The sequence below is a fragment of the Anguilla rostrata genome, chromosome 3 (assembly GCF_018555375.3).
Source record: "Anguilla rostrata isolate EN2019 chromosome 3, ASM1855537v3, whole genome shotgun sequence".
Classification (NCBI taxonomy): Eukaryota; Metazoa; Chordata; class Actinopteri; order Anguilliformes; family Anguillidae; genus Anguilla; species Anguilla rostrata.
In genome coordinates, this window is record NC_057935.1 from 47,752,728 (window position 1) to 47,824,816 (window position 72,089).

The 72,089-nt window shown below is 37.7% G+C and overlaps 1 long non-coding RNA gene across 1 annotated transcript; it reads right to left on the reverse strand.

The window, feature by feature from the left end:
• Positions 1-34,006: 34,006 nt before the first annotated feature.
• Positions 34,007-38,304, reverse strand: LOC135251009 (uncharacterized). Its single transcript, XR_010329060.1, has 4 exons — positions 38,176-38,304; positions 35,804-35,888; positions 35,074-35,188; positions 34,007-34,575 (listed from the first exon to the last, which is right to left on the reverse strand). It is a non-coding gene; the product is annotated as an uncharacterized LOC135251009 (long non-coding RNA).
• Positions 38,305-72,089: the final 33,785 nt, after the last annotated feature.

The following is a 72,089-nucleotide window of genomic DNA, read 5'->3' on the forward strand; positions in this document are numbered from 1 at the left end:
CATCTTATTGGGCCTGTGCTCTTTATGTTAAGGAGGGAGCACTCAATGGCTTCCATACATGTCCGTTACTGATATTTTTCATTCTATCACATTAACAAGCCAGTTACTGATAAGGTAAGTCTTCTTATGATTAGAAATGGACAGACTAAATAAATAGCAGTAGGCCTTACCAGAATATGAAGACTCACAGAGATTTGTACCTGTCCCTGATTTCAGCAAAGCCCCTCTGTTCTGGCACAGCGTTAACTGCCAGCCAGCTGAAGCCACACCCATTAGGTTTTGACAGCCCACTATTTGTGAAAGGCTCTAAAAGCAAGTAAACTTTCAAAGTCCTGAAATTGCTGGTCTGAAACAGATGGAAGTAGGGACATTAACTGTCATCCTTTCTGACCTGTTGTATGAAAGTTTGTTATGCATTTGCCCAACACATCATTTGCTCAAATATGTAGCCGCTATTATGTGAAACTTAAATTGCCACTTGAAGTTAATCACAACCAATACATGTTTTCTGAGGAGTGTGCAGTTGTTAAAATCTTGAGCATCTGAAAAGGCATACAAAAGACCAAATATTTTAGCCAGATACGTGCCGATAGAACATTCAAAGAAAATGACCATTTATTCCATTTAGAGGTTGTGTCAGGTTATTTAGAGCGGTTTTATTTCCTAGAATGTATGAAATGTGATTAATTTCCATTCAGGTTCCTTTAAATAGAATTTAATCTGAGACACTGTCATAAAGATGCTTTACAGAAACAGGCAATATGACTAAATAAGTAAGTCTGAGCCTGAATCCTTAAAAATCAACAGGTGATGGGGGGGGGGAATAAACTCCCCAATGGGAATGAAAAAACACTCAAGTGATGAGGAAAAAACTCCCTACAGGAGTATCAACCAGCTGACAAAATGGACAGTTCAAGAAAAGAAGTGTATATTAATATGTGGAACAGGAGGAGTAACATGGATCTAGGTGTCCAGGTTACCATATGGCATCAGCTTGAACCAACAGCAAAGTAGGGCATTCACATGCAGTAACACAGTGATAGAAGCTCCGATCACCAGACATCTCTATGGTCCTGATTCACTCTTGTTACACATTTTTAACAATGGGTAGGCCTGCACATGAGAATGGGAAATGTGAAAGTTTTCAGGGGGAGAATCGCAAGTATAACAATATTCTTTGGAGAAGCACATGCAAATGAGTAGGCAAGTTTTCAAAGATCAAATTAAAGATACATATTTTATACCAAGAAACAGTGAAGGTTGTGGTCATTAAGAATATAAAGCACATTACACATCTTTTTGCTTGTGGTAGTTTGAGCTCTGGAAGAACTTGATTATTTGGAAAAAAATAATGTTATTACTTATACAGTATTATCCTCCATAGACCCATAGGCACAGACCTCAGACTGAAACAGCAGAATGCGGAAGTTCAGTTTTATGGTCAGAGAGTCAGTAGGAGATTTGCATAAAAGTTAAACAGTACTTTTAATAACATTTTTAAACTACAGTGGCTTGTAACCCCGATTCCCCCATGACTGCTGATCATTACAATAACTTTGGTAAACATCTGGGGCCTCATGATGCTCCAATTAAATGAATAAAATATGTTAAAGCTGTGCTGGCCTACAGTTTTACATAGCCACTCTAGCATTACTCTAGGCTATGTCCTGATGCAATTTGAAATTTGCAACAGAAGACACAAGTTTTGTTACTCTAGTGCAGAATAGTTTTATGTCATTAACCTTTGCTTTGAATATTAGCTGCCTTAGCTTGACGCTCCATAGACCTACAGGTAGCTAGTTGCCATCATATGGTATGCAAGTCCTCAAATCCCAGTTAGAAAAAAAAAAAATCAATTCAGTTTTCTGCCAGAATGCTCTAATTTTTCCAGATCCAAGCCCATATTCATAAAGGTTATGATATGGACAAACAAAACCATGTTCAAGATTCCTATTCTAGAAACCTTTATGAATATGGGCCCAGAGGAAATATAATAACTATAAATTGGTAATTTCAATTAATATTCAAGTTAATTAAATTAATTATTATTAAAATTACACATTAATAGTTTTAAAAAAAATCAATGCTATACATTCAGTTGATACCAAATGAATACAAATGATTCAGCTGAGAGGTGAAGGCATTTCAGGAATTCTCAGCAGTGACTGACTTAATTCAACGCAACAGTAATTAATGCAGACAACCTTGGACAATATAATAAAGTTTATTGAACACAAAGTACTGCAAAGGGCAAAGCACAGTTCACTACCTTAATGTACAACAAGCTGTGTGTGTGTGTGTTTGTCTGTCTGTCCAGTTCCAAGTCATGCAGCTTGATCCTTGTCGCAGCCGCTTGCCTTGAGGGACTTACAGGAGTTGCTCTGGTCTTCGTTCTTTGTGCACGTCTCTTGTTGTAGCCTACTTCTTGGGCCACTGCTAATTGCATAGCCTGCGGGCATCTTTTCTCCATTTGGTGTGCAACTTTGCATTGCAAGAAGGAGACACGAGATTGGGGCAAGCGAGTCGATATATTTTCGAGTAGAGAGGGAGAGGAGAGCCTTGTTGCCCTTTTTAAAGTGTTATGGTAGCTGTGTATTTCCATTGCACAGTATTGAATTACACTGCTGGAAATTGCAGCTGGGACAATGTCCTGCCTCACTAGAAATTTGGTTGGAAAGTTTCCTGTGGAATGTATGGAAGTGTAATTCTGTTGTCCCTACATTATTATTATAATGTCAAAATTATACAGTCAGTATTGATAACATCTTTCTCCCAAAACATGCCACACATTTGTCAATTTCTGCAGATTCTTACCACTTTTCCCAGTTCAACCGCATTGTGGTAGAATGAGAGTCTTTAGTTGGTAAAAGGCCAAAATAATTCCCTGGTATTTTACCATTTGCTCATAATTGAATGACAGTTTATGTGTACTGAGGAGTGTTTAAGCTTCTGGGAGACAAATGCATGGCGTTTGTCTTACATATGATAAGACTCCGGAATGAAATTGTTCTGTCAAGTATTGTCTCAGTCCTAGCCTTTGTAATGTCATATCCTTTAATCCTGAGGAATTATTTGTTTTCAAAGTTGTCATATAATGTATCAGTTCCAAACAGCTATTCTGAAAGTATTAGCTACATAATATTGTGAAAATGTGTTTTCGTACTCTTTTATGCTTTTGGTTCCTTTATTTGTCCAAGCTTGTTCTTTTCCATGCACATAAATAAAGTTTGAAAACTGCACCATCTATGTTGTAGCCACGTTAACTCAGGCTATTCAAGGAAGAGCATGTCAGTAAACATTATTCCAGGCCCATAACGTTGGGTGAACTGATGGCGCAGAACAGCAGAAACGTCAGCCTGGAATAATCTTCAGTGTTCAACAAACAATAATTATCTAGTCACAGGAGAATTTCTCCTGTTTTATCAGCCACTTTACAACCCACTCACCAGAAAAGGTTGGCTTTCCATGTGACGCCCAGTCACATGATTAAATAAATAATAAAAATGATAAAATAATAATAAAAATTCCAAAATGCTTGTTTAAAATGGGAGAACATTTGTTCAAGGAGATATCTACTGTGATAGGACCATCCAGTAGGCACCATCCAGTTGAAATATCTACCAACTAAAGGCATGTGATTACAGGCTAAACTATTTTTAATTTTATCATATATATATCATATAAAATATATATATATATATATTTTATAATAAAGATATTTTATACAAAAATGACCCAAAGATAATCAGGAACCCAGCTCATTGGTATTTCCATCAGTTTTACAGGTGCAGGCAAACTGATGGTGCCTTTACATTATATAACATTCCATTCATTTCATAGAGGCAAGAATGGCTTACAACATCAGAGAAAGAGCACACTTGAGAAGATTGTAGACAGGTTGTGCAGCTGTATTCTATATAGCTTTAGTGGCACAAAATGGCATGCATGGTCTTGTTGTAAATTTGGAATATAATTTTCTATAAAAATAGTACAGATTAATACATGTATATACCAGTATACCCCCATATATATATATATATATATATATATATATATATGGGCTACCAAAACCAGATTTGGCTGCTTCCACAGGAATTTATTAAATGTATTTTATGTATTTTTAAACCCATTACAAATGTAAGAAGGTCTTTAGCATTAGACAAGCCACCATCCCAGGAAACCTTAAAGGACCATCCGATTTTGTAAGATTGAATCTACTTAACAGTATTGCCTGAGATTCAAGTGGTCTAGGTGGAGAGGAGCAGCAGGTGGTCAATGGTATCAGAAAGCTGCAGGAAGCAGGATTAGAACAGAAGACTGGTAAGATGATCTTGCTGTCTGAAGTGATTCAGTGACGGAGTGAGGGGTGATGATGCAGACTGCAGGTGCCCAGTCACCAATATCAGTTATTGTTTCATAATGACAAGGGAACAGGGACTACCCAGCTGTAAGCTTCCCTCCATGGGTGATGTTATGACCAATTATGCACATCTCTATCAATTTCGCAGCCAAAGTCAGCATTGATTAGACACAAAATGGTATCACAAGCCCCTCTACAATTGCATGTAAAATGTAGTTTGTTCATTTTGAATAAATGAAATAAGACACATCCATGGAAGCCAACTGAGGAGGAGGTTCATAGAAGTCACATTCATGTGTTGTATTCACTTTAATAATCTTCTCCACTGATCAATGACATTTTTCTGAAAGACATTTAAGAGTCCACTGCATTCTTTTCCCCAGTTTTAAACAGATACTTTATTGAAATGATTCTTACCCCTAAGAGAGCTATAACCATTTTCATTTTGTGTTCCTTCACAGTTAATTCAATGTGAGCCACTTACTGGACAGATGTTTCTAATCAGTCACAAGATTAAGTACCTCCTGCTATAAATGAGACTTTATCATTCATGAAAGGTTCTGTATGGTAAAACCGCCATTTGTGTCCAGGATAAATTACTTTGTAGGTCAAAAAGGAGTCTATATTATAAGGCCTAAGGGGGAAAAAGGAAAATACTCAAATAGGCTGTGTGATATGCGGAGCGGACTCCTGTAATATAAGGATAAGTGACATTTGCATTCTGCTTTATTAGGACGGCAGGTTTGCTATCGAGTACCGGTTTATTGCTGGGGAACGGGGCCATTCCTTTAAAGTGCATGGAGCTGAGCACTTTCTTATGAAGTAACCACAGTAACCCAGAGGATTGAATGACATTTCATCTCTAACTCCATTTACGTTATCTCTAACCCCTGATACGTCTTCATAAAGCCACAGAAGAAAACAAAGAAACAAAGTTAACACTCTATTCATTATACATCATCTTTTCTTTTTTCCCCCCTGCCTATTACTTCATCACAAGCCCTGCTGCATCTCAAGCACCACTTGCCTATCCTGTCCAGACAGCCTAAACTTCATCGCATTTAGACAATAACAACATCTGTTCACTTGAGCCAACTTTAGTTTACTGCCTCCTTCCCTAGCACAGTGATAAACATAATGGCCCCAGAGCCCACTAAAAGGCCATGTTTCAGCATCCACAAACTGGCCAAATGCTCTGCTTAAAGCTACAGTGCATATATAACATTAATCTGATGTTACAACTGCACCTGTTTCCCCACCTCAGTGCTCATCATTTATTTGGTCATCAACCTATGTGGAGCAAACGGTTAGCATGGAATGCAGTTTGGATGTTTCTATGTGGTAGACCATTTGCCAATTTTGCATGCCCATTATCAAAGGCAAATATTTTCAACAATCAGCCTGTATGCTAAATAGTGTCACGGATCAATTGTTTACTCATATTATTTCTATGTATATTTACACAGACATTAAGCATAGTCCACTTTTTTTTACTGAGTACAACACACTTTCAGGAGTAAACTATCAGACATTGTACATGAGCCAATGATTTTCCTTCTTTAATGCTCATGGCATTTTCAGACATGAGTCTAGAACCTGGACCTGTTTAGCAGCAATCACAGTCCACAAATAAGTTTGTTTAATGTATTATGCATTTTACGTGAAATTGGATTATGTGGGCAACACGTTGCAATGGCCATGTTTAATTTCAATTGGTTTAAAAGTTAGAATCACATCACGTGACCCCTTAAAACATTTATTCACCAATTATGTTTAACAACAGTGGACGATCATTTCCAGTAATATTCTTTATGAATTGCTTGTCTGTGTGTTTCATTATAACACATAATGTACAGTAAAAAAGACATGAGATATTACCAACACATTAAATGTAGTCACAAGCTGCAGGTATGAAATATGGAAGTGTCATTGACTTGCTTAATTCATGGTGTTTTTAGCCATGTTTCATTCATCAGAAAAAAAAAAGACTGTTAGGCATTCCCTATATACAATATAGAATCTCAGAAGAACTGTAAAATATACTGTATAATAAAACATGATTGATACGTGCAACATTATGCTCGATTTGAGATACCAAAGGGTTGATGATACAGATGAGAATCTTGTTCAACACATTTTAAATACACCCCGTTGCCAGTACATCTTTCTTCAGCATAGCTTGCAGTTTTTCATTTTACAATAGCATTTGTCATATATGCCCACAACTGATATTGATCACACAATTAAAGATGTACTAATGCACTTGCATCAATGAGAATCCTGGATCCAAGGTGTGCCTGAGGAGGACCATTTGGTTAAAATAAAACCAACTACTTACATAAAGATTTTTAAAAAATCTTTCATATACCTAACCATAAACTGTGACTGCTTAACATGGGTTCTGTCTTCGATGTACATGACTACACTGACCATCCCAGGAACCTGCATAATGGACTTGAATGTTAATTAGTGAGAAGCGGCAGTGCGTTTTTTAAAAAATACCAGCAGGAACCGAACGGAGATGCTTTCGTTGGAACGAAGCGTGTCGTAAACGCTCTGCTTCAATGTGCCATTTAGACATTTAATTTGGGAGCTGAGCAGACATGGCGACAGGGGATTCACCTTCACCCCTACACGCTGGCACAGTGAGCCCTGCTGCAAATATGGCGCTGCCGTATACCAGCTGTTTCCAGCTGTGGCAAATGCGCTGGCAAGGCCTGCCACTTCACTCACACGCCCTTCTTAACTCCCTTGATGGCTCATTAGCAATCTGCTTATTCAGTCACAATGCGCAGCATACTTCCAAATCAGAGGTGGAGATACTGAGCAGAGCAACAGAAGGTGCACACAAACGCATAAGTTGATCTTCTAATAGCTTTTTGATATTGTAATTATTTGCTAGAATTCGTTAATAATCATATAATCTTTTTGAACATCCATTTACCTTATGTTTTCACGTCTTTTTTTTTGTTTGTTTTTTTGGGGAGTTTTTAAGAAAGAAAAGAGGAGACGAGAGCCATGCGCCAAATTACTGAAACCATTTACTTCTGTGTGAAAATTGACTAGCAAGAACGAGTTTGACTATTCTGAATACGTCTGAATTCTATTTTTTTTCTTCAATGTAAAACCAAAATGTGAGCAGAATATTGCTTTTCTTGGGAGATGTTGGAGTCAAGATTTACGCATTTTCATTGAACTACATGCTGGATTGATCAAGTATCTTTCGAAATAAAGAGTGTTTTATTACATCGTAGTCACTGGTTTTGACAAGAAGCCAAATCATTTAAATAAATTAAAGAAACTCCTTGCTCGGTATGAGCAGGCAACAAAGGATATTAAAGAGAAAACCTTTATATTCTGTTGCTAAATTAGTGTTGCCAGTAATGTTACCTAAGTTCTTTTATCTCTCCAAACAATCATTCAAACCAGGTAAAACAATCAAGGATTTTGCTGTGCTGAGACATCAGAAATCTCTTGATAATATTTTGTTGCTTCCGTATTTTCCTTTTCAAGTCTTTCACAGCTTTAGTGGCAAGGTGGGACTTTGAGTGCTGTCAGTAAGAGAACTGTGAATGAACTCTGCAAAGCAATGAGAGACACAGATTATCCCAAGGTGTAAGAATAATTGAACATTTGAAAAACTGCAAGGATATCAGTCTGGGATTTTATTGTTTTATTATTCTGCCATTCTGTGGAACTGCTATATTTTCTGTTCCCAGGAGCACTGTTGTCTGGCAATGTGGATCACCAACTCTGTTCAGGTAACAATATTCCATATATTGTGCACTGAAAGAGAACTGCTGATTAAAAAAAGGTTGTTGCAATAAAGCCAAACAATGGTTAACAGGCTGACCAAAAATATACCCTAAAATAATTCTGTTTAATATAAAAGAGAACACAATATAAGCATAGGCCTGCCAGTCCATATTTATTTTCTGGATTCTAATGTGTTTAGATTGCCCTTGTTTTTTCCATGTTACTTATATTGAATCAGGTTCTCTGTTGATAACGTTGTTATATAAAACCTACTTTGTTCCAGTTGACTTATGCAAAATAGATTCTACCTTTCTAGGCCCAAAGGCCCAGCTGTCCAGATTGCATTCCAGACTGCATTTCAGATTGCATTTAAAAACACAAAAATGGCCAGTCCTAGAACCTTGGCTTAAAGAATAATAATAATAATAATAATAATAATAACCCCACAATGCTCAAGGGCTGAAATGGGTGCAAAACAGACATTTGAAGTCGCGTTGCTGCAGTTTTCACAAATATCTCAAATGTAATTTCGCCATCGTACATTTTCTTTGTGGCATTTTTGTAATTAAAATGAGTCTCTACAAATGCAGAATTGGGTCTGACAAGACCTCGCTTATTTAAAAAAAGTGTGTCTCATGGCAGAGGGCAGGTAGGTGTTGGAGTGTAGTGGCAGCATTGAAATTCTTGGAAATATTTGGCAGATAAAACATTGAATAGGTGCGCAAACGTTCTTCAGTTACTCATTTACAATACTTTTATAAATGATTGTCGAACTTTCATGATTGTGGAAGTATTTATGCATCATAAGTGTGCTGAATCTATTGTGCTGGTGAAAGGGGAAACTATTTGAGTGCATTAAAAGTTTATGGTGCAACAATACAATATGTGAAATAGTTCAAGGCAGTGAATATCGAAGGCACTGTATATAAATGATTTATGGTCACTCTGACATCTTAGCCTCTACTTCAGCTCTGGGCCTGACAGGTGAGGCACACCACTTTGATACAAGAGTGCTGGCGAACACAATGTGTGCACTTACACATCGTCAATATTCTACCTGACCTATATAAGCAACATGAACAATAACATACAAACACACACCAATTCATGTTAATAAATACCCGTTATACTAATGCACCACGCGTGCAACTTCATTTTACCAATTACCTTTCTCTTCCCATTTCTTCCCTTCCTGATTTCCTATTGCCCATTACGTGTGATGCTTTGCCTCTACAGGCCTGGATCAGAAGGAGAGGGAGAATAGGAGATAACAGATGAAGCAAGCTGGTGAAGTAGACAAGGGTTTATCTTTTCCCATAATGACGTTTTCAATATAAAATGTTGTTAAAATAATATGGAGTAGTTGCCTAGCAACCCAACGTATTCAACCGTTGAGCAGTACTTTCTATATTGACCACTGCCATTTTGATCAGCCACAGAAATATAATTTAAATGTTACATTTACTATAAAATTCTTTGTAACGTGAGATTTTTCATACAGTTAGCATCCGGAGCAGAGCCCTGACACTCTGGACAGTTGCTTTCTTCTCCTTAGCTCATTTTAAATTTGCCTAAGAGATGCACTCCTGGCTTAGCCATGTGATGTCTCCCTCAGCTGCCCCTCTTCTGGTTCATCCCAGTCCTTCACTAATTAATGAAATGAGGAACTCATTACAGTGTATTAATTGGAAATGGTCCAACTTTAATTTGATTTGCCCTGGCAGTAGTAAAGGTATTAAACCAAAACACACTGCATAATCTACATAGGGTCATATTTTCATTCAAGGGTCTCCTATCTAGGTGTTCACAATCGGCTACACTACCAAATTGTAATATATTTCCCCTCATTTAAAAAAAATAAAAAAATAAAAAATTACAATACATTTTTTGTGAATACTATATTTAATATTTCTGTCCAGGCCAGTCTGACATTTTGTGATGGTTCTCACTTGTGCTCTGTCCCGTGGTAACAATTTTGGGGAGCAGTTACTCCAAATCCTCATTAACCAACATGCATGGTGCACGTCCTCTTGTGCATGACTGTAGAATAAGAGGCAGGAGAAATGAGCATGGGTTTGATCATTTTGTTATTAAATTGGCTTCATAATTTTGTTATGCCCGAGGCTGTAGTTCAGTGTACTTTATTCTTTGTGAATTTGAAATGAACTGTTTTCTTTGTGGCATATTTTTTCTTTGTGCAAGTAATATGTGCATACCTTATTAAAAAGCAAGGCTAAAGCAATTTCCCTTTTTGTGGTAAGATCTCATTTTAATGAAATCACTTTTAACATATCCTTTGCATATTAAACTTGCTTTAGAAATATGGAATATAACACATACCCCCAGGAAAATTTCAACAAAGTACCGAATGTACATTAAGAAACTCAGCTTATCCATTTACCTGTGCGTGTGTGTGTGTGTGTGCGTGCGTGCATGCATGCCTGCCTGTGTGCATCTGTGTGTGTGCTTGAGTGTTTGAGTTAGAGGTGTATTATAATGTAGTGGGAATAGCTCATCTGTACTTGTATTAAAATAACAGCATCATAAAGAATGCTGAATTATTCTCTTTATACTGTGCCTCAATTTTATTATTCCAGTACAATTTAGATATTTGTGTGGTTTACACCATATGTAACCATTCGAATAAAAATGGGATTGAAATGTGAGAATGCTTATGAATGATGTTTTTTTCTTTTTTACCTCTTTTCCCCAATTTTCTCATTGCTGTAATCTCAACTATGCATTTGGGGAAGCACCGATAAATGCGTGCCGTCTTTGTGACGTCAATCTGTTGTTTCATTTCACACTATAATCCTCCAGTTGTGCTTGCACATATGACACCTTGTGTACAGGTTGAGCAAACAGACTACAGGCACCAGATTTATCGGGGATGAGACAGTCACCCAAATTGACAGAATCCTTCTCTCTTCGGATGATGCTATGACCATTTATTTGCTGTCCTCAGTCAATAGCTCAGACCCGAATCAATGGACCGTGGGAAACAGCGATACATCTGGAATAATATTCTAACAGGATAAGCCACTCAGCATCCCCCATGAATTAATATTTGAATTAATATGAATTCATATTTCATTTTTAATTAATATTTTCATGGTGACATACTATTCCGGATAATACTTTACCATACAAATACTTTATAATATTTAAATGAAATTTAGTTTTATATGTTTATATTGAGAATACAATAAGTAGCTTACATAATTGATTAAATGAAATGAAATAACTCCAGGTGTCAGTGACATCATAAATGACATTTACAGCTATGCTAATATATATTATATATATTTTCCCCCCCAAAACCTGAAGTGGCTTTGGAGACAATTTATAAACATAAGCCCAGAAAGAAACTATTTGACCTCAAATTTCAACATCAGGTTTTTGTCATGTTATTGGGAAATAAATAATTCCACAGATTTTATGTGGTCCTCACACTGACAATGACCTTCCTGCACACTGTACAACATGATCTTCAAACTGCAAATGAGTGCGACTGACTTCTCAGTAATAGCATGTGTTCCACATATAACAGCAGTCATGTTTCAAGCGGAAACAAATAAAATGCTTTACACGTTATGGACTAACAATAGCTGTAACATCCACTAGCATAGGTTGTCTCCCGCTCAGATTTAGGAAATTAGATTCTCTTCTACTGTAAATGTACTTCGGTAATGGGCAAATTTGCATAAATGACTCAAAGGTGATGCATTCTAATAGACCTCCTCCACATTGAGTTGATTTCTCTGCTGTATCCATGGAAACATGCAATTATCTAACAGAACAAGATGAACATTTGTATCAGTTACTACCAAATAAATTATGATTTTCTTGTGATGAGGTATGTTTTAGTGAAATTATAGTATCCATACGTATAAACACAGCACCCAGTGGAGAGTGTTTGTATGATACCAAGTGAGATCTTGACATGAATTTAGATTCACTGAAATGAATCATGACATGTCCAGAGTCCTTCTACTTTGGTCACATTCATTGTCCAAGTAGCCACGTAATTCAGGCATTAGTCATCACATTGAAACTAATTTTATCTCTGTAATAGTCAGCGGAACAACCTTGCATAGTGCCAGTGAGAGGGACAAAAAGATAAAGGTTAATGATAAGACAGAGGGAACGGCAGCACTGTAATCTGCAATTTATAAAAAGAACTGTCTTTGCCTGCACTCTCTGAAAAGAACAGCATGCAAAACAGTGTGTATATGTCTATGTGACACACACACTCACTCACGTGCGCGTGCACATATACACACACATGCATTTAAACATGTCTTCTAGAAAGATTTAATGATAATCCTACGTAGCTGAAGCAGCAACATAGCCATTTGTTATCTTGTCCTGTGGCTCTTTCTATGGTAGAGAATATGGATGTATTAAACCTTAGCACTCATGAAGTTTACTAGAATAGTTTATTTGTTATTTCGTATGTGTGTTTTCGAAAGTTAACAGGTGCACTCTCATAGCGAGCCTAACAAATTGCTATGTTGGTGCTTCAGATACACAGGATTATAAACCCTGTATGACCCTCAGTCAATCCTAGCAGTGGTTATTAAGCAAATTTAAATGTGCATTTAGCTAGCCGTGGACACATTTAAAAAAATAAAAATAAAAAAGTGGAGGTCTGTTCATGTGTTATTAGAAGAGTCTATTGACAGATAACAAATACATAAATATAGCTAGCAAGCTGCAGTGTTGGCCTTGTTTAGGTTATCACTAGCTCGCTGGCATGGCAAGTACTGTTCTGTAATCATAAATTGCATGAATGAATAGGGCATGCAAAGTGAATATACAGTGAGCTGGGACAAATACTTTTATTTTCTTGATTTGGATCTGTGCTCCACATTTTTAGATTTGTAATAAAACAACTTGTGGTTAAAGTGCACATTCTCAGCTTGTATTTAAGGGCATTTTTATCTGCTTTGATTTCATGTACAAATAACAGCTTTTTTATACAGAGCCCCATAGCTCCTATGAGTTTGGAGGCATTTGCTTGAACTTGAGCAGATAATATGCTTGTGTACACTTAAAAATTAATTTGACTGCTGCTATCAGCAGTTACATAATCAATTAAAACAAGTGAGCCAGTACCTGTGGCAGCCATATATGCCCAAACCATAACACCCCCACCAACATGGTTCACAGATGAGGGGGGTGCTTTGGATCTCGGTCTCGGGCAGGTCCTTTTGGCATCCACACTTTGCTCCTGCCAACACTTTGATACAAGTAAATCTTGGTCTCTTCTGTCCGTAAGCCTCAGGTTTCCTTTCTTATTTCTCAGCCTCATAATGGCTTCCTTGACTTTCATTTGCACAACTCTGGTCCTTGTGTTAACAAACACCAATTACAGACTCCAAAGGTAATCAAAAGGCCAGAATCAAGACCAGATACTGAAAGCTCTCAGCGTAAAGCCATACATCGTCCAACAAGGAACACCTGGCATCACTCTCACCTCCCACAATTGGCCACTTGTGGGCGTGCTTTCTGTTTTTAAAACAACGTTCCTTAAATGTATATCGATCGTATGTTTTGGAGATCCCCACACCACAATAATGTCCTCCTTAACTGAATATATGTATGTCTTGTTGAATGCAGCTCACATGATTTAGTGCTATACTAGATCTCAAACCTGCACCATTGCCAGCTCTTTTTGGATAAGAGAGACGCCTAGTTTATATTTGCATCCTTGCACCACAAAGCTCTTCCAATTGCCCCTAAACTGCAAAATTGGTCTAATTCCTTTGAGTGTTTACCACTGATTGCTGTAATCAAGAGTCCCTATCACGACCTCTGATGATTAAGACTAAAACACAGGGAAGTAAAAAAGAAAACCAAAACTTTATATGGACTTTTAAAAACAGAAACAGCACTGGTTTGAAAATCCAGTTATAATGTTTCAGGAATGATGACAGAAGCTGACTATGTGCAGTCAATTACGTACTTTTACTCATTGCAATATGCTATTCCACCACCAAAATAGTGGAACAAGCATTCCTGCTTCAATGACTCACAAGGTGTGTTGCAAAATGTAGACAACTGTTCAGAGTGAACGTCCTGATCAATTATAACAGAAGTCTTATGCTGACTGAATAAAGGAAAACTGAAGATCCTGGCAATTCGGTCTGTGCCATCCACCTCTTCAGAATTACATAGTCCAAATGGGGCTGCTACAACTTTTCTGGGTCTAAACCGAGCCCTCTTTTCTTCTTTGGGAACAGTTTAAGAAAGCTTCTAGGCTTCTTTGTCAGACCCCCGAGCCTCCACTTTGGCCAATAATTGAATTAAGTCTGTGGCGCTGTATGAGACCAGAATTTTTGATGTGGGCTTGGTGTGCTGCATCTGGTCTCATGAGCCTTCTGCTCCAGGGAGCTCAGGATCCTCTGTGAGTGAGTGATCGAGTCTCATTCTCTCTGCGGGTCAAGGCATTTTTCCCAGGTGCACCATCTGCTGCAGTGTGATTGTATTGCTCGGAGAAAGTAGTTCCAAATAGTCCATAGATTGTAATTGTCCCCATACTGTGCTACCTTTAACCCCAATTTGTTGCGGGTTGGTAAAAGGTGTGCTGGAATCATTCCCCTTGCAAAACATCATACAGTGCGCTGCTTTCTGCAACAGAGAATAAAGTTAACCTTGTGGCCTCCTCTGAGTGAAATATAACTGCTAATTTAGGAGCATGTCAGTGTCATTTATATACTATGTGATGTACAGCCTCATAAATGCATATGCATGCATCTATATTGTTCAGAAACACTTCTTTATATACCCATGTCTGTCTTATAATCAGAAAACAAAGTTGGATATCGTTCTAGTGTGTGTGTGTGTGGTGAAAAATACAGATGCAAGTATTAGGCTATACAATTTAGCATCAGAAGGCCACTTGAAGAAATAAATAGAATGGAAACTATTTGTTTATTATATAATAAGACGACATTTAAATTGTTGCCAAGGAGTTAGTCAAGGATGTAAAAACACCTGATATTACAGTAAACAAGTTTGCCTTAGTAGTAGGCTAGTAGTCCAGTAGTCTATTTTTGTAATAGCAGCTTAATACATCTTTCTAAATTGATTATCTTTGCTAACATATAAAGTTACGTGAACCAGTTTCCCCCCAGAATGCATTCAGTTTGGATTTGTTCATTCAGTTTCAGTCTCCTAAAATGGATAAGTTCTCCGGCTCAGTTCCGCAGTCGAGCAGGACAGGCAACTCTGCATCCTGGCTTGAAACATCCCCCTGCAGAGGAAATTATTTACAGCCTTTGAAGTTTTGCACCCTTGCAAATTCCCATTCCTCTGTCATCCTATTCATATTGCAAAGGTTACATCAGAAAACAGACAAAAATACCCCACCCCCCTCCCATTTTGCCCACAGAGCTTGTGATTGAATGTTGTCCAAAGTCTGTATTGGCAACATCAGTTTTTAAATCACCACCACCACCCCAGATAAATATTTGCTAATTATCTGTTTGCAGCCTTGGGTTTGTGTTGTCCCAAAAAGAATACACACAGGAGTTGCATGTTATTTAAAATCTCATTTCCGTCCTTCACCCTCTCTGCCATTTGTAATTGTTCAACATGCCACCCACTTAACTACAGTCAAACCCAATTACCTACCAGCAGATATTAATACTTTCATTTCTGTGACCTATTTAAGTGATTGCATTCTATTGCATGTTAGCTATTAAACAGCATTGCCTAGAACACTTAACTGTCTCAGGTTTTCAGATAATGTCTTTAATACATTTACGTATTTGCATTATGCACTCATGAGATGTCATTTGAAACAAAATAAAGCATCACTGCAGGGTTTTTTTTCAAGCTATCGTGAGTATGGTTGCCATAGTCTTACAAAGTGAGAATCTGGTTTATTTCAGGGAAGTATCTTTTATTTATTTTCATTATTATGTGTGCTTTATTCTATAGGTGAGAATAGAACTTTTTATTCCTCAGATTATCTAGTTCTTGCTACATATTGTTTCATCGTCATGATTCTGTCAAACTGAGATTCACAATTTATTTGACCACAAACACTTTAAACAATCCTGACAGATTATCTGAGCTCTCCTTTGGAAATCTTAAGAACAAAGCAGAATAACATTACAGGCATTTAGCAGATGCTCTTATCCAGAGCGATAACAAGCACCTGTTTTCTTAGCAAATTTTTTCAAATGCATTTTCTAATTGTTGATAGAAAATTTGGGAGAAAATAAAGCATGTGTTATCCGAAAATGATCGACTATGTTTTCCCATTAATGCTTTGCTGTTGTGTCCTACATCTGTGCTTCAATGAAGACACCGACCCCATCCACTGCATCTTCTAGATTCCTCAAACTAAATTGAACCACTGTTTATTTTTAAATGCACTTGATGTCTGATAATGGTTTGATGTCTGGTAAAGTTTTGGCTTCGAATATCTGCATGTAAACGTGACTGCTATTTCAGTGCTTTTTTTTACAAGGATATTTGATTTTCATCTAATACTTTTAATTTAAGTGTTAAGGTTACTGACAGAAATGTTTTATGACAGAAACTCTTCTCTAAAAACAGAATATCGTCTAATCAAATGAGAGTATGAAGAATGAATGAAAATAAAAGTGTTTCAACAATGCATGGGCTATATGCAAATGTGATGATATTCTCCCAATTCTGTCCCTTAGCGGACAACTTGGTGCCTATTAAACTGAAAATAGCGTTTCCTGTTGAGCTAATGTCTTTAAGAGCTGGAACTGACTATAAACCTGGCACAGCATGGCCAATATCCTCATTACAGTGCCTCACCACAAGTGACCCACGGCCATTGCTTCAGTGGGTACAAAGGCTGAAAGCTTGTATTTCGTTGTAGCTGTTTGTCGCTTGTTAAGCATTTGATGATCCGTGACATCCTCATTCACTTTGAACCGATTTTCTTTGTGATTATGCTGTCGAGAAATATAAGATTATGTAAGAATAAAAAAGTGCTGAGCAATAACAAAATAGAAAATAAGCATACTGCACACTTTTCCTGCTGTACAGGCTATTAGCTAGGAAGACCTTCAGGTTTATCTCTGCTCTACTAGGTATCTTGGCGATTAGCATATTTACAGCTTGAACGGTATAATAAGCCCTTGTGTCTGATCAAGAAATCCACTCTGGTCACGGTACAGAACATGGATTCTCTAATACCTTTATTTTTTCTGGGAAGGTTTTTGTGTATTTATGAATACATTTCTGTCTACCTTTGCTAACCTTTGACATCCTCTCTGCAATACGAATCAAGAACTCACCACTGCAAATATGATCATGTTCGCCAGCAATTGAGGGTCAGTTTCAGGCATATGCGACAGGGGATTGGGTGGGTGCCAAACAAAGGGAAAAAAAATTATGAATCGGTCTGTAATAGTGATCTTGTGGCTAATGCAAATATATAGATTTGCATTAAAACTAGAGACTTTCAGTTTCAAGCCAGCAGCTGCCCACTACCATGCCATGAAGTACTGACACAAATGAAACAACATAGCCTAAATGAGTCGGTGGTTAGCTATTGTAGTTCTGTGGTTATTTGTGCCTGTGTATAAATAGGCATTTTTTCCTATGAAAAACTTGAACTTGAATAGGCTTAAATATGAAATGTTTAATATGGTCTTGAGATGCTCAGCAAATTGTTGTATCATTGTCATGTTAAATGCATTTTCTGCACTGGAGGCTAAAGGCCAATTATTGTATTGTGAACTATTCAAATACACCATGGTGGATAGCATAAATTGCATTCATTAGCCTAAGAGATTTTAATTTCAATATTTAGTCAGAAGGAGATGATTATTTTTTATTCAGAAAAAAATGTTTCAGTACACATCTAATGATGCGAGACCACGGCAGCTTATGTGAGACCTAATGTGTATTGCAAAGGCTGATATGTTTAACTTTCAGAAATTAACATCCATATTTGGCTTGATGAACAAGCAGTCGTTTGTTCTCTCTGTAGCGGCGCCATCACAGTGGCTGCTCGATGTTACAGCCCATTGGCATGTGCAGCCTCAGTCTCTAAGGCAGGCCTGCACCCTGATTCACTCCTCCAGGGGAAAAAAAAAAAATACTCCCACTCTCTTGGAACATCACCAATGCTTAGCTCAACCAGGGAAGAATTCATGTGACATAAACCCCTCTAGAAAAGAACTAAAAAGCCAGCAAACATTCTTGCTGAGTCTGGCTGAAGAAATCCAGCTTCTTCCTTTCATAAAGGGAAGACAAAAAATAATTTTTCACCATCTGCATCGCTTTCCACCAATAGGGAACAAGCCATCACTGCCAAATCTAAATTACTGTTATTTTTCCTGGTGTGTGTTGTAATGAAAAACAAATATTAAATTATACTTGGTTGTGGTGGCTTGTTGCATAATGGAATCAGTCAACTGGCATGTTTTAAATTAGCATAACACTGATACTACTTATTTGTATCAATATCAGGCAAGATCCAACCATTAGATCCAAGCAAGCATTAACGTAATTATCCAGATTTGATGTTATAATGTTTAAACAATACAAATTAATTATATACTGTACAGTACGTGACTGACCATGTACTGTACAGTATATTGCAATTTCAGAGAACTCAGAGGCCAGCACACAAGACTACACTCCAAATGTGAAACTAATTAACAATTGAAAATGTTTAATTTGCTCAAACTGTGAGTTAGCATTGCCATTTCCTCTGTGAATTCATTTTTTTTAGCCTGGAAATTTACATGTAGGTGTGGAAGGAATTGTTAAGGCAATGTAAGACCCTGCTGGTCCTCCTCCACTGCCTCTCTCCCAGTGTGTTTTATAGACTAATTTTATAATATTTAGACAGTACATGTCCACAAGGATCTGTCCCTAAATGTAAACCTTACAAGTTAACCAGCTTCTTCAATATTCTTTCATTCCAAACTTGCCACCACAAAAATTATATGGTTCTTTTTCTGATTTCTAAATTAGGCAGTGATGTGATGCTATAATTCGATATGTGCCTAAGACTAAGAAACCCATCCTTGTTGTATTTCACTCTCCAGACACTTGAGAAGGTGTGGCTGGTCGCATTTGACAGCTTGGCTGTTTTGAAACACCATTCACCATTATCACCGGTTAAGAAAAATCTGCCATGTGTGTAATTTATAACAGGGTCTTGGCCTAGGGCTAATCTAGATTGTAGTTACAGAATATGTAGAATCAGGGAAAACAACTCCACACTACATTCATCCAGCGTCATCTTCCACAGCACATTTCACAAATTTTCTGAGCTTACAATCTTGACACCTTTTTGTTTGTGTGTCTAGGGGTTTACTTAGGCAATAAAAGATTGTTCTAAAAAGGCATTGGGGCACATTGACAAACCCATAACAGGCTCCACACTGAATTATGGCCAACAACAACCCAGCCCACTCAGTCATGCCTTTGAAATTACAACTGCGCCTCCTGCACCCCACGCAAGGAACATACAGTACCAGCTGAAGCTTGTGCAATCCTCCTATTTGCTCCACAACTCTCTCCACACTCTAATGATGACAAGCAATACCCTGCAAGGACTTCCAAGCCTTTCAGGGAGAAAATAATTTGGCAGTCAGATGAGAAAGTGTCTTCCTTCTGATTCCCTGAGATTCATGGACATGATGTCATTTCCTGTCTGGATTCAATCAATCAATCAAATTTTATTTGTATAGCGTATTTTACAACAGTTGTCACAGTACACTTTACAGACAACCCTAGCCTAAACCCCCACAGGAGCAAGCCTAAGGCAACAGTGGCAAGGAAAAACTCCCTGTGGCAGATGGGGAGAAACCTTGGGGAGATTGTTTTTCTGCAATTTTCAATTTTTCACTTAACTTAAAAACATTTACCCAATGAGCACCATGCACTGCATATATACACATGGTAAGACCCCGTATACCATTAAATCGGTGCCTGTCAGAGAAATGCAGGCGTGGCAGGCTCTCTAATGCACCATAACATAGCAATGGAGACCCCCTACTGTAGCATGCCCCATACCTATACTGCACCAACAGTTTGCCTCTTGCCTACAGAAACAACCACAATGACCCCAGAATCTCAGCCCTTAAAAACATTCATTTCTGTTCCTTCTGAACGCATGTGAACAGACAGATTTCACAAACAACTTCACCCGCCCACACAATGAAGCCCCAAACTTAGGGGATTTTGCATTTTTTCCTACTTCTTCTTTACTCTTCCTCTTCTTTTTCCTGCTGGTTACATCATCACAAATGCTCTAGCCCAACACATTTTCCCATTGGACATTTCGTACATCAGGGAAAAAAAAAAAAAAAAAACATTGGAAACACACACAAAATGGATGTATGTATAAGTGCACACGCTTAAAAAAAAAAAAAAAAACTTTGGGGCCCTGGCAGCTACTTCATTTGTAGCTCACTGGAAAGTGTGTTTTGGACCTTTATACAAATGACAGGCACAAGTTCAGAAAAAGAAAACAAAACCATTTTTGGATTCTTTTTGTTTTTCAGAATAAATATGTTTACTGAGCGAAGCTCCCACAGGATCTGGAGATTTGGTCATTTTGGTACAAATATGCTCTTTATTTCAAGCTTTGAACCATGTCTGCAGTCTATATAATTTTTGACATAATGGGGTTTATTGAAGACAGGAGGGATTCTTACAAAAAGCCCTGGATTTTAAGTAGGTTTTAAGGAGTTAACCTGTGATTTGTAGTTCACTATATCTTCAAAAACAACACTAGTTCTTCTTTATGGAAATAGAATATATTGAAATGTTCTGCAATAAAATACAGGGTTATAGGCCAGAACGTAGTGCACATCTGGGAATAGAGAGAAATCCACATTCTCTGTTCCTTTTTATTTTTATAGCAAGTTGCTGTACATTTCCACTCCTTCTCCTTAACCTCAAAATACTTACCCTTCTTTTTCTGAAGTTTTAACAAAAGTAGAATTCCAGTAACTCAATATAAGTTGTTGACCTGAAAGAAATAGCACTCCATGTCCCCTGAGAAATGATTGCACCAAGAATGTCCCATCCTACCTCAACTTACTGAAGCTGGTGAACACAACCAATTATTACCATGGGAATGAGGCTATTTAGGTAGCCCTGTCATCCCAGGAAAAATGATTGAAAGAGGCTGGCAACTGTGGTTGAAATTCCACAGGTGATTTTGAACAAGATTTAAACCTTCAATTCTGCATGTTATTTGAAAATAGAATTTGAAGAGAACCTATGCTGGAGCTCAGCAAAGATGTGAATGAAAACTGATAACTGCCATATTATTTCACTTTTAACGTCTGTTAGTTTATCAGGAATGATTTGAAATGAAAACTTAGTGATGTTTCATATATAATCAGGAAAAAAAATCCTCTTGTGATGATTTTACACATCTGAGATAGGGATTTCAGACTATCATCTTTTCTAAGAGTGCAGCAGAGGCAAGTAGGGGAAATGGCCAGAAGGGCTTCTGTAGTAATGCATCGTAAATGGCATGGTAGCACTTACAATCAACCAGACCCATTTGAAAAGCACTGCTATGCCATAGGTCAAGTAAGAATGGTGCTCTTATTTGAATTTCTGTGCATTTTTGGTACTGTCAACTTTTTAAATATGTCTGTTAGCACACTGCATGTAGTCAAAGTAGCGTGAGACCTGAGAGATGAGGGTTTTGAATAATGAATTGTATGACAACTAAGGCTTGACGTTAGCACCCATCACCCACAAAATGCCAGTAGAATTCTTGTTCACTCTTACTAGCCACTTTGGCGGGTGACCTTTAGGTAGAAATTTCTATGAAAAAAAAAAAAAGTTGTAGTTTTAAAAATGAATCTGAACTAGTTATGTCAATTCATGGTGATACTACAACTCCCATGAGCACTGGGTGCACGTGCTCATCCCACACACAGAGTTTACTCACGTTGGATGGCTATAATGGGTTCTGTTCAAATAAAATGTAATGCCTAAACCATGAATGCAGTTACATTGTCCAGTGACTTTTATTTATTTATGTATTTATTTATTTGGGGGGGGGAGGGGGGTGGTTTGGCTGGTGGAAATGCCAAGTGGCTTGTGACTTAAGTTAATGTCAAGCCCTGATGACGACCCCCAGGATGACAGAATAAATACATCTCAACACCCCTACGGGATGTAAAATGGCCAATGTTATTAAGCCTTAGATGTTGTTGGAATGTCTCTGGCAGTTTCTCTATGAAGCCCAGAGGAGACGAACTGACTGATGAATAAGGAGTGGAAATAGCCTTAGGCTGTGGCCTCCCTTGACTGACTATGGGACAGCTCTGTTCGCAAATCTGTCTGGACAGCCTAAGTACACCTGGTGCCTATCACTGCTAAATTCATGATTGCAGGACAGTCGGGGTCACACAGAAACTGTGTGCAGAAAGGAGCATGTGCTAGTAAGACATAATTGATTTAAACTGAACTGAATAGATAATCGCTGTGCCAATAAAATATGAACTGTTGAAAGGTAACTAAAATAGGGCCTGGGCAGTTTTGTACACTTCCGTTTTTGGGGTTGAAATAAGAATACCGAATTATAATAAATTATGGAAGCTTTATTAATTTGTCAAATTCTGATGTTGCTAATGCATTGAGAGTACTTTTGACTCAATCTCTGTTGATTCATTCTGGTTAAGACATGATTTGAATAAACTTAAGAAGGCATGATGCTGTGAAGTATGTAAACAAAACACCTGATTTTCAATCAGAAGTTATTGCTAGCGTAATTCCACTTGAGCAATGTCAAACAAAATTTGAAAGATTAACATCAACGAGCTCGCACTCAAGGCTGAAGAGCACGTGTAGTTCAGCCCTCGAAGCACTGAGGAAACAAAGGCCTTGTTTCGTCAGTAAGCAGGGTATTTTTCTCTGTGCTTTTCATAAGGACTCATATTAACAAGTTAATTCACTTCACCACCTGCGCTCAACCACCTCTTTGAGGGATGTAATGGATGTAAAGCTTGTATGTGGTTGTTGATACGAATGTATATTATGGTGTGTCATAACTAAAAAATAATCAACATGATTAATAATTAAATGCATTCACCCAATGTCCAAAAAGCTGTTTTTCAAAACTGCATGCCAAGGTTGTGTGTGGTTGTGTGTGGGTGTGTGTGTGTGTGTGTGTGGAGACACTACATGATTTGGAACCCAGAAAAGGCCTTCGGTGGGACCAGAAGGAAACAGACCACAGCTTGAGACATCTGATGCACCTGGAGAAAATCCACAATCAGCACAGCTAGATGTAGTTTACAATCAGCCAACTGGGGGCTCCATAAAGAGCTGCTTGCCAATGAAGAGATAAAACTCTCATACAGTTGGAAACCCTGGAATCAGTATTCTCACATGTGAATCGATTCACTCTCATGCAGCAAACTAGATATTGTTCTTCCAGTGAAATAGACTCACCTTAATACACCTTAGAAACGCTGTACAGGGACACCAGCTAGTCGTCTACAAAGGAGTTACAGTATACATGGAATAGAATGATTTTAAATGTGTATTCCCATGCATGTACTTCATATGTATTATGGGTTACGTAATGTAATGTAATAATGTGTGTAATATCTATAATGGTATGGCTTGTACTGTTTATAATAGGGGAGGGTAATTACATTCCTCAAGTGCCCATGTCCATGTGGATACAGAGTTTTGTACCTATTTATGTAATGAAAAGCAGAATTGTGCATGAAATCAGGAACCAGATATGACCCTACTTGTTCAAATCTGGTTTATATGACTGTGCCACCTGCAAAGCAACCAACACCACCACCAGTTTGATTTTAGTGAGTGGTGTAGTTATATTCTTTTGTTCTGTGGTACACACAGACACCATATATCTGCTCGCCCAATTAAAACACAGAAGGATATTATTGCTTCCTGCGACTTTAGCCTCCACCAAAATAATGTATCAGTGGCTCAGGAATGCAACAAGGAGGTCTGCTGTAATCACCATCAACAGAGAGCTAAGACATCAGCTCTCCCATCACAACATCCTAGATGAGTTTGCTTCCAGAAAATGCAGGAGCACACATTTCTGACTACAAAGGTAACAGAGAAAGTGTACACCTTGAAGAGAGATCATTATTGTAGTACAAAAACAGAATGTCATAAACAATACCAGTTTCAATATTTAAGTCGAGTTAAAAAAAAACATCTGTACAGTGAATTCTAACGTACGCCTATTGAGAGAGCCGGGTAACAATTCAGGCATAGTGTATCTGTAATGGGGTGATACACTTTAGTTACTTTTACCTGTGAACAGCTGTGACCCTAATTTAACTTGTGGGTTCTTGAGGAGTGGGCAAGTTTTCTTGCCATTCCCATTCCTGTGTGGATTCTCTACCTCTGTTCTAGTAATTTAGAAATTCCTGGCAGGGGTTACTGTATGTGACCACTCCACTGTATCTTTGTCTTTTACCCATAGCACTTCTTGTACTCCATTTTCTTGCTTCCCCCTCCCACCAATGGGGGCAGCTGCTCCATTTCTGGAGCCATTGAGGCCTCCTAAGGTTTCCTCCTTTTTGCCATTCAGGGAGTTTTTGCCTTCGGATTGCATTGTGGGAATTTAGGCCAGGATGTACTGTGACACGTTACTGTAACAGATACTGTAATATTGCTTCGTAATATTTATTTGAGTAAATGCAGCACTAATTTTAGTTATCCTATGCCAATATATTGGTTGGTGGATGGGGAGGTTAGCTTCTATAAGAGGTGGACATATCCTCAGAATATATCCTCTCAGGGCCACAAAAAGTCTAGGGCAGTCGCTAGGATAAATGCTAAATGCATTCAGAATGAGGAATAAGTTTTGCTTTAATTGTATGGATATTTCTGATACCCTTACCAGCCTCTTTGTTGAGAGCTTTACCAGAGAAGAGATTACAAATATTCCTGCAAGCGCATCCGATTTACAAAATGCTTTAGGGGATTGAGATAAGGAATGCGGAAGTATTAGCAATATTGAAGAAAAATAACAAAAGAAAACTTTTCAAATACCCAGAGAACTAGAGATCATATAGAAAGCAATGCAGGCATTTTTTATGCACCCTAAAAACACCTGAAATACAAGCGGAAAGATTGTAGAACACCAGGGCATTAAAAGCCAGGCTAAACTGATCCAGAAATCAAAATGTCCAACAGTTTAACCCCTTAAATCGCAGCAGCCAGGGGCGTTACTAGGATTGGAGGACATTGGGGCACACATCATTTTAGGGGGGTTGGGGGGCATCCTCCCCCAGGGAATGTTCTTTTTTTTTTGGAATTTCAACAAATAAATGCATCAATTCGATGCACTTTTACATGAACAATGAAAGCATACATCAAATAAGATGTTTGCATAGAAAATGAACAAAATAATAATCTCTGTGACTAATCCAGACAAGAGCTAAGAAGTGTGTGTTAAATGGTGGTACTGTATGACTATCTGCCACACGAGACATTGCCAACCCTTTTATCAGCAAGAGATGCCTGCTATGGGACACATAAGCCAGATCTGAAGTGTATTACCAAATGGTCTACAGAACACCAATCAGCATCTGAAAAAAAAAAATGACTTAAAGATGTTTACTGAGCCACACTGCATGCCAAATACACCCTGAAGTCTCTTACTCTCAATCACATAGTGTCCATAGAGTTTTCAAAAATTCCACCTTGGTCTCTTACAGCCTGATATCAAGACATTAAATTAGGATGTTTTTCACTTATCTGCATGACCGACACCACATTTTAAAAGTTAAGAAAAATGTTGCCCAAATTTAACTGCCCAAAATAAAAAATGGACATGTCTTGATTGTATAAGTATGTACACCCTTTGTTACAACAGCTCTTAAATTGTTCTGGTGCAACAAAGAGCCTTAAAAATATAACAGCTGGCTAACATTAAGTTAGTTAACATTGCAGGATCAACATTAAACATTATTCAATATGTTAATAATATCCATATCTATCCATATGTCCAGTGGTCCCACAAAATGTCCAATTTCAGTAACACAAAAAACCTAAGATGATGTTTTTCACCCTTTTATCTATTCATTAATCATGCTATTTTTTCCTTAAACTGATGTTAACGTTAGACTAGTATATGGACAGTGTATGGATTAAAGTTTGCTTGCTAGCATACACTCTACCTAGCTGATTTGAAACGTTATATCTGAAACAGCTGGTATTATTTTAGGCAGACTCTTAATGTCCCATAACAGATTATTGACGATGCAATTCATTATAGAAAATACTAATTCTGTACCACAGTATCAACCCTGGGCTACCATCCCTCTCTCTTACAAACCTGAAATAGCTAGCTGCTCTGCTGCTGCTGTAATCTCATTCTGAGGTGAATCTTCCTTTAACATTCAATTCGATATGGTAAGAAATGCAAATACACATACAGTACCCGACATACAGTATCTGTCAGTCTGAAATATTGGTCAACCTCTTATTAGTTCATTTCCGATTACATGTAAATTTACACATGGTTTTATAAAAATATTGATAAATAAAATTTGTGCAAGCTGTATATGCTGTTCTGCCCTTGGCAAGTCGCTGCCCTCACAAATTGGCTATATTGCCTATGCCTAGGACCATTAATACTTCTCCAAAGCAGTGAGGTTTGGAAAAAAAATACTATTAATAAATAAAATAAATATCAAATGTTCTTTTTTCTTTACTTTACAATTTTACAATCAAAACATGTCATAATCCCAGAGTTAGCCTGCAGTCTAGTTCATGTCATTTAACGCTCAGTCATTATTTTCCCTTCGACGAAACTGGCACATACACACACACACACACACACTCACACTCTCTTTCTCTCACACACACAAACTCATACAAATAAATGAATGAATAAATTACTTAAAATTCTTTCCACAAGACCACTAGAGGCAATTTAAGTGTGGTTCTCTGGTGAATCACACTCCTTTTCCCGTCAGTAGGTTCCGCTCTCTCTCCCAGCAGACTCTGTATTTTGTTCATTTGTGTGGAAATAACAAGCTTATCTGGTTTGCCTTTGTGAGTCTGGTCCATGTACACAGGGACTGTTGCCTGTTGAAAGGGAAATGAAAAGACCGCCGGGCCATAAAGCTAATTTTCTCTTCTCTATTTTATTTCCATTCCTCTTGTTAGCCGGCAACACTGCAATGTTTATTCAAAACCAGGAGCGCTGAAAGAATTGAGTCTTCTGTCCTCATATTTCACTGGTGATTCAGGAGCTGGAACTGTCTTTGTTTTGTTTATAATGTCTCTCCACACATCCACAAAACACATCTATATGGCAGTATTTCCTTTAATGATTGATCATCGTGCTGGAGGCAGGAAATGCACTTCATCACAACCGCAGGCATGAGACAGGCCGCTCCGCCTTGTCATGAAGATCCATGTAAAACTCAGTTCATTGTAAAGGTAAGCTTCAAGGTGAGGTCTGCCAAAGGAAACAAACCTTTCACTGACGGTGCCAGCAGTCCTTTTCTAATGAATAATACGGAGCACATCAGCCTGCTCCATTTCTCCATTACATTAACTGTCTGCGGAGACACCTGAGATGTATATTTTCCCATCAGAAGCACAATTATTGCAGGCTGAAAAAAACTAATGACTGAGATGATGAAGAACAGGATGCCATTTCAATACTCAGAGGAAATTGAGTTTGAGGATAGTTTGCTATTGACACAAATAGAGGCATCTAGAAATGTATTTTTCCCCCACCTTTAAAACAGACATCAAAGATACTGTAGCTTTGTGAGGGGAAATGAGACCAACTCCATTAAGTATTTGCCACTCAATGATTTTTATATACCGTACTGTGTGTTATTTGTGGCCCCCGTTTCCTGGCAAAGCCACTCTGAAAGCATTTTGATGGAGAACATACATAATAAACTTAAGGAAGGGTTGTTGATTCAGGCCCTGAGCTGACGTTAACATTGCTTACTGAGCTGCAAATGCCTGCTCTGCTTTTCCCTCCCCAGCTCAAGGAATGGATCACACTCTCTGTTTGCCTATCACTTCTGCAGTCCTTCTGCAATCACATGACCCAAAGGCCAATACATTTCTGAGGTAGTGAATAGAGACCTCATGGATCAATTACCTCCATTGTGAAAGTAAACATGGTTAACTTTTATAGTGGTTGAGACACCATTAAATGTGAAAAATGACCATTGGCATCCCTCCAGCATGCAGGGTTACTGGCTAGTTTTCCCCATTTGTGATATCGGCTCAGTAGAAAGGCAGCATGCACTTGTCATATCTACAGATGCTTATGCGTTCGGATCCTTAAGAAAGCACTTTTGTATGACAGTGCTATCAACAGTTTAAAGTATGAACTTTTTACAAGGGTGACAGCAATTGAACATGGCTGCTTAGGCAAAAGCTAAAATATACAACCATTATTATTAACGCAAAAGGTAAACAGTTAAAAAGAATTGGGCTACTGGATCACTAGGAATTAAAGCATGTCATACTGTCCAATATAATAATAATAATAATAATAATAATAATAATAATAAATAGTTGTACTTTGCTTTTTTTGTTGAGATTTACTTCACACCTAAGTTTGGGTTTGGCACAGTCCTTAAGTTCTTAAGCCTGCAAAGTTGGAAAACAAGCCCAGAGGCTTGTTTACTGTTTTGTTTTACCTCACCATCTAAAAGAAAATAAAACAGCTGTTGGAAATTTAGATTCCTTATTTTGTCTGTCTTAGCCCTAGGTCACAATTCCAAAGGCAGGCCTTGAGGTGATCCATTCCAAATGACTACAGAATGAGAAATTACTATCACAGGTACAAAGCCAAAGAAGAGACGCATGAAGTTAATACTGTATTATGTTCATGAAAAGTATTTGCTGTTTTGTCAATGCCAAGCAAATAGTATACTATGGAAGTCTAAATGTGACAACATTCAAGTGAAATGGACAATTGGATGAATGAAATCCAACACTAGACGTTGCATTTAATGTATGTATAAAAAGTTCTGTAATTTCTACATGGTGAAACCAAATGTATAAATATACCCTTTAATAAAAGCTGAGAATGTGCTCTTTAACCACAAGCAAATTGTTTGATTATAAATCTAAAAGTGTGGAGTACATGAGCGAGCTCCATAACATTTGGGGAAAAGACATAACATTTTTCTTGATTTGGCTCTATACTCCACAATTTTACATTTGGAATTAAACGATTCATACATACATAAGGGTATAACGTTGTCATGTTTACTACTGTGTCGCATATCCTTTGCAATGACTGTTTGAAGTCTGTGACCCATAGATATCACCAGGTGCTCAGTATCTTCCCTGATGATGCTCTGCCAGGCCTGTACTGCAGCCATCTTCTGCTCCTGCTTGTTTTCAGGGCTAGTTGCCTTCAGGTCTCTTCAACATATGCCATGCATGTTCAGTTGGATTCAAATCGGGGGAATGGACTGGCCAGTCAAGAGTTTTCCAGTTTTTAGCTTTGAAAAACTTCTTTGTTGCTTGCAATCCCAGTATCAACCCAATGCCAACAGGCATATGATCAGTTATTAATTGGATTAGGTTTATGAATCTTGGAGGGCAAGAATATTCCATCCTGATAATCTATACTACTGTATGACCTTTGTGACACTGTGACAAAAAAGGAACTTCTCATTTTGACAGTGCCGACCTTTTGAGCCAGATCTCCAGAATAAAAGGACCTTCCACTTATTACCCACGGTTTGAGTGTCATACTGAGCCCAGGTGTTAATGATAGGAGCTTCAGTGTCCTGGTTTATATTCTGCAAAATAACCACTTCCACTCATTTCTGTACTATCATAGAGCGGTTTGCCTTGGTAACATTCCAGGGGTGCTGCATATTAAGTTTCCATGGTAGCAGAGACCATTCTTTAGATTTGTATTGTGTCTGGGATTGAACATTTCCTCTCACTGCCTCACCTCACAAGTTATGACTAACCTAAAATGTATAAAATTATGAAAAAGACATGAGTGAATTCATAGTTTCTATGTTACCACTTTTAAGTATATACAGTATATACTGGTGTTAAGATTGCAGCAATATCATCAACCCTGAATGGTACAATTAGTGAATCACAACCCCCATTGTGCTGGCAGAAACATCGTATTCGTTTTAGAGACTGATGATGATTTCAGCTGCCGGTCCTTTTTGTGTAGGCTTAGTACATATGCATTTCTTAATTCTAAACAGACCTGGGTCAAGTACGTATTTGTTTTGGATTCAAATACTTTTCTGTGCTCTGTTGATCTTGCCTGGTGTAATTGAGCCTGCCAATATGACCAGAAGGCAGGGTTTGCACTTTTTGAGAATATTTTATTTGTTCCAATGCACCAGACAAGATCAGTAAAGTGTAGAAAAGTATTTGAATCCAAAACAAATGCGTATTTCACACAGGTCTGATTCTAAACCTAGCAACCTAAAGTTGTGCTTGTTCTCATGATAACTGCTTGGTTTTAATAAGCTTAATTTAGGCTAATGAGTCTAAGCATATAACCCTACAAAACTAGCACACACATAACTAAAGCCAGCATGAAGATACAATGATGTATGTCTAATAATGAACCTAACTGCATGAATTAAGTGAAGAATTGACTATCGACTATGTATCTACACTCCTGATAAAATCAACTGATAAAAAAGAGAATAATGACAAACAACCTCACTAGACAACTAGACTAATTAATAAATACATTACAAATAAAACAGAAAATCTGGCTAGCATGCTGTCCAGTTGCTGTGGTTAAATCACTTTATAGGGCCCATTACCTCATTGTCACAGATAGATTGGTACTAGCCAATAGCAGGCTAATTAGTTACCTAGAGTCCTATTCAGACCAGAATACTTATGCACCTGCTTAAGTGCTTTATACCAAGTGAAAGTTGTTTAAATACCTTTTTTCTAAGCAGGCGTTAAGGTACACCTTGCACATCTCTGTTTGACAGAGGTGCTTTGTTGCACACACTGGGAAATGTAAATTTAATCAGGTCAAGTGCATGCATGTCGGTAAACAAAAATACTGTCCCTGGAATTCCACTTACACTACATTAAATTAAAGCATCGGTGAAATCAAGAGGTTTCAGTGCACTCATAAAAGTTCTCTGAATGTAGCTCCTGCCATTCTATATATCACGTTTTATATATTGATTTTCACTTATAATATCTCTGCCCGTTATCTCCGCATAAATGCATTTGGAGAGAGCTACACCTTGCAATGACTGAGACGTAGATCACGTGCGTACTACGCTTCCAGCACTGTGCACCTCTTTGATAAATAAGACTCATGTATCTGGGGCAGAATGTGTCATATCTGTATCTGAAAATAGTTAGCTTAGTAAATTGGGCCCTACGTGGAATAACACGGATGTCAATACTCTCCCGAGTTGGCTACGATATGCATCAACGTGGCTACGGTCGCATATAAACGGCCTTTACAAATTAGGGTTGGAGTCAGATATATGCAGCCCCACAATGAGTGCCAAAATTATAATTTATTAATTAATCATGCACACAAAATCCATAATAATTGTAATTAATAGCTAGATCACTTAATTAAAACACTGGAAGGGTAGCTATTTATAATGTTGGCTTTTCTTGATCACATCACGTCAACATTAGTGTGCTGGTTGCTTTTTAATCATAGTGTCAAGTGCAGCCTGCAACATCAGCCATGTCATGGAAAAAAAATGCACCTACCTCTAAAGGGAAAATGGACTAATTCAGAGCTAGGGGACTGCCATACATTTATATCACTATGACCCCAGCTGTTGTCTAATCAAGATTTGGGAACTGAGAACCATTCAGTTTATAGCCATGTTTAGCTGTTTATGGCAAGCTATTTGGGATTGTTATGAATTGTTATGACTGCATATAGCAACATTGGCAATTCATTACAGGTGAATTACAAGGCACTATAAATGCAATAAGGCATTGTACTGCATGAATCAGAGACTTGTGGAGGGCAACAGCTGTATCAAAAATAGAAATAAACACCCACAATGGCTCATTTCAGAGTCTGCATAAGAAAATGTTTTCACATAGATTTTGAAAACAGCAATTAAGTGGTTATGCAGTGTTCCCATTGCTGCCATCAGGGAAAATTTGTGCCAATAGCTCTTTTATGTGATCACCATGGCAATCAGCAATTGGTTAGATTCTGTATCCTATGCAGCAGGATATGGGGTTCTGTCTTGTTCTGAATTTTAAGGACTTTTGAGGAACACTAATCCCACCATGATTAAACATACCTTGCCCTACACATAACATGCCCAGTCCAATAGTAACTGAAATGATGGTTCTCTTGCTAAGAACATAGTTGTTAATAGGTCATTTGTTGATCTCAGATTATCCAATTTCAACCAATGAGCTCGGCAACCCTGTTAACAGCTGTAACTGGTCTCTTTGTTTTATTTTTTTTCTGACAATTGGCCTTCTCGTCAAGTGGTACAGTTTGGTAGTGATCTCGGTAGTGTTTGGGTTTTCGTGAAGTTTCAAAGTATTGAGCTCAAGAAAATGGAATACACCTGGCCCTCCTCATGATACACACTCACTCTCCACAACGACTAACTATAAATCACTTTGTTACCATGCTATGAAGGCTACTAAAAACATACAAATGTAACAGATGGACTAATCAGAGCCTTATAAGCAATTCCCTGTAGGATTAACACAGAATTGCTCTGACTTTGAAATGAATTTGACATACACTACAGCGATTCTCAGCGTCACTGCAAATGGACACCTACAAATCACAGAGACAAATACACAGGTCGTTATGAGCGTGACAGCAGTGAGAAATGTAGGACTGTCCCTGTGTGCATTTTCTTTTTTTCAATGCTTTCCATCATTCCCACACCAACTTTCTTAAGGAACTTGATAAAAATCAGCAGAAATTTTATCAGGCAAAATAAACAACCCAGAATTTTGTATTATAACCAAAATTGTCAGGAGGTCTGTCTTTTCCTAATTTTAATAGAAAAAGTGTATCATTGGGTTTTAATTTTACAATTACCTCATTTTAATATTGTCATATTTAGACTTCCATAGTATCATACTATTTGATCTGTAAAGAAAAAGTAAAACAAACAATATATACCATCATGCTTCGGTAACTCATCGTAATCTCTCATTCAGTAGTCATTTGGAATTGTTCACCTTGTTGTGCGGACTGGTCAGGGTTATTCTGAACAACAACCAATCAGTTCAACGACCAATCAGAATTCTGTATGTCTGTAGAGCCCAGCTTAGTGAAATAACATAGACAGGACAATTAGGTGGAAATATATATATTTTTATATGTGGTTTATATATGTATTGGCTATGATAATGATTGCGAAAATAGGCTCATTAAAAACAATAAAAACCATATATGGTTTTATATCAGTGTTAAATAAAATGTGTTTCAATACCTAACGACAATAAAAGGGCAGGCCGGTCTTTAATTCCATTAGGTATTTTTGCCCTCAGAGCCTAGCTGTTATGTTTTTGGTGAGTTTTTTTAGGCCCACATGATAACTGACATGACGGAATCCCACGTGATCACTGTAACATGGTTGGTGGATTATTTTGACCACACAAACATTTGATTGGCTTGTGGTATTGGAGCGGTCAATAAAACGTGTGGATAAATTATTGATCACAGCTTTAATGTTTAAGCCTGTTAAATCGGGCTCCCCTAAAAGGGGGTGTTCCTTGTTCCAAGCTTATACCTATTTGATGAAGCAGAGGGTTTATTGCATGGGGCATAAGAGGAAGAGGACAGACACATCATTATGCCTTGGTTGACCAGAAAAATTAATGATGAATGTGACTCAGCAGAGGATTACATCCCCCCTTGGTTTTGAGGGTGATGAGGAAGTCATTGGTTCTAGGAAACAAGAAGGCATTATACACAAACTTTATCCAGGACCTTAATTGAATCACATCATTTAACACTTTTGACATCAAGAGTCTAAATTAAAATAAATAATTTAAATCAAATGACTTTTTTTAAACAAATAGTAATCAACAAGGGGGAAAACGGTAATCAACAAGGGGAAAAAACCCTGCAGTAATACTGCCCAAGCAGACTAACAACCTCCCCCTAAACTACAGTGGATTCCTTTTTATAACCCTGGCCCTCCCTGAACAGAACCAAGAACAGGTAGATGTTATGGCCATATTATCACAATGCAGCTTTCACAGAGTTCATGAACAATATTTCAAACTTATCACAAAGGGAATACCTCTCAACATACCAACCAATGATGGAAATAATACAAACTGTTGATAATAAAATAAACACTAAAAAAACCATTGCCTCCTCCCCAGAGACTCCCCAAGCACCCCCAATAAAAAAGCAGCATAAGCGCACACACACACACTCGCACATGCTCTCTCATGACCATGCCTTTGCTCACAGATGGCTGCTTGCTGTCACCTGGGAATGCTGTTCATCAGAGAAATGTGTGCAAAACCTAAAATATGTAGTCCAAAAGAAATTGAAAGCTAAACACACACAAGAGAAAATAGCAATCACATCAATAACTGAAAACTGAAGGGTGCCAGGACTTATTTACATTTATGGAGGGAATTGAAACTACAGTATATAGAAAATAGCCAAAACATTGTTAACAATGAGTAAATGCATTGCGCCAGTTGCCATTTTAGTGTCATTATTGAGGGAGATCTTGGATCAGTGAGGATGCAGTTGCTAGCTACCTCACAACTTCTCCTGAAGCAATTTCAATACAATGCTCAATATAACTAGTTTAAATATGTACTGTGGGCTCCCAAACAGCTCAACTTGCCATGTAGACTGAGCTGTGGACTGAGCCTTGAGATCACTAGTCTGAGCATGGGAAATATCATTATCCATTTATGACCATGAGTCTGCAGCAGTAGGAAATACAGTAATGACCTTTATCCCACAGGGGGATGGGTGGATTTCAGTCTGCCAAGGTTTCTCTGCTTACCACTGCATTAGTTCCCCCAAAACGATACTTCAGCCATCCACAGGCATTTTTTCTCCCGAAATTGGCACCAGCTCTCTTGCTAACTTGTGGATTGTATTAAGATGGACGATTGTCCCTGATGTGCAAAAAAGAGCATACAATTTAGCTCCATTTGGGTAGGGCAGAAAGCACAAATTGAAAGAGCCACAAATTGTTATCCCCAAATGACTGAAAAAGGGGAAAACTGCTTAAAAACGTATATAAGTAACACATATTTGAATTACTGCCTGACCCTGACCTCAAATAATGTATGAGGTTAAAACCAAAACCTTCTGTTCCTGCATTCACAAAATTGCCTTTTTTTTCCAAGATCTATCATCACCTCAACACACAGATCTGTAGGAGGTCCATATTATTTTAAATGCTTCACCAGAGCTATTTCAGCATAAAAATTCATATTTGCTTTATATGAAGGTGCATTATTGTATAAAGTGCCTGTACATTTCTACTCGGACAATGTCCTTTGCAATCAATGCTGTTTCTAAAGCCATACTTCTTACAAATGCTGTGGACGATTTATAACAGAGCTGACTATAGGTCCCACTTTCTAACTTTTGCACTCTGACAGTGTAGGATTATTCTGATGCACAGGATTAGGGATGAGGCTTTCCAAGTAAATGTGGCTCAGTCCCCACTTAGAAATTAGAACTGTCATTCAGTCTCTTTGTGGCAACAGCGTCGCGATAACCACCATAGGGGCACGTAGCAGGAACAGACGAGATGGGGATGGGGTGGATCTCATGCTCCGTTTCCTTCCTATCCAGTGTGTGTGTGTCCTTGGAGAATCAGAGAGGGATATGAGATGTGGCTTTTCAGCTGGTTGATGGGAAAAGGCACAGAGCAAAGTCATAAGCGCAAACTAAGGATGCTGCTGGGACTCGCTGACTGACTCCAGCACAGCACACCCCCAGGGCAGGAATTTAATAAAATATGCCCATTTTTAGAATATTCTAGATCATTCAAACTGCATCACTTATCCTTGCCAGGCTGTTCTAACCTCCTTTGTATAAAGAAGGAAAAGCTCTGAAACTGGTGGTAAATTCATTCGCTATGTGTATGCTGATGTTAAAGCAACCTAAAGTACTGAATGATTGTGCACATGCTCACTCGAAGAATGGCCTATGATGTGATGAAGAAAAATATTTGTTTTGTTTTTGTTTTTTGTTTTTTTGGTTACTGTGTACTTGAGTGATATATACATATTAGGAACAACATTTCATACAGAGATATGCATGGAAACGGAAGCCCTGGTCAAATTACAGAAATATTTATGGGTTCACCCAAAAAAGTACAATGTATCTGCAATAAGTCTGGAATGATACAGGTTTACAGCCTGTCCCTTCATCACAGGCTAGAATTAGGCTGACCTTGCTAAAGTTTTTGACAGAAAAAAGCCCATAAATCAGAGAATGTAGCCTTTAAGGTGTAAATGAAGAAATAACTCCCCATATCCTTTGCTGTCAGTGTGAATTCTGACCTCAGGCAAGGGTATTTCCACAATAAGTTTACCTAAAAATGAAAACCCATTATTCTGCCATATTATAAAGCATTTGTTCCTCTTGATTTTCACAGATCATGATTTCACACAATTCCCTGCAATTGTATAAACAAAATAACTATCGTGAATGAATTCATCATGTTCAAAAAGGAACTTTTATATATTTTTTATGTTGAAAAGTTTTAAAAATTATTTGTCTATTTGGATGTATCAAAGCTAACATAAAGCAAATTTCACTTATGACGCAAATTTACAGATGCTCATTACAGCCATCAAGGCACTTTCCCTTTCTGATAGAACAACCCAAGGTGCAATTTAAATCACTTCATGAATCAAGGCCGTGCCATTATGAAGTGTGTCTGTAATGGGGCCACACACCCCTGCTGCTTTTGATTAGTGTGATTGTGTCTAATTGACTGATTGTGTTTTGTGAAGAGGTGACTGAGCATTCTTCCTCTCTTCCTTCTCTCACACTAAGGTCAATTAGTCTATTAGTCACCCCCAGATACCGCCACTGTAGTAATCAAGTGGAGTAGGCCTCTGTCACCGAGCCTGCTCTGAAATCAGCGCCAAATGCCAAACAACCGGAGACAAAATGGCACAGGAACACACAATGGCCATCTGTCAACCCTAATAACTACATGTTTTGGAAATCAAGGATGAACCACATGCCATGAGAAGTCTACAGCCATTTATCTGTATACAAGGAAAATACTGTGTGTGCCGATATGTAAACCTACCTTGATCGTGATAGGTGAAAAAAAAAAACAAACAAAAAAAAAACAAAGATGTGGCAGTGAGGGTTTTGGCCCAGCACTTTTGTGACAGGTGTTGTCCGTCTCTTTTGTCCAGATTAGCCTATTTACTGTACTCTCTGTATCTAACATGTAATGAGATAAGGGAAACTTTGTGAAACAAATTAACAGATGGTTTCGCTTAGACGGATCTATCGATACTGCCAGATGGCTATTTGTAGTAACTGTCCTTTATACATATGCCCCTTTCCTGGCACACACTAGCTTCAGCTTGCATTTAATTCATTGCGTGCCCTACAAGATCTTAAACTGGTTTTTAATGCACAAAAATATTGTGGCATTTATTAAAGCGGACTCTCAGTAGACTGCAAACTTTAGCATACCTGCATCAGAGAGTAAGGGTGTCCTATAAATGCTTGGGTGTATGAAGCTTAAGGTGAAGCTGAAATATTATTATATTATTTTAATGCCAAGAAAAACCTACGCACCATACAACCTCTGTTTCATGCAGTCTAAATGCATACAGCTATATGTATCATTGCAAATTAAATGTCTCTTACTCATCCCTGTGGTTTTTTTGAAATGGTTGAGTCACACACCATGACAAAACACTGGTATGGACAGAAGAGCTGAACACAGGCAGATGTGGGAATTTTTCACCAGTGTTCATTTCATATTTACAGAGAGAGAGAGTGCTCATGTAATAAATAAACAAAAAGTATTCGCGTTTCACCCTCATGATATCTGGGTAAAAAAATAATAAACTCAAACAACAAAGACAAACAAAACAAAACACAAAGAAAGACTTACCTCTTGTTTTCTGCCGGTGTGCTCAACTCTCTCCATCGCCATGGGGATTCCCTGGTCACAGCTACCTGCTGTGAAAAGACGTACACTTCTAAGTCCTGGCCTGATTCGTAATGCAGTCCAGGTTTGTGTGCCTACTTAATCAGTAGGCGTGTTCCTCAGATTGCCTTGATTCCTTCTCGCAAACCGAGCCCTGCCATTAACCATTCACAGACAGCAACACTGGTAGGTTTTTATTTATCAAGTGGTTCTGGGTAAATTCCCTCACTACCTCTCTTTTCTTCTCTCAGTGAATACTAGCGGCCACCATCTTCTGTCCAATTGTTGATTTTTAATGATCCGAGGATTTGTGCAGACCGAGGGAGAACTGCTTTTGCCCATTGAGGCAGGAGACTGAATTTGACTTTTTAACGGATAATTTATGTTTGCAATACTGCCGTCTGCTAGGTCTCTAGCGAGATTTAAAATAAACCTCAATGAGATTTACTAGTTAAACAAAGAATAAAAAAAATGAATAAATAAATATGTTCTCCATTCAGTGGTCCTCAGAAAGTACAGTTGAACATGTAAGCAGGGTGTCAAAAGCTTGCACACATTCAATACTGATGAAAACTGAAGCAGATTAATTGTACACTATTGTACTGGATGTACAATGTGAAAAAATAGACAGACTGGAAAGTGCTCTTGGCTGCCTCACAGCAGAGGTGTTAGCTGCTTCAAATATATACTTTCAACAGGTATACCGTCATAGTTGAGTACTATGTAAAAATGAGTTTTTCCTATAATTACACTGCAGGACTAAAGCCATTTAATTTTTTTTTACAGTCAAATATTGTAAATTCGTAATGGGATTTTTTTTTCTTCTTATTTGTCAGTAGTAGCCTTTATAATTATGTGTCACTTTTAAACCTATAAAGGTTCAAGTGTGGAGAACATTTCCCTGTTTCTTGGCATCTTCAGAGCATTTTTGCATTTACATCCAAAAATATAACTCTGTGGCCCTTTGGAAACCTTAGTGTTTCACAAGTGTGCTTCACCTCCTTGGCACAAACACGCAAAGGCAAATAAGAAAATTAAGCAATTGTTTAGCCACATTCTGCAGAAGCCACTTATGTCTGAGAAAGTTAAAATACTAAACCCAGCACCAATGAGTTGAGTACAAATCAATATGAATTCAAAACCAAAATGTGCCCTTTGGAAAATAGGAGTTAGCACAATTGGCTGTTTGTTTTTTTTTACTGAATAAAATAATACTTAAAATGAGATCAATCAATATTTATTTTTTGTAAAAAAAAAAATATATATATATATATATATATATATATATGGTCTGTAAGCTAGAGGTCATAATAGCCTCTTTCTCAAGCCACTTCTCAAAAAATTATCCCATTTGCACCACCTCAGTATTCTAAGTTGATAAAGTAATTGCCACAAATGAAGCACAGATGATAATTGACAGCGATATGACACTCGTGTTAAATTCAGTTTGATTACTTACTCCCATCAACATGCTGCAGTATTTTTAAATGTTGTACAGGGGCACGATTGGTTTTGTAAGAAGCAGTGGGAAACGCCCAAATCAAAAATGCAGTTATGCATTAACATTAAACGTGAACAAAAAAGTTTAACAAAAAAAATATATAAATCCATGCTAATTAACTGTTCATGTCCTTCAATCAAGACCTTAATGAGAATCAGGTGTCTTAGTGCAGGGCTAAAACAAAAACCTTCCTCCTACGAGAGCTCTCCATCACTGTCAGTGGTATCACAGTGACTGCTTCTCACTCTGTAAAGAATCTGGGGTTGGTCCTGAATGACTAGCTGGACTACAAGTAGCACATCACAGTAACATCACTGTCCTGCAGATTTATCCTGTACAACATCATATTATTATTATTATTATTATTATTATTATTATTATTACTAATAATATTAATATGCATAATAATAATAATAATAAGAAGAATAGTATATATTAAAAGTAAATATTGTGATACAATAAATAAATACATAAACATTTATTTATATATTTAACTGAGTCAATGTTAAAGACGTACAGTGAATTCAAGCATCAGTTTGTTGAAAGGCATGTTTACAATGAGGGCAATGTAAAATTATGGGCATAGTATTCCAACTCATGTAAGTTTGTCAAGTCCTGTAACATTATTTCCAAGGTGGCTCAAGTGATACTCCTCAGGAAAGCACCACTCAACTACTTAAACTGAAAATACATGAATAAAGAAAATATAATGCTTTGAAAGGTCCCTCACTGGTAGTGCATGAGTAGACACTGAATAATTCATATAGCCTCCAAGGGAATTGCAATGTGATAATGAACAAAAAAGAAAAAAAAAAAAAACATTCACCTAAAATAGTGGTTTGGTTTTTTTCCTCTTCTGCTCCTCTCTTACGATGACTCAGCACTAATAATTATAAAATAGACACTGGTTCCTGGCATAACAACCCCTAGAGGCCATGCTTTCATTATGATTGTAAATATTTATTTTATCTATGGACTGTCACTATAGCTAATGGGAGTATAGGTAATTCAGCTTTAAATTGTGAACAGTGAATAAAATAAACAACCATATAGCCAAATAAAATAAGCCCTCATGCAGTTAAGACCAATACATACTGACCATACATTTGGTGAAAATCACTCAATACACATATTGACCATTTCAGCAAAAATAATCTTTAAAAATCCTTCAGATCTTATGGTCTGTGCTTGTTGACTATACCTTTCATGATTCACATTTTCATTCAGATTTGAGTTAGGAGACTAATAATGTTCTTGAAAAACTAATTTTGTGATCAGTTAACCACAGCCTCATTATCAATCATCATAAATACCCAATGATAAATCATCTTATTTCACTCTAGGGTTATGCCATTTTTAACATAAGCATCCTTCTTTTCACAACAAATCCATCAATTAATGAGCATGAACAAAAAAATCTTGATTTTGGTTTTAGTAGCAGATCGTAGTATCAGTATTTGGTCTCATATTCTTCTGAATACTTCCTGATAAGGGCAAACATTTCAAATATGAATTTCTGTAAACCTTAAGAACTGCCAAAGGAAATAATGCATAATCATATCCACATATTTATGTATACAGAACTGAGATAATACAGCATAAGCAAATGTTAATTTGGCTTCAAACTAAATATGGAAATGACTATTTTCAAATAGTGTTTTCTTTAAAAGGTCATGCTTATAAACAGACTAAAATCCGGGAGGAGATGGAACTTATCTACATACACATTTCATGAATCAAGGACTATTAATAATAAAAAGGGACTTGAGGCAAACAAAGTAGTATGCTAATCGGTACATCTGTAATGTTCATTATGTACTGAGACAGCATGGCTTCAATTAGCCAGTCATTACTGTCACTACGAGCATATTTCTTAGAGATGTTTTATTTTAATGTGCAATTAAGAAAGGACTTTTAGAAATATTTTCACCTATGTGATTTTGAAGTCTAGCAAGTCTACTGATGGTATAATATTTATTGGAGAAATTTATTTCAACTGTTGTATACTTGGAGGGTGGGGTGATTTAAAGAAAGAAAATGACTATCGTCATAGCCACACCTGTCAACAATGTCTGGTGTGATACATAATGTATACTCTTCTGTCAATGACCTTCTGAATTCCTCCCACAATTACTGAGCAATGCTTCAGCTTAATATAAGGCCAAGGTGCAGATAGAACAGGTTAAAATCCTGGTTGCAGGGAAGGAGGGGATAGATATTTATTGTCTACATTTATTCTGGCCTTAGTATTTAACCGTATTTAGTCATGGACCTATATTTAAAGTAGAACATAGCACTGCACACAGAAGTTTTTCTACTACAAAATGTTTATTGTTGAATCACCTCTGACAAAGTAAATTTTGCAAGCATTTTGTCATAATACATAATATGCACTGTTAGATTTGCATTACTCTTGAGCATTTTATTGGGTGTTCTTTGCCACCTTTGAAACATGTTTCATGACAGTTTATCCAGTTGTTAACTTGGGTTATTGTCCATGAATGAGGTAATGCTAAATAAAATGCATTGTATAGGCTGAATGGTTTCTGATCTGTCACATGGTGTGTATTGAGTAATTGACAGTGTTATTTAAGCCCATTAAGAACATTATAAACACGTATTTTATTTAACATGATGAGCAGCCTCATTTAAAAAAATGATATTATTGATGTATACATTATTATTTTTATGTAAAATCAGAAATAAAAACTTCTTGATGGGACTACTAGTTCCTGGTAAAATGAAAAAGTGTACCTATTGTACTGTGTAATATCATAGCATTTACAACTTATCCTGTGCAGCATTCTCATATACTTTTCCATTTGACATTTACCCTTATAAAAATTAATTCACCTTTACATTAGTGATATATGCAGAGTAGGGCATGACCTCAATATTTCATGCAGTCATCACCAATTTCCTTTCTCTGACTGTGTAATATCATCAGCCAAAATGTCAAACACTTTCTAAGAAGTAATCAACTGGAATTTTATTTCAAGTTAGATTTTTGTAGTTTGCAGTTGCTCATCTGCAAAATTCATATATGGCATTGGATTGAAAACCAGGGAATCAAATATGAGCATTGTAGTTTCAAAAGTAATCTACTTGCCTTTATCAAGCGGATCGTTCTTTCTGTTGTGTTTTTCCTGTGCAAAGTAGTGTAAAACAACAATGTAAATCAATGTCTGTGCAAGATGGGGGCTGGAGCCTAGCTGCAGGTGCAAGCACGCGTGCCTTTGCTCTGAACATCTAAAATAAGCATCTAACTCCACAGTATCGCGCACCCATCGTAACTACCATTGTTAATGTAGTCAGTTTTTTTAATATGTATAAATGAGCGTTCAAGCAACACAAATAATTAGAAAGCAATATTTAGATTGTGCAGTTGACTGACAGGACGTAAAATGCACATAAAGTCACTCTTAGTTTACCGTACCAGCCAATGGGAAGTAATCGATCTACGGAGGAATTGCAACCAGAGTCATTAAAAACTAATAATAGGTCAATATGTTAATTAATGACCTGCTACATTATAGGCTATATTATTTATATAAATAAATAAATATAGTTTAGAAGAACAAGTATACTGTGGGATAATTAAAAAATCAATGAGTTCTGTCCAGTTGAGGTTAGCGATTGATACTGGACTTAGTATCTGACCAATGGATGTGCTGCAGGGGTAGCAGTAGCCGCAAATCTCAAATTAACTCCCCAAGAATCTGATTCACTGCTCAAATTATTTTTAGTGATAATTTAAGTTATTGAAAATATTTTATGTCTGCTTTAATCTCTAAATGGTAGTCTACATGAATCACAATTCATCTGTGAAAATCTATTATGTTGTTGTTGTTGTAATTGTTGTTATGCAGATACGTTCTACAGCATAATTTTCCAAAACGTACACTGCTTCACCTGATACAGACGTGGTTTTACACTTCCTGGGCTTGAGCGCTGATTGTACCCATAAGTCCTGTGGGACTGAACACGACTGAATGTCCTTCAAGCAATTAGCAATATGTTATTAATAAAGTAATTGAGAAGAGCCAGACATGACAAAATTAATAAAATGGCATGTTTTATGGAGGGGTTAGGCAACTGTTAGGCAGTCTAGTTCGTCAGGCCTGGGAGAATGAATTTGTTCTAGTTATACCTTCCGGTTTATAATGAAAATTTAGTCCAGTCCTGTAATGACACATGTTGTGTCTACTAATTTTCATTCTGTCTCAGTTCTAAAAGAAATAATAATTATTATGTATTATTATGAGAACTGAATTATTATGTTCAGTTTTCCTTGACCAGTCTTTTCCAGCAAATGATGATGTTTGAATGTCCTGGATCTATGATTCCACTGTCCTCATCCTATGACTGGCATCATCTAATCTACTGTATAATATCCAGAGCATATCACTGCCATCCTACTGCTTCCCCAACATACAGTGCTCCAGGTCAAGCCTATACACCTAAATTCCTGTCCTCTATATTTTGTTCATCAATCCATTATCTATACCCGCTTATCCTGGGCAGGGTTGCGGGAGTGGTGGAGCCTATCTCCGCATGCATTGGGCGAGAGGCAGGAATACACCCTGGACAGGCCGCCAATCTATCGTGGGACACATACAATTCACTCACCATTCACTCACACACTCATACCTATGGGCAATTTAGATCCTTCAATTAGAATACGTGCATGTCTTTAGGAGGAAATTGGAGCACCCGAAGGAAACGCACACAGACACAGGGAGAACATGTTCTGAGGCAACAGTGCTTACCCACTGCACCATCGTGTCACCCTATTTTTTGTCCATTCAACCAATAAATGCTTTTAAAGCCATTTCCATGCTGTCTTCGAATTTCTTGTCCTTGTGATCAGGGGGTAAAATATTTTCACTAAACGTTTATTCAAGGAAATGTATGTATTTATATGTACAGTACCCACATTACTGTGTTTTGGCATGCCATTAAATTGTGAAGTACCTGAGGGACACAGCATGTGCTGTGTTTACATTAGCCTGCTTTCCGCCATAGCTAAAAGTAGCCAGGGAATTTGTTGCATTTACATTACCTCCAGGTAAACATTAAGGCACTCTCTCTCCTCTCCCAGATAACGTTTCTATAGGAACCTGAACATACCTCGCAGCTATTGACTCGTAATGTTTTTTGTTTTTTTTGTGATGGAATTGAGAAATATAGATTTCTTTTTTTTTTTTTTTTTACCCACATACTGTGAAAAAGCTTGGTATTTAAAAAAAGTCTGTATTAGAATTTATTTTATCATAGGTCATGCACTCTGAAACTGGATTTGTAAACTCTTACAACATTCTCCACACTTCTGATTACCTAAAAAGTAGCTATCAGAAAATTATTTTTTAGATGGTAAGTGAACATTTAAAGTTTCTGCAAATGTAATTGAATTGCAGGTGACAAAAATAGCCTAGATATGTTGCTTTAACAGTGAACATCTAATGATTTGGTTTCACATGGAAAACTCACCGCCAGGATACTTACACATTTGTGGGATGATGAGCAAAACAAGGTTAAGAAAATGCAGTCTAATGCAGATTATTCTAGAATTCTTTTTTTCTAGAGATGCATACATTTCAGTGAATGTATGGGGTCCTCGTCCATTCATATGTTCTTCCCTCTCCATTCCATAAGTCGTGAAAATCGCACAAGGTCCTACATGATGACTAATCCTTTTTTTTTTAAATTGGGCGACACAAAATACAGTTCTACAGTTAAAAATCAGTTAAATTCTGCGATTGTTTGGCTAATTTAACCAAGCAATCGGCTCTGGCTTCCTCTAACACACAAGGCCTGCAACCAACTTGATGATATATTCCCAATAAATTGTAGTTGTAGAAGTTTTTTTTTTAAATTGGGCGACACAAAATACAGTTCTACAGCTGTGCCGGTAACACTTAGGTTCAAATTAAAATCAGAAAAAACCAATGGCCGTGTCAAATGTAGGCAACTGCCTGGAGGAGATAAGAGGATCGGTGAAGGAATATTCTCTCCAATTAAACAGCACTAAAACAGAAGTGATGCTGATAGACGTACTGCATCAGATTAGCAGCTCTGAAAATATCTGCCTTATTGTAGATGAACAAGTAATTCCCTTCTTTTTCATAGTCACCAGTCTCTGCTGACACGTCCCTTTGAAGCTCGCTAAATCTGCCTGACTGAGATGCTTGTCAATACCTTTATCTCCTCTAGGACTGATTATTAGATTGCAATGTAATTCACTGTAGCCCCCTGGCAAATCTCTGTATGTTGCAGTTTTTACAAACAGTTCTGCAAGGGTTCTCCCAATGTTAAAAAATAAAATAAAATAAATAATATCTGTGTCTATAGATCATGTCCTGACTTCCTGGCAGATCAGTCTCCCTGTAGAATTTGGCATTGATTTTAACATTTTACTCTTGTCAATTATGATTTTAAATGCCATTGGCACTGACTAGCATTTACACACTCTTTGGTCTAAATCCAGGCTCCTATCTGCACTCTGAAGTCAGATAGACACTGTTGTAAAATGTGCTTTTTGTCTCCTCCCTATTCATTTCTCAAATGTCCTTGCTGACAGAATGAAACTTGAAATATCTTTTTTATTAGCTTTTATTTTATTAGATTAGCTTTTTTGAAAGTGCACAACGCATAATGGTTGGTATGAACATGCTTTGGTTCATGTCACTGCTTTTTTTATTTACTTCTTTATATTTTGAATGTAAAGCATGTTGACATTCTGTTGGAATTTTAAAAGGAAAAAATAGTGTTTATATATGATTTTATTTCCTATTTCAGGTTATAAAAAGATGAATTTGCTTTAATATTTCAGGTTATCCTCCTCATGGCCCAAGTATACAGTTTTACAAGCATCTTCAGATGGAGAATATACTCTCTGAATCTTTCATATTGCTGCCGTGTATTGCTTTTATTTAGGTCTGGCATTGACTCGCTCTGATTGGTTTTTGGAGAGCAGGCTTCGCTCTGTCGTGTTTTATATGCTTTGACAGTAAGGCTGTAAAACGTATAGCTTTATGGCCTTTGATACCCTGCCGAAACATATGTCTTATAAAGCCGTTTCATTTTCTCTGCATTTTCCAGCAGCTTCATGAATCACAGCTAAGTTTGGGAGAAACAAAACGCAACCATTCTATCGATATTGAAACTGGATCTGCAGAAACTTGCCACTTACCGACCGTGGATTGGATATTTTATAATACGAGGTCTTGACTCAAAACCTGTGAAATCATCATTGGAAAAATGAACTTCAAACAAAAATTAATTAAACACGTTCAGTCAATTTGTCCCGATATTTATAGGAATCAGCATTATACTATAATTTATAATGGTATGACCTGAAGTAATGGGGTTGTAGACTTGTAGACAGCTTATGTCTAAAGAATACATCTGAGAGTATCATTTTATGTCTGGTTCATTTGACTAAAGCTCATAACTAATGAAATTATTCACTTCTTTTATTGTAATATTTGGCTGTAATTTGAGTGTAATGTTCATCCAATTTAGATGAGTAGCAAGTTGGCTGTTAAATGTGTTCTGTTCCACTGAATTATCCATCACAAAATTAGTATGTAGTGCTTTCATGTTTTACTGGGCACTAATTAATCAATCAATATGAACTTTTAAAGAGAATATAAAAGGAGCCCACGGCTTTGATTAATTAATAGCTAATAGCTTTGATTGAGTTTGTTTTATCAGTAGAGCTCAAATTGGCACAAGATGCTCAGGGACAAAAAAATCAGTCAAATTCTGCGATTGTTTGGCTAATTTAACCAAGCAATCGGCTCTGGCTTCCTCTAACACACAAGGCCTGCAACCAACTTGATAATATATTCCCAATAAATTGTAGTTGTAGAAGAATTGTAGTAATTGTAGAAAAAATTATCTTGATGTGATACTCTTTACAGACCTTTGCTCTTCCCCTCCCTCTGGGCTGGTGAAAACCACACTCTATGCAAGTAATAAAGTCGTTTTTATTTTCATCATAAAATTATGCACATTCTAACATTTTTTTTTTTTAAATAGTGCAAACGTACTCTTAATTCTTTGTACTGACACAGAATATCCATTGCAAAGTCCAATGCACAGATTTTGTCATTTGAACAATCTTGAAGTGCATGTTTTGTTGATGATAGCTTTTTAGATAGATGTTTCTACTCACACACACACACACACACACACACACACACACACGCGCATACACACACACACAGTTTACCCACTGACCTGGCTGCTTATCAATAGCTCCTCTTTTTTCTCAGCTGTCTCATCAACAAAAGATTCATACTATCAATCCACAATCAAAGCAACCACAAACAACCCACAGAACCTGTTTGTTGCTTTCTCTACACACCTCCCTCCACTCAAACACATCCTGTTTTTAAACAGAAATAACTGATATCCGTAATAGTGTGTCAACACATCCCCATGGTTGCTCTGACATGGCCACTGTTGTCAAACTTGCAAGCCTCCCAGCATTTTCAAACAGTATCCAATGCTGATCTCTTGCAGGTCCTAACTGCACAGCATTCAACAACTATCTACCTTGACCCTGTTCCCTCCTCCTTGCCCTCTGCCTCTACTCTTGCACTTCTGCTAATCTTTTCTGCCACTGTCAACTCTCGTTGAGTCCCCAGTGAACTCAAGCAGGCTTGAGTAACACCCTTATTCTTAAAACCAACCATGGGACCACCTGCAAAATACTGACCAGTATCCCTCCTCCCTTTCATCCACAAAACAGCTTTCCTAACCCAGAACAACCTCCTTGACCACAGTCAGTCTGGCTTCAAAGCTAACCGCTCAACATACAACTCTCCTCAGTGCAATGGAAGCACTAAAATCTGTATAAGCAGTAACCCTGCCATTTGTCTTGATCCCATTTAATCTCTACTGCATTCCATATAGTTGACCATCAAGGCCTTTTGGCAATCCAAACTGAAGTGTGTATCCTAAGTAATTCCCACAAATGTTTATCTTCCTGTGTTTCTCACTGCTCTTACCAGATAACCTAGAAGGGCTCTATCTCAAAGTTAGAGGCAGACAGGCAGACTTCTTCAAAGTTGTAATCTATTATGAAACCATATGATACTGCCAGGCCTCTCTACTCCACATTCATTTGTCATGTTACTGTCCCCTCCCCGGAGGGACCTTCCTCTTGATCGTGTCTGCCCTCTGTCCTGCCCTGCTTGTGCTGGAATGAGCTCTCTACTTCCATCAGAACAGCAGAGTCACTGCCCATCTCTGGGCACAGACTGAAAATGCAGGTATTTAAACTGCACCTTGGCACACCTAATGCAAGGATTTACTATCTGTACCTATGCTAAATCTAAAGCAATATCCCCAGGCCCACTTGTTTCCTAATATACGACATTGTCTATTTCCTTGCCCCTACTGTGGCATCTAACTTTGTGTTGTGAGATTATGTCTTGTATATTGCTAACAGTTGTGACCCTGATGACTTGGTATCAAGACTGCCTGTTGCCTGTAGATGTATGTATGCATGTATGTAAGTCACTCAGGATAAGAACTCTGGTTCTTATCCTGAGATAAGGCTCTGGTTTCTAGTTCACAGCTGGTCTGGTCTTTATACAGTGCTGAACCATTTGGAGAGTGGTATATAGTTTGGTCATTAAGCTGATCAAACTAGGGAATGAATACTGCTTCTTTTTCACAGACTCAGAAAGTCCTGCAAAGTTCTTTTTTTACATAGAAAGTCAATGCTGAATATGTACTCCCAAGACTAATTTGATTTTTATGACCTAAAAGGCTTGGTTTCTCTTTTTTCCTGTTTCCTTGTTCTTAGAAGTTCTAAGATTATTCTCACATGCACTGCAGATGTAAGTGCTACCAGACTGGTTCATTTGGAATTGTAACTCAAAACTAGATTTTAACCTTCTGGTCTCTTTGAAGAGAATGATGTGACATGACTGAAGAATATTAGTAAAAACAAAACATAATACTACAAAGACTTATAGTCAAGATGGAGCATGAATCAGAATGATAAAGCAATAATTAACCAGTCTCTTTCCTGTTAGATGGAATTGAAATAGTAAAATTAGCAGGTCATGAAAATTTAATAAATGAAGCTGTATCAAATACAAGATATTAAATAAAGATACTACACAATTAAAAATTATAAATTCATTTCTCAGATTGTAGTTTTGAAGATATTGTTGCTGATGGCGACAGCAAGGCATTCTGGGAGATCTTGTGCATGATTCAGATAGGCCAAAATCATGATCCAATAGGCCATTATTATTTAACTAGTATTTCAATTTCCCGTTTTATGTACATATATTTATTTTATATAAATGATATGACATATTGTTGAGGAAGTGAGAGTAGTTTTCATTTTCCATTAGTCACTCATGTTACAAATGTGTGGCATCTATTGCAGATTATCCAAAACCTTAACTATAGGAAATATTGTTTGCTCCAACTGCCATGTCTTTGGAACAGATGTTCTGAAAAGGAGCACATCTTGGCTGTTTTATGAGGTCAAGGGCATGCACAGAGCAAGTAGATCAATCCATACGTTGCAGGATACAGGACATTTCTTTCCTTTATCCAAAATGGCAAAAAAAGTGGCTCAGAGTTGTACACCCAGATTCAACTGTGATAATTATGCTTATCTGAAACACGGCAGCAGAAACTCAGTAATCATTTATCCTTCTTTTTCTGCCTCTTCTATAATCTGGATTTCATGTCTTTAATAAAACATTATTGAATATTATTTCACACTTGAAATATTCCAAATTCCCCAACAACAGCCATTTTGAAGCCGGAAGGTCATCATAAACTTCTGTAAATACCTACAATATCCTTCATTGCACACAAAAGATTGTTTGGGCCCATCAGACATAAACTGCAATAATGTCTAAAACCCCAAGAAAGTTAACTACCCCTTTACATAGATGTCCCTTTTTTTAAAAGCCACTTACATGCTGCAAGTCATAGCCTCTCTGCCAATCTGAGTCAACATTCAAGAGATCTGGATGGATTGGAATGTCACAGGCCATATAGTATGAAGGCTTCTGTTCTACCTGGATAATTAAGTCCGCTCTCCTATGAGTTGCCTGCAAATTATAACATGTCCAATATGTTCTCTCCTGAACAGGCATAATCTTGTCAGGGGTACAGCTCTGTAGCGCATGATAAGCTTTTCTTATAGCGAAGTTTATGGTTGAGCAACATTCAACATATACTGGTCATTTAGGAGAAGGCCTTGTGGTACTATTAAGTGCATGCTTATTGGCTGAGATGTGCAGTCATTTCACACCAGGACTGAACAGTGAATTGATGGCAGCACTTGAGCAGAGGTCTGAGGTTTGAGGTCTGTGGATTTCCTAAAATGGTTGAAGGTGTCAATGGTGTCGATCTACAGAGGTGCTAATGTATGCTAGTCAAATCAACAATATTGCAGCAGGGTTATCTGAATGATCATTTGAGCTTGCCATGCACATTTCACAGGGAAATTACCTTTGAAAATGTGTTTACCAGCCATTACCCGAGACATTTCACTGCACAATGGGCCCCGTTTACCACATATTAATATGAAACAGCTATATAAAGGTAGAAAGGCTAACAGCTACATTTTAAGCTCTATAAAATCTGACAAATGTACCTACCCTGCATTATATTAACTGCTTAAACCAGGCTCTTATTATAATGTGAGCAAATATTGATTTCCTCTTTTGGAGAGAAATGTATGAGGCCATTCTTTCATTCACTTCGTTCACCTTTTCACAGAACACTGCTACATGTACACAACAACATCAGCTTGTTTTTGACTTCTGTTTATGCAGTGCATACCATTATGAAAAACATATATTGCTCTTATGCAGTTAAATTAACTTTTTTTGCTATTTAGTAGACATTCTTATACAGAGTGATAGCTTACACTCTTTACATAAAAATCAATTTATACCCCGGGGGTGTTTATTGAAGCAGTTAAGGTTAAGTACTGTGTTCAAGGGTAAATCAGCTGTGCCCCACCTGGGAATCAAACCTGCAGCCTTGCAGGTACAAGCCAGTTCCATAATCATTATGCTATGCCACTGCCTCCTAAGAGATACATTGCACTATATGTCCAATGTTCTGTTCTTTTCATTAGCAACTTACATGATTTATTATTATTTATTTTAATCAACTATAAACCTAGTAAATGTTATTTTGCATATTTTTTTTAGATTTTATTATAGCCCATTAGACTACATAGCAACAGCACAGCAATAATTCATTTCCACTTGATATAAACGTGAGCATAGTCTTGATTTAGTACTTGTCGTGGTAACTCAACTTTTGCGTATGCTGGGGAAAAAGTAGAAAAATGACTGAGGACATTATGCCAAGCTGTGTAATGGAAGAGATGTTTACAGCCAGATAATCAGAATCAGCAGCTATTCTGTGATCTATGCATTCTACACAATATTGTATTGATGCGAAAAAATAAATAAAATGGATAGAGAATGTAGAGTATAATTTTCAATATATATTGGAACATAAGGCTGCATTAATATGCTCGATTTAATATGGGTATTCGGTTGAAGTCTATTTATCATTTCTTCATAGTGAGTGCCAGTGGCTTTGCTGAAGTGATTTTTTTTGATTACTTCATACTTTATGTTTCGTCTTGCTTAGTTCATTGAGCACTTGTTCTGTGGGTAGTATTATTACTTCATGTTTTTGGTGTCATTGGTACGATTTTGATTGTATATTGTTAATTAATTAACTGGGCATGCTTTTATAGCAGTAACATTTTGTACCACAACAGTGGCGTTTATTTAAAAAGCTAATTGAGAAGCTGAGTTGAAGAGTGTCTTCATAGCTGCATTGCTCAATTAAATGTAGTAATGCTATTTATCTGGATCTAAGTTTCAGTTGATCCTTTGAAGTACAGAGGCAACTCTAGTGGCAGCCTTGTCCAGACAAAGAATCAGTCAGAATAAGACAAGGAATTCTGTGGCAGTCAAGACTTGGTTTTGTATTATTATGTATAATGCGTTTAAGTGGTAGTAAGTTAGGTTTAGTGCTTTATTGAAGTTTGTCTTACGCTTTCTGGTCTGTGAATCCAAATCAGATACTATTGCTCACATTACTCTCATAACTGTTACAACTCTATTGTAAGTTGCTGTCATGTGGTCTAGGACGGACTTGGTGACATGGCAGATAAGGACTCAAAAGAATTACAGAAGGTATTAGTACAGTTTATGTTCTTGCATTAACTGGGAATACTTTTAAAGGACTACCCCCCCCCCCTCCCCCACAAAAAAAAAAAGCTCTGCAGACACTGGCCTTGGGCTTGTCACAGGGAAGTCCCGTCCAGCTTGGCGGCAGTTCTGGCACATTCCGCTGTTGGAGGCTGGAGTAAATTTAAGAGAAAGAAGCAGACGGAGAGGGAACAGTGCAGTTCCGTGCAGAGCGGCAGAGCAGCGGCTTCTCCTTCCAAGAGTCTGCCTGGCCGACTGTATCCCGGCGCAGGTGATTAGGAAACGGGTGCCAGCGGAACGGAACGATGTGCTACAGCTCTATCCCTGCTTCAGCACCGGACAGCTCCCGTGCTGCAGCCCGAGACTCCGTGGACAGGGGCTGCCTTAGGACAGGAGCTGTCCAGCTCTTCAGGAGCCATCGGACACCATGCCGCAGTCCCTCTGGTTAAGAGTGTCTGCTAAATGTAACGGGATGTAATATAGTATGTTTTACAGTAATAAAACCGGAGCACAGTAATCATCAAATATTTCAGCACTCACTGCATGGGACTAATAATAATACTAAAAATAATCCTACTACTACTACTAATAATAATAATAATAACAACTGCCGAAAGATAAATTATCCTGACTCATAGATGTGTACTATTGTGTAGTGTGTGTACTGCTTAGATTTGAAGCATAGTACAGAGAGCCCATTTTATCACTTTGACACAGCACATGCCATGCTAGGGCATTTGTGTGAATTATTTAATTGTAGGCCGTGTAGACCAGCGATTGTTATGCAAATGTGTTGTCAATAACACACTGTTATAGACAAATTGTCTTCCGGCTCTTGTCTGTTAGGAACTAACACAGACTTTAACACCAACATTAACCCTCTTCCACCTCCCCAAAGACTCAAATGATTTCATTGTAAGGGAAATGGGCCATGGGCTGCTTTTCCCAACCCATAACAACCCTTCCTCCCCAGACTCATTTCCCTATTCCAGCAGTTTGATTACATCACCAGAGGGACTCGTTGTAGTTCTCAAGCACAGTCTTAGTGCCGCTTCCGTAAATGTGTTTTTTCTCTCTCTCTCTCTCTCTCTTTCCAATCTGCAGCCCACTCTGGATGTGTAGGCATTGCTTGATGATTGCATCATCAACAATTTTCAGTTCACATTAAACCTAGAGGCCTGGAGGGTCTCCTGAATGCACTTATCGGGAGCGGAGCGTGGAGAATGGGCTGCGTGTATTCAGACAGCAAGGCCAACACGCTGCAAGAAGTTCACAGATTGCCACCTGCTATCGCATAACCGTACAGGCCCAGGTAACGTGCATGAATAATATTAACTGAGAGAAAGTAAAGGGCATGTATGTGAATTTCTTGAAGATGCAGACAACTTAGAAAGTTTCGGTGTCTGAACCTGTTAATTCCTGCGAGGTACTCAAAGGGTAACGTGAAGCAAGTGTTAAACCACATATTTCATTGTAATATATATTTATTTTGCGGAATACCTGATGCGGGGTGACACAGTGCATATTGTGCTTATTAGATGAATTGGTTAAATGTTTATGACTCAATTTAAGCTACTTGCTCGAGGGTGGAAAGAGGCCAAACTAATAAGTGAGCTGGGAAATGATGCCTGGTTTCTTAATGACTGAGCAACGCTGACCCATATGCAATAACCAGGGTTCTATGAAACTGCTGATGGTCATTAGATGACTATCGCAGGAGGTGATTGTGTAAAGTGAATTACAGCTCCCATTACCACTACATAGGAATTGCTATCTCCACAACTCTATCTGTTTGTACTGTTACTAAATATCCCCATAAAAACTAGCATACTGTATATTATTCAATATATGCGATCAAGTTGAGTTGGCATATATTTGTGACAGTTGTTACATGTTCGGATAACATTTTTTGGCATTTCACTACACGTCATGACTTTTATTTTACTTATATTTTGAAAATAAGAAACAGTTACCTGAAAAGTGCAATATATTGTAATTTTTACTGAGAAACATGTTAATAATATACAGACATATTGCAAAATATGAATTATTGCTAGTTTGATCTCAGTGGGATGCATATGAGTGCTACCAGCAGAATGTATTATCAAGGGAAATCACAAGATAATGGCATGTAATGTACTGTAATGTTTCCAAGAAAGCTTTTAACCTCTAAATATGATGCAAATGCTTGAGCTCACAGGGGGCATTGCCCCCCATTGTCCCCCCACTGTGGGGCAGCTCCAGATGTCTCAAAGTCCCTCAAACCCCCAGCCTTCCCATGATAAGCAGTTTCATTTCAGCCTAACAGCCTTGGGCTGGCTGCAATCAACCCTGGCTGTGTTCAATCAGCTGAATCTAATTATCAGTTAAATTTGGTTAATCGGTTGATCATTAAATAAATGAAATAATATATTTTTTTAAAATTTGTTTTGTGTTTACTCAGTTTCCTGTTGTCTAATATTACATTTTGTCTGAAGATCTGAAACCATTCAGTGTGACAAATACGCAATCAAGAAGCGGGCAAATACTCACGGCACTGTATTTGAAATTCTTTAAAATGCTTTCATTTATTCATATGTACTAGTAAATGTATTGCAGTATTTATTCATATATATATATATATATATATTGCCCATGCAATGAAGCACCCAATTTAAATGGGAGATTTCACAGTGGGACCAGCACTGTATTCCCTTAGTGAATCGAAAGCACTAGGAATGTGTTTGACTTGAACAGTGCTGGTGTGGAAGAAGGGACTCCCTTTTCATTTGCTTTGTATATACTGGTGAGAGGTCTGAACTTCCTCATGTCTGACAATTGAAACATAACTATCCAGCGCTGATCCAGTAGCTCGCCCAAGTGGGGCTGTGGCAAATCCGCTCTCAAAGTTAAGCCCCCCACTAACCTGTAAAGATGAAGCTGGTTATCATTACTTTTGTGATTCTTTTTATCTTCAATACTCAGTGTTGCAACAGCACTTTTTTATTATTGTGCAAGTGTTTCTTTGCCAGCTTAACATGGTTATTTCAATGCATGGTCATCTATTTTCATTAAAAATGTAACCCAGTTACTGATTACCCAATTGTGTGCAGTCCCATGTTTACTTTACCAATACAGAACACATGTAATTACAAATGGCAGTTTATATGTAAAACAGGTGACCTGAACTCCTACTGATATGTCCTAAGATGCATGGTGCCTATACAGAATGCTAAAAATATATACTGTATACATTCTGTGTAGGTGACAACCCTGCAATTTAAAATCATCACTGTAAAAAAATGCAGCTTGTGGTCAACTCAATTTCAATTTCAGAGGACATGCAATCAGGCAGCATTGAAATGCTGAACATTGTGATTTCCGTTGCACATACAGTACATGCTGTCATCATATTTTATTGCGATCCTTAATTATTACAGCCCATTATTACTATTCATTATTTGAGAATTGTTCTCCTTCCTTTCAGGGAACTGAAGGAATATGGGAAGGTTAGTTGGAAGGTGGTGAAGTTCTGTTTGAAGGGTATATAAAAATATAGCCTTTGAACTAATCATCACACTCAGAAAATGTGATTGGAAAATGAGCATACTATTACAATGCAGATAGATTAATTTGCCTCCATGTTTGATCAGTTTGGTTTGTGCTCTATCAAATATAATTATAACTTATTTTATTTTGAATTAGTAGCTAGCATGTAATCACACCTTTGTCCTCGAGATCCAGTTGTTCACTGTAAAGATTTGAATTTGGTGCTACAGAAGTATGACCTACACTGGCTGTGTTGAATAATGGCCGGGAATAGAAAAAAAAAAACAATAACAACATCATTAAAAGGACCAGCCAAATGATGTATTTTTTATTTAAAATGTGTTTAATGGATTATTAACATTAGTTCTGCAACCACTGTAAGAGCTCTAGTTCTTAAGAGGAGGCATTACTTGCTCAAATCTACCCGCATACCTTTTATGCAAATTATTTTTTTATTGAAGGTTTCGCTGTGATAAGTTATATCATTAGTATTAAGCTGTGGCTATTTTCTTTGAACGTAGATGTTGGATACAAGGTTTTTTGAATACGGCATACGAACTAATGCTTTGATCTTGGTTATTTGTTCATGGTTCATATTAATTTTTTTCAAAGTAGCCTACTGTGGTTGATTAGGAGTCTGTGCCTGCTTCTCTCTGTCCTCTCCCCAAATAAGGTAGACTGTTCTTATGATATCATGGGCTCTCATCTCTCTCTGCAAGTTCTTTGAAAATTGAGTACTTTGAGACATTGAACCAGACTCAATGTCTGTTTAGTCCATTAAAAGTAGAAAGCCTGTGCTTCTAAGAGAATGCATAATGTATTGTGTGTCTATTTAATTAACATAGCTCACATTCATGAAAGAGCTGATTTAATTTATTTGTTGATTATTTGACTAACCTATCACAAATTTGAGATTGAAATTGGGATTATTGTTTCCAAAAAAATGAATCTAATATTTTAATACTAAATATTTTAATCACTGTATGGCATTTAAGAGTTTTCAAGTTGTTCCCTTGAGTTATCCAGAGAGTCAATCTGATTAAAGGGAAGACTTCATTGAAGACTTGAATGAATTGAATATAGTGACAGTGTAACCATGGCAAAATATGAATTTCCCAACAATTTATATTAAAAACAGTGTACTTGTTTATTCATGTGTTATATGAACAAGTGTTTATTTGATCATTCTCATGGGATCTCTGAAATATTTTGTATGCATCCTAGACATACAATACTTTTAAAAACTTTTTATGCTATTGTGAAGTCTATACAGTGGACCTGCAAATGCCTGCTAGTGAAAATCCATTGAGACTTTCTTTAGAGAAACAGTCTATTTTTAAACATTGTACATTCAATAATGAAAAGGGGGCTGCGTTCATTTACTTTGCGAACATTCAATGAGGACGCATAATAAATTACATTGCCAGTCCAGAGACAGCATGGCGGGGGGAGTTGGGGGTTACATAAATTAATAGAGCTGTGCCATGGGTTTCATCATTATGTGGAACGCCACTCCCATCAAATCACTTGTTCTTATGCCACCCTGTAGATTATTGTGAGCCGTGTGCACTGCCTTCCAATGAACCCCTGTTCTCTGTAATTGCACAAAGATGAACATCTGTAATTTACCAATTGACATGGCTGTGACGGTGTCCATGCTTTACCCTTGTGCCCATGTTTTGCCCTTGAGCAAGGTTCTTTATCTGAATTGCTTCTGTATTCAACAGAATTTCTGTGTGATGTAATGTATGCAGTTTAAGCCTATACATTGAATATGACAGTTGTATTCACTAACTTTAGCTGTACTTCAAAATTGCTGTACTATGTTCGTTATGAGTAACCGAAAATAATAATGCATGTAAATGTTTAAGAGAGACATGCATACACGTACATATATGCAAACATAAGCTCAAAGAAACACATAGTTGTGGATTCAGTCTTGTTTGCTTTCCCAAGAAATAGAAATAAATGAAAGTGTTTGTAATATTTTTATGTGTTTTAAATGGGGTACTATATATACACGCTTGACCTACTACTGTAATTGTTTGTATGTCGGTAGATGATCTATAGGCCTAGCTAACATTAATTTAAAAACATGCAAGGTAGACACAAAAGTCAAGTTAAAAAGTAACACAAGAAATGCCACAGCAGTCAATTTGAGCATTACTTAAAGAAATTCAATAAATCTGAAAACCATATGGCTCCCCATTTGTGACTTTTCCTAAACATATGTATTGAACATTCTGATATAATTTCAATACCAATATTGTGTAATAAAGTTATAAACCCACAGAACAAGCCCATGGATGGGTGAAGCCTGCAATAGAAGTCAGAGGTTTTAGGGCATACCTTGTCGTCATGTAGCTGTCTGAAACATGAATAGGGTTTGTTTGCAGCCCAGTAGCACTATGGCACTGGCTCCCATACGACTGGTACCTACCGGACCAAATCACAATACAGATGTTGGTACTTCATTTTAGTGCCGTCCTCACTAACATTACACTCGCTCCGTGGATTAAGTCAGTGACAGCAGGTACTGTTAGCAAGCTAGCTAAACCCGGTCAAAATGCATGCCAAAAGCAAAACTGTCTATAAAGTATGGCAAGGATACCCATCCCTCGTAATAAAACAATATTATGTAGGATTTGTATCTGAAATAGAAAATGCATCTCAGAAATATATATTATACAGCTGTATAAGAAACGGTTTTAATTCTTTGGAAATTATTAGTTAGCAAGAAAACTAGCAGAATTTTAAAAATTGTGTTTCCACAGAATTCCAAATAAAATGCCTGTAAATGTCCAGGAATGGTTCTCATCATGGCAATGTAACCTTCAAAATTCTGATGGTGGATACACCAAGCAGTTTCATCCTTTACTCTAGTTATTCATAACAGCAATATACTTGAAATAAGGACAAATTTTATTGACATCTGTAAAAAAAATCGCTTTGAAAATATAGTGGAACATTGAGTTCTAAATGTGTATTCATTGAGATGATTCATGATAGGGCATGATGGTACTTCACTATTTTACCCTCACCTCTGTGTGAACTCTTTATTGCACTTTATAGGTCCACTCTGTCTAGTTACACAGTTAGAATCCTTCTGGCTCCAGGAGTAAAATTATGTCAATACCTATATTTGCATGATATGTTTGCAAGGAAATGGCTTTAGTCATAACATGGGTCATTTGACCTCAATGAACTGTAAATCTCAAAAAAAAAAAAAAAAAGCTGCATCTCAGATGCACCTGACACTTTGCACACGCAATAACATCTTTGCACGCACACAATAAAATCTCCCACAAAGTACAGATATCGTTACAAAAAACTGTACAGATTCTAAATTGGTGACATGAAGGGAAGGGATCAGAATGCAATATCTGCAGGATCCATCTAGGAACCAAGAAAGAACGAATCCAACTTATATGTGGGTACAAATGTTCTCTCATGAGTAGACTCCAGTAAGCCCTATCCTACATGCAATAATGGCTGAACTAAGGGTTCATAACTGTACTGGTGTATTTTTATCCTTTCCCTATTCTACACATTCTTTACCAGAGCAATATGTATGAAAATGTATTTTCTGATGCTACAACAGTGTTTGAAGAAAGCACATTCACAATCATTCTGTCCTCTGCAATATTCTAGCACAATCAATTTTTTGCATATACTGTATAATCTCTTATTTTCACACAAAAATGTCTTCTCACCTTTCATGGCTGAAGAGGCAAATATTTGTTTAGTCTGTTTGCTGTAGCAGACAGCTTTATTAAAGGTGATTTACTGACTTTAGTGCTATTGACCACAGGATTAAATCAACATGGGTTCTTAACTTTGGTTTAAATTAAAATGCAGAGGTCATCCTTGTCCTTCACAAACACATTTTTTGAACTAAAGTTTAGCGATGAACAAAATGAATGAAAAACAAATGCGGTGAAATGCGTTTATTTCAAAGTCAAAGTTAGGTTTTGGAATTTGATTGAATCCAGGGATTACAGATCTTGCATTTTACACATTATCCATTTATGTCAGTATATTCACTGAAGCTCCTGGGTTTAAGAACTTAGCACATGGGAATTCCCCTCAGTAGTCTCCTGGCTGTGAACCTGGTTCTATACCATTAAGCTGTACTTACATCACCCCAACCACTCCATATGAATTCCAAACAAAATGCCTGCAAATGTCCTGACAAAGGCAAAATCCTCATTATGGCTACTTAACCTTCAAAATCCTGATGGCTGAAAAGCATAAATCAAGCAGTTTCATCCTTTACTTACTATTTCTATGTTTAGCAGTAATACAACTGAAATAAGTGTGCATTTTATTGACATCAATAAAATGGCTTTGAAGATGAGGTGGAATATTGAGTTATTAATGTGTATTGACTGAGATGATTCATAACAGAGCTTGGTAGTACTTAACTATGTTGCTTTCACTTCTGTGCAAACACTTTATAACACTTTACAGGTCTTTTCAGTCCCTCTGACTCCAGTTGTGACTATGTAAAAACAAATTAATTTAGCAAACTATTTTGCTGAATGCATTATACACTGATTTAAAAGTTAGCATTTTGTCAGGCTGTCAATCTTGATTAGAAATTGACATTAACATGTAAATTAGGGCATTGAGTAATCTGGTACGTTTCTTTTGCAGAGTGTAATTATGCGGTAGTAATGTAAATAACTTGTCCTTGTCTGTTAGCAGTGTCAGTGTATCCAAAGCTTGTCCCAGTTTCTCTTAAGCAGTTATAAACTCACAGCCCTTTCTTGAGACTGGGATGATGTCAGCAATGTACATCACAGATCAGGGCCTCTTTTGTCAGTGTACTTGTAGAGGAGAAAGATTTCTATGTTTTCAAGCAAAAATATCTTCTCACCTTTCATGGCTGAAGAGGCAAATATTTGTTTAGCCTGTTTGCTGTGTACAGATGATGTTAAAACAGCTATTTTTAAAGCCTACTGTACTGTTTGTTGTCAGCTTCATCAAGACTGATTTTCTGACATTAGTGCTATTGATCACATGGTTAAATCAATGCAGATTATAAACTTTGGTTCAAATTAAAATGCAGACGTTACCCTTGTCCTTCACAAACACAGTATAGTGATGACCAAAATGAATGAAAATCTAATGTGGTGCGATGCGTTTATTTCAATATCAAAGTTAGGGATGAAATTTGATTTAATCCAGGGATTACAGATCTTACAATTTAAAAAAATTATCAATTTATGCAGATATATTAACTGAGGCTCATTGGTTTAAGAGCTTACCACAAAGGAATTGCCCTCAGAAGTCTTCTGGCCATGAGCCTGGTTCCTTAACCGCTAAGCTGAACATCGCACCAAACCACACAGCATGAAAAATTCACTTTACTATTGCAAGATACCCACATGATGTATTTCCATTCTACAGAGCCTTATCCACGAAGAGAGCAACTGACTGGTTTGCCATCACGAACTATGTTCTCAAGAAGAGCAATCCTTCCCTTGTGCTTCTACTGAAAACAACACAAACATTCATGCAGTAACAAGTGCCAGTTTTACTAGCTTGTTTAAATAAATTATCATTTTTGATTGACTGTGCTTTTCATATTCATGTAGTTGTGCAATTTTGCCCATCACCTCACTATGTAGGATAAGCTTAAAGGCTATAACACCATCACCAACCTTTGTTTTAATGGAATTGGTAATAGTTTGGTATTTTTCCACTGTTTTATTTATCATTGCAATAGCTTTGTTGGCTACTCACATCTTTAACAGAGATTTTAACTGACAACCACATTGTGCCTATTTCAAAATAGTAAAACCTGGTCAATAGCTAGAATATGCTTTTAAAATTTACCCATCTGAAAGCTAGCTACAATTGACAAAAATTAGCACTGTAAGTGGCTGAAAGGGAACCAGAGGGGAGGTGGATAAAAAAATGTAATAAGCTTGTGTATTGATTCCAACATAAAATGCCTGTACATTTCCTGACAAAGGCAAAATCCTCATTATGGCAGCTTAACCTTAAAATTTTTGATGGTGGAAAAGTCAAACTAAATATATTCATAGCAGTAATATACTTAAAATAAGAATGCATTTTATTGACATTGATACAAAAAATGGCTTTGAAGATGAAGTGGAATATTGAGTTTTAAATGTGTATTCATTGAGATGATTAATGAGAGCGCACGATAGTACTTAACTATTTTGGGTTCACCTCTGTGCAAAATCAAATAGCACTTTATAGAATCAGAATCAGAATCAGGTTTTATTGCCAAGTAGATTTACACATACAAGGAATTTGTTTTGGTCTGGTGATGCATAACAGTGAACATAAAATAAAATTAATAAAATGAAATAAAATAAAATAAACATAGTGCAATAACATAAACATAGTGCAAACAGTAAACAGTAAACAATAAACAATAGTGCAAGGGGACATAGTGTTAGAGTAAGTACAGGTAGGTCTGTTCAGTCCCTCTGGCTCCAGTTGTGAATATGTTAAAATAATTTAGCAAACATCATTTAGCAGTGTTGAATGCATTAAACACTGCTGTATAAGTTGGCACTTTGCCAGGCTGTCAATCTTGATTATAAATTGACATTAACATTAAAATGAGGGTGTTGAATAATCTGGTACATTGCTTTTGCATAATGTGATTATGCAGCAGTATTGTAAATAACTTGTCCTTGTCCTTTAGCAGTGTCAGTGTATACAGAGCTTGTACCACTTTCTCTTAAACAGCTATACTGTAAACTTACCACCATTTCTTGAGATTATGATGAAGTCTGTAATGTACATTGTAGCTCAGGGTTACGACCTCTTAGGTCAGTTTGCTTGTGGGGGAGGAAGACCAATTGCCTTCACAAGCTCCCGACCACTTTCGGAAGCCCTGATGAATTTATGCGAAAAAACATTTTGTACCCCTGACACTCTGTGACCATGAAGTGTGAGGAGTGGTATGAGATATCCTGCTACTAGTACTCTCAAGAGTCCATAGGACAAACAGAAAAGTGACAAATTGACTGAAATAAATAAAAGAAGATCATGGCTGATTTTGTGTGCTGCAGAAACAGCTTTCCTTGTGCCACATCTTAACAGTTAGGCTTTAGCTGTTATGTGTTTGGCAGATTCATATTTTGGTGGCAGGTTGTGTTATAAAAAGAGCAGACAACCCGGATTTGAGCCAGTTCTAGTCTCCCTGTGCTTATGTTAGAACTTGCATTTCTTCTGCATTAATAAATGAGCAAAATGGCTCAAGAAGTGATCCGTCTGGCATGCCTCTTGCTGAAATAATTACACTGTTGTCAGAAGCAGGTCTTCAAAACTACGATGAACTTCTAACCCTTTACGAAAGAAAACTGGAGGGGATAAGTTAGTGGAATAAGACAACAGCTCAGATAGCCACCCCCACAGCAAGAAAGGGCTAGCAGCAAAGTGGCACTTATGGGTTTGCAGCTAGGTGAGTCCAAGAAAAAATTCCATGACAAAAAATTCCTATTCTTCTAGCTGCAGGCCAACCGCTACTAGAGATCTCTGGAAGGCAAGGCACTGCAGGCACTCCTGGACATCAATGGTGATGAGTCCCCGTCCATCAAAAGCCTCAGTTCGGTGCTGGCTAGGCAGTTTGGGTAGGTGACATCAATCATCTCTCTCAAAAACAGCTGAACTCAAAAGAGAGGAAGCATGAGCAGAATCTTGACCTGTACGCTGCGGACGCACGGTGGCTAATCTGCCGAGCCTGCCCACAGCTCAATGGCTCAGCTAGAGACAGCCTGGCCCTCGACGCATTCTGTCCGGTGCGTTGAGGCAGCTGGTCCGCATCACAGGTCCTGGCAACCTGAACAAAGCCCTGGCACAGGCTAAGGACTTAGAGACGATTCTGCTCAGCCAGCAGAGCAGCTTCTGACTGTTCATGGGGCCGGTCGGCTCAGAAGAACGGGGCAGTCTGACAGTGACGCCAGTTACGGTTCAAGCAGTGATGACATCATATGCAACTTCTGGTGCTGGTGGTGTAGCAAGAAAGGTCATCTGATGAGGGTGTGTAACTGACAACTTCAGGATGGCAAAAAAAGGGTGGGCGGCTATAGCTGTGACAGTTCTACGGCTGTCTGGCAGGAATGCAGAGTCAGTGTTTAATTTTGTGGTTTTGGAGATGGCTGGTTATGATTACAAGCAGAAACTGGTCAGACAAACCTACGATGGTGCAGCTGTTATGGCTTATAGACATTTGTGGTGACTACTTCACTCTGATGGTAAGGTTCAAGTGAGGTTTAGATTCAGCAGGGCTGGTTGCAGTGTAGCCTGGCTGTGTTGAATCAGCTCAATCTAAATTATCAATTAAATTTGGTTAATTGGTTGATTGAGTAACTAAGGGAGCAGTTCATTTTTCACACGGGTAATATGGGTGTTTGAAAACTTTATAGTTTTAAAATTGCATGCTATGTACCGGTTGTGGATAGCCTTTGCTGAAAGGATGATGCAAGTTGTGGTCCCAAATAAGTGCATGAACATGTTTTAAATGAGGCATGCTTTATGAAAGTGCAAAATCTGTAAGTATATTGCCTCTGGCTTTAATGTCCAAAATTGACATTACACTGTATAGAGCGTTACTGTAAAAGTATGAATTTTGTTGAGAGAAGGTTTGAATCTTAAGTAATCTGCCCTCTGGTGAGTACATGATGCTTGAAGTACAGTAAATATACAGTAGCCTATATAGGGCAATAGCAGTCAGAGATCTGTGCTGATACAAATCTGATGTGCCCAGATGGAAAGCAGGCTGATGTTAGACATCGTTTTTTGTCATTAATGGTCAAATAGCCACAGGTGAGCAACTGACTGGATATCAGGCTATAAAGCCGAGCAGGACAAATGTCTATATTTGAAGTCATGCACCGAGGCTACTCAAAGGCATTCAATAAAGCATGCAAAAGATCATACAATCTTCACAAAATCAGTAAAATGACTGCTGATTGGGCTGGAGAAAGCCGTCCTATCCATACAGGCCATATTGATTTCATACCCCTGGTTTAAATGACTGCATGTTGACCTTGATCATGTTACAATCTAAAGATCTAAAACTTGCATTAGCTTATGCAATACTCTCAGATGAATAAGGTTTTGAAGCACTGCATCAGAGAAAGTGGAAAAAATCCAATAGAGGGACAATCGAAAATGCATTCATCTATGAAAAGATCGGGCCAGAGGCCAAAAACTGAGAAGTCGCTGTAAGTTTGTTTGTTTGCTTTGAAAGTATCCCATTTGCTAACGGTTTTTCTTCTTATTCCTCTATTTTTTTTGCGTTTTGAACTTAAACATGCTTTTTGGTTTAAACAATAAAGACTACATTATGCATTTTTGCTCATTAAAGTTTTCCATTATTTATTTATTTATTGCCATTACAAAATCAATGTTTTATATGTGTTTTTCTTTCTTATTATTTATGTATAAAATGGCCATGAATAGTTAATTGAAATGTTTTATTTAGTGAAATAGAGCTCAGCAGTAAATAGCTGACTGTAGTACTTTTCATGCCATTGAAAACTGAAACAAAACCATAATCTTTTCAAGTTCAATCCCCTTGTATATAGATCATTATCATTACTTATGCAGTTGAATAAACATTTACAGTCATAAAGCTATCTTCACAAGGTTACCATTCAATAAAATAGATTAATAATATAAAAATGTTATTATAGAAGAGATAAAATGAAATCATTTAACATGAACAGATAAATGCAACTTTACCTTTTGTGCCAACTGTTTGTAGACCAAGCACAACATGAAAATATTTCCAATTTAATATACAGTATACATTTTATATGTGATTATAATCATGTGTGTCACAGAAAATAAATGATATAAGGCTTGACTAACCCCCATGAGAAAAATTTCATTGGTCTTTTATTATATAAACACGACTGGTATAGCCGTCTTTGTATGGTAGTCTTTGACACATCTATGCCTTCCTCCTGGAGAGTGTTCCTGTACTGTTCAACAGTTGAAAAGGGGTTTTCTTTCACAATTGAAGGTATTCTTATGATGATCCACTACAGAGGTCTTCTGTGATCTACTGAGCTCACCAGTGGGTGCTTGCTTACTATCAATGCACCAAACTGTTGATTTTGACACACCCAATGTTCTGGCAATGTCTCCGATTGTATTATTTTGATTTGCCAACTTGATGGTCTGCTTTACTGGCCTTGACAATCATGTGGCCCTCGTGTTGAGAAACAACACTCTAAATGCAAATTCCACGACTAAAATTAACTAAACCGTTTGTTAACTTTTTGTGCAAGAACTAATGACTAAAAGACACACAGCTGGCCAAGAAACAGCTGAACAGCCAGTTGTCCCATTACTTGGGGGCTCCTGTAAAATGGGAGGACTATATATAAAAATGGTTGTAATTCCTACACAGTTCACTTGTGGATGTAATACCCCCAAATCAAAGCTGGAAGTCTGCACAATCTTGATTTGGTTGCTCTGTACTCCACAATTTCAGATTTATAATCAACCAATTTACATGTGTTTAAAGTGTTATGTTTCTGTTTTTTCGTCACCTTTTAGTTAACTATCTGCTTTTCTCCTGCATGATCTTTGTGTCGGTTTTTGTGTGGGCGTGGTTTTTCCTCTAACTCTTTCTCCCCTCAGCTGATCACTCTCACCTGTTCTGGCCGCATTCTCACACACTGGTTAATCAGTCATTTCATTCACCTGTTCCCTGTTTGCATGTTCACGCTCTGTTCATTATCTCTCATTTCACGCACCTGGTTTCCTTGGTATATATTCCTCCCTGTTCTTCTGTGCCAGATTGTGCTTCCTGTTTATAGTGCCTTTCCAGTGTTTACACTCTGATTTGTTTGACTCTTGTTCAGATCTTGCCTGTTTTCCCGGCCACCGTTTTTTGCCTGCCGTCTTTGTTTTACTGATTTCCTGTTCTGACCGCCGCCCGTTTACCGACTTTGATTTTGCCTTCCGATTTTGTACTTTTGCCCCAGTGGATTTTTCTGGTTTTGATCTTTGCACGAACTGACTACGAGACTGCCTGCTGTATTGTGTACTTCCGAATTAAACATCTCCTACAGGAGTTTCGCCACTGTTGATCGAGTCTGCAAATGACAGCACTTTGTATACATAGTCCCCCCATTTTAGCACACCATAACGTTTTGGGCATATTAATGTTATGTAAATGAAAGTAGTCATGTTATTACTTTATCTTCAGTTCCTGCTTGTTTCAGGGGCTAGTTGCCTGACGTTTTCTCTTCAGCATATGAAACTCTCATGTTCAGTTGGATTCATTGATTGCCTTGGCCAGTCAAGTTTCCCGTATGGATGTAGGATGAAGCAATGTCGAGTGAGTTTGGCGGCATTTACTGGAACCTGAGCAGAAAAGATGCTTCTGTATACCTCAGAATGAATTGTTCTGCTGTGAGTGAGCCAGTACCTATGGCAGCCGCACGTGCCGAAAGCATAATACCCTAGGACAGGGGTGTCAAACTCAAATACACAGTGGGCCAAAATTTAAAACTTGAACAAAGTCGCGGGCCAACATTGAACAAATGAACCTTTTAATATGGACCCAAACAAGTTTTGCTTTAACATTGAATATGGAACAAACAACGCTTATTACTATACAATATATAACAATAGTGCAGACATGCAAAATCGAATTTCAAATAAAAAAACACATCAATGGCATTAATTTATTAAATGAAATTTAAATAAAAATCGTATGCCTCTTTTCTATTTGCAGCCTTCTGATTTAAATATCAAAATAAACTTTTTCCACAGGCTAATAATTTTAAAAATAAAACAACAATAATAAATCAATCAACCATTCAAGCCCATGCCTTGGAGTAGCAAGAAAAAATGCATAAAGAAAAGGTTAATTATTGCTCAGTTTGCTACACACTGATCTAATCTGATTTGCCCAAGCCAGATACCTGGCATCTCTTCTTGGATGCTAGTTCACCAATGCCTGGGCTCAGGCTCTGAGCTGAGGATATCCTCAGTATCGAGCGAAGGTGTTCATCAGTCAGACGTCTCCTGTGAGATGTTTTAGTCATCTTCATCGAGGAGAAAAGTTGCTCACATAGATAAGTGCTGCCGAACATGGAGAGCATCTGAGCAGCTGAGATGTCACACAGAAAGGCCAGCTCACACAGAAACTTTTGCTCCCGGAGCTCTGCTGTGTCCTTCCTTTGCTTTCTAGAAACTGACATTACTGCAGAGGACTGAGCTACAGTAGGGGCTACAATCTGTGGTCACTGGGGTGGGAGGTGGCGTCTCTTGGCCTTGACATTGCGGCTCCGACCACGGTCCACCTGTGCGAAGTCAGAAAATGCAGGCATCCCATTTTGTAGTGGTTTCATTATAGCGTGTGCTATTTACAGCTGCACTAGACGACCATAAAATAATCCTCCTCTGAAGTTTTGCGGTAGCCGAGTCATTTTTACTATTTCCTTTAGCCCACTTAACCAAATAATAGTTGGCAGAAAGCGTAATCAGCTAACGCTTATTTGCTATATGTGGTAGTCCAGTAGCCTATGCTAAAACAGTTCGCAACTTCGGCTACCAAGCCATTTGACTAGCTAGCTAACCCTAACCGGCAAATATTCCATCTGTCAAACGTGTTTGACGGCTTGTCAGTCGTGTACATTCCGTAAATGTCTACCTGGGCTATGCTGCACGAATGTGACAAAGCTAGAAGCTAGCAAGAAAATAATAATTAGAAATTCAATGTACATTATTTTTGTCTTTATGCAACAGGTGGAAAACTTGCTCTTCAAAGTGCGTTGTCATATTTACACGCGTAAATCAGTTATTAAAATACTTGGTAGATTTGTTAATCACCGCTGACAGTGTTAATTTTTATTCGGTAAAAAGTGACTTGCGAACGATCGGTCAGCTAGCGTCACCCAGCAAGTAAACACCACAAACGGCGATGGAGTAGTTGCAGTTAATGGCTCATTAACTGATTGTGGCGAAAACCTACGACGATAACTTGCTTGGTTAACAGCAGGTCTACCAGACAGTTATATGAAAATTAGCCTAGTCAAATCACCAGTAGCCTACACATCTCTGATTGATTGACCATCAGTGCAGTCGATGTTCTTCCCCTGTAGTTCATATTGCTAATGCGTGAGCTAACCATGGATAGCTTACCTAGCTCACTGGCAAGCTGATATGCTAGCTAAGCATATTCGTTTTGCCGAGAAACATAAATTGAAGATAACTGAACATAATTGTATTATTAATGTCATACATATAACGTGATTACATGACACAGTACAGTCACGGATGGAAATTAAACTCCGTAAACATTTGATCGTATATTTTAAAACATAACGGCAGACAGTCAGCTAGCCTCAAGTTCGTTCTGCAATCGTTCGTTCAGGTTGATGGGCTTTTCCGCACCGGACTGTCAATCACATTGTAAAAATCACAAGACCGCTTAACTCTATGGTTTTGGCTCCAAATCGAGAACATGGCCGCGCCGCCATTGAGCTTCAAAACGTGTTTTACAGACCCACGGAGAGGCAATGGGTGACGTCACAGTATCTTTGTCCATATTTTTTACAGTCTCTGAGCAAGGCACGCAGTAATGGCGGCGCTGCTTTACTTCCGGGTTTCGCCGGATTTGTCTATAGTACTGGCGGGCCAGCTCTAGTAGTCATTTGGGATTGCATCGCGGGCCAAATATAATTACACTGCGGGCCAAATTTGGCCCGCGGGCCAGAGTTTGACACCCATGCCCTAGGAGGATGCTTTGGATCTTGGGCAGTTCCTTTTGGCCTGCACATTTTGCTCTTGCATTCAGTTTATCCTGACCAGTTCCAGTAAGATACCTTAAGCCCATGATAACCATAGTCCCCAGACACGGTACATTTCCCCTTTATTAACTTTACAGTGCTTGCAGAAACATACACATAACAAAACCAGGTTAAAACCTAGTATATGGCTGGAGCTAACACACGTGATCCGGCCGCCCAATGGTGTAACTTCATGACTCGGCTGACCAATGGTGTAACTTCATCACTCAGTCAGTCAGTCAGTCACAGACATTTGCGTTTGTAGGGCTGGCCCCGCTATTGCGGTCCAGCCAAAAAGATAATCAGGGAAAAAATATAAAGCCGAGGCTGCAAATTGTTTTTTTTTTTTTTTTTACATTTAATTTTTTTAATCTATTTTTTGACTGAAGAAATGTTTCCAATATTGCAAACATATGACATGCTGAACCCAGCTTTAGAATGCATAAAGAAATGGGATATACTTGTGATTTACAATGAACATTCCCGGCTTTGTTACTTAGTGGTCTGAAGGTCAGAGAATCATCACTTTGTCCTTCAAAGATAAAAATACCACTGGAGTCAGGCATGCTCTTACCACTGCTTGGATGGCAGCTGAAGTTACAGAAGCGACTGTTAACAGCTTCCTCATAAATCTCATCTCCCTGCAAAGCGCTATCTTACGACTGAAGATAAATTTTCTTGTCTTGTTTCCATAATCACAGTAATGGTGATTTATCATTTGTTAAGCATATATTACAACTCAATTTTTGAGTTTCAGTTTCACACATTATGATTAAACTGAAAACTTATTTTTGGCTATACAATGATGATGTGTATCAAAACCTGTCATCATAAATTATCTGACTTTATTACAATTAATTGTAACCAAAATTAATTATATATAAATATACATGAACTATAGCGTTTGTACACAGAGCAGATTTCACATCAGTGTTACAGGAAATTGGATATGGGTGGCCTAGAAAACATTTAAATAATATATATTTTTGTCCCCCCTTTTCAAACATGATTTCTTTTGTATTTTCTCTTCATTAAATGTTTATTGCATATTCTTATTCCTCTTGTAGTTGTGGGGAAACTTCATGAATAGATATGTTAATGTCATTTCCACATGCATATTTAAACTTGAAGCTGACGGAGATTAAAATGCCATTAACACCTGGGGAGGATTAGGAGCTGTGACCATAACGGTCAGAAAAATCACACCCTGTGTATCAGGTTATAGATACAATTTACCATTTACAGCCATTTTTCCACTGTGAGAATGCACCTTGAACGCACAGCAATCTATCATAGTCTCCCCCACAGACCCGCTTCACCTGATTATCTTTTCTTGGAATGGCAACGTCTACTACTCATGTGAAATGAAATGAACAGAGTTACAAAGTTACTATCTTTATATTAAGAGAAGACTAATTCATTTTGACAGCACAAAAACAAGTAAGAAAGGATGGAATAACTTTTTTTTGTTAAATGAGAGTGGGACAGCTCACCTTCCTTTCATATTTCTTGCTTTATTTATGCGGGTAGAAAGCAGGAATGGTAAGGGTAGGAAAAGGGACAACAACTGAGGAAGTGGCATGGTGAGGATCCTTGGCCTGCACAGCAGGACTCGCTTATGGCTTGAGTGTCAGCCACCATACAGACTGCATGACACATCTCAACTAAGGACGAAATATCTTGGTCATTTCTGAACAGCAAAGGATCCACAATGTTACTGACAACCATAAAAGAGAAAACTGAGTTTTCTCATTCATGTCTGTGTAGGATATGTAGTGTTTAGATTTTGGCCTTAGAGAGGGAAACAGTAAATAAGAATGTGGC